The 72,089-nt window shown below is 38.6% G+C and overlaps 1 long non-coding RNA gene and 1 pseudogene across 1 annotated transcript; both read right to left on the bottom strand.

Moving 5' to 3' along the window:
- Positions 1–15,453: 15,453 nt before the first annotated feature.
- Positions 15,454–29,582, bottom strand: LOC133818264 (COMPASS-like H3K4 histone methylase component WDR5B; annotated as a pseudogene).
- Positions 29,583–52,751: 23,169 nt separating this feature from the next.
- On the bottom strand, positions 52,752–70,734 carry LOC133795964 (uncharacterized). Its single transcript, XR_009875400.1, has 5 exons — positions 70,291–70,734; positions 67,472–67,734; positions 53,709–60,457; positions 53,066–53,381; positions 52,752–52,982 (listed from the first exon to the last, which is right to left on the bottom strand). It is a non-coding gene; the product is annotated as an uncharacterized LOC133795964 (long non-coding RNA).
- Between the last annotated feature and the right edge of the window lie 1,355 nt (positions 70,735–72,089).

The raw sequence follows: 72,089 nt of genomic DNA, 5'->3' as shown, positions 1-72,089 counted from the left end.
GTTGGAAAGGACGGTTTTACCCTTGGGAAGGCTTTAGAAACTTTTAATGACCTAGGGGCATTTAGGTCATTTGGGTTGGATTTATATTGACTTTCAAGGCTGTAGAAATTCAGAACAAAAACAGAGCATCATCCTCATCTCCTTCTTTCTCTCCCATACATGTTCTTCCCTTCATTTTCCATTGAATTTTGAGAACCCAAACCGAGGCAACAAGCTAGGAGATCAAAGGTGGAAGCTTAGAAACTTAGTTCAACCATTGAAGAGGGTTTAATCCCAAGTTTGAGGTAAGTTTCAGCCATAGAATCTCTGGTTTTACTCTGTTTTTTATTTAAGTTTTAGTTTGTGATTTCTTGATGGAAAGTTTGGATTAATGGAAGTTTTGATTGATGTTTACCTTGGGTTTTGACGAGGGTTTGATATGGATGATGTTTGGGGGTTGGATTGAGTGTTTGAATGACATTTGGGACTGGTTTGAAAGTTTGGTTTTGAGGGAAAACGCAGGGGAAGAAAGGTTGTTGTTTGCTGTTTTGCGTAAAGGGTCGCGACATGGCTATGGTGAGCCGCGGCCTATGTTGATTTCTGGGGAGGTTTTGCCTCTGTCCGAGTGTGAGCCGTGGCATGGCTGTGGTGAGCCGCGGCCCATAAGGGCATTTTTGGCCAGAAATGGGTTTTTGACTTAGGGATGCTAGCTTTAGGCCTCGGGGTTGATCCTACTACCCGGTTAAGTGTGGAATGATGTCCCGGAGGCTAGATATTGGTTTGGGAACCTATGTTTATCATTTTTATTGATGGTATCCTATATTTTGGTTATGACTAGGTGATCGCTAAAGGACTAAAAGTTAATCGTTCTCAAGGGTCGCTCTTTTAATCATTCTAGCTCGAATCTGAGGTAAGAAAACTGCATCCTGTGTATATGTGACATGCATGGCTATTCTTGATGCATGTTGGTTGATTATTAAACATGGCATGCATGGCTATTATTGGTGCATGTTGGATTGTTGAATATAATGCATGTGATGCACAAGAAACATGTGATTAGGACATGCTTTATATACTGAGTATAATATCGTTCAGAGCTTGAGTCTCTGTGTTCGTGCATGGTCCTAATTGTACTTGTACTAGTTAAGTAAGCATGTTGAATACCTTGTATATGGATATTGGACATGTGATATATGTTTGGTGGCATGGCTTACTTGTGTATGGCACTGGCTTATTAGTCAAAACCGGCATTGGTGTTAGATCCATCTGTGAAGCTGTGACTTATTAGTCAAGTTCACAATGAGTTGAACACTGGTCGTGTTTTACTGACCTAAGAGTCAGAGATGGCATAGCGTCATGAACGCTGAGCCAAATGAATACTAGATCTAATCAATATCAGCAAGAATGACTCATATGGGGTATTAACGCTGGACCGACCCTAAGTTTGACGAAATTATAAGCGCTTGTCTGGTCTAAGACCAGTTATTCAAAGCCAGGGCATATGGCCCCGGTGACTGTTTGTCACATGGCTAGGGAACGATGTTCCAAGGTTATGACTCTATGGTCATGGGGAAAAGGTTATGTTGGTGACTATTCACCATACACCTATCCTGTTTAGACTTATGAAAGGTTCACTTATCTGTTAAGCCCTGGTGACCCTATCGCCGCATGGCTAAAGGGTGTTGTTCCCATATTAGAGACCTTTGTTATCTATTAAGCCCTGGTGATCCTATCATCACATGGCTAAGGGTGCTGTCCCCATATTTGTGACTTTTGTGATAGTCACCTATTTGTTTGGACTGTTGGTCCTAATTAATTAATGCAATCACTGTTGATATTATATCATGTTATATTGTGTTTTCTTGCTGGGCTTCGGCTCACGGGTGCTATGTGGTGCAGGTAAAGGAAAAAGAAAGCTGGACCATCCTTGAGTTGGAGAGCTTAGGTGATGACGTGTACATATGCAGCTACTCATCCGCCACGGCCGAGGTTTAAAGGGGAACTAGGGTTAAACCCTGTTTTGCCGCTTAGATCGGCCTGTTGTAAATATTTTCTTGTAGTAGACTCTGAAATTATAATTTTGGGATCCCAATGTATATATTAAACATTCTAATGAAACGTTACATCTTAACCAAAAATTTTAATCCCTAAACCGCTAATCATACTTAGATACACGATTTTGGCCAAATAACTCGATTAGTGAGTTTAGCACTGTTTACAAGGCACACCATAATGGTCCCGGGAGTTGGGGCGTTACAAGTGCGAGTTGCAGGGTGAGACCCTAAAGGATACCTGGGATATCCTCACTGTGTGGACCGCGAACCCAGGGCCTGGTAAAGCGCCTGGGACGGCATGGTTGTATGTGTTTAGCCTATTGATGGCCTGTTTAACTGATAAGTGTTTGTTATGTATATGTTATCTGCTTGTGAGGGTTTTCTTGCTGGGCTTCGGCTCACGGGTGCTCTGTGGTGCAGGTAAGGGCAAGGGGAAAGTCAACCAACCATGAGTACGGAGAGCGTGAAGCGGTGCGTACATGTTTGGCCTGCCTGGCTGCCACGGCTAGTGGTTTTGGGAGATGGTTGCACTAAAACCTAGGTTTTGTTGTCTTGTCGACTTAGATTTGTAAATTATATGTTGTAAATATTTCTAAACAGTTTCTTGGGATCCCAAGTGTCAACTACTCAACGATTTATAGTAAATGGAATTATTTTCAAAGTTTGTTTCGCTGTTTATGATTTAATTACACTTTTGACCTAAAAACCTCGATTAGCGAGTTGAATGCACGTTTAAAACTTACTTAGTAACGGCTCTAAGGAAGTAGGGCGTTACACAAGGTCATTCCTGGGCAGACAAGGTCATGCCTAGGCAGACAAACACGTGACTGGTCGGACAAGGTCATACCTGGTCGGCAATGACACTTCTCTGGCCAGTCAAAATTCTTCATCGGTCTACTGGGTCACTCCTAACCCAGGTCACCCAACCATTCCTTGCCATTTGTCATTTCTATTGCCACGTCATCATTTTCAATTTTTGGGGATAACATTTTCCCCCCAAGTCTATTATATGATGTCTCACATAATAAACTTTTTTCTCCACAGCTGATGGCACTATATAAAAAAAAACTGTTCACCTTCCCGCCATGCAGCAGACCACAACTCCACAGACCACGATTACTGCAATTACCTACAACTAACTGCTCATAATCGTGGGGAGAAAAAATATCCCAGGAATTCCAAGGGTCCAAAATAAGTGGTAATTCCCACTTTTTTCCTTTAAATAGGACTCTACACTTACAAATTTCCACACACACACAAGAGAGCTAAAAACTAAAAAATAAAAACCCTCTCATCTTCTTCTTCCTCTTTGGCCGAAACCCTCTTGAGTTTTCCTTCTCTTGGCCGAAACTTCAAGGGACCTCAAGGTGAAGCTCTTCATTTCTTCAAGCATTCTCCAAGAAAATCAAGGGCTCCTCAAAGTTGGGTAAGTCTTCTCTTCCATGCCCTCATATTCTTGTTATTATTTTTTTTTTTTTTAAAAACTCCATGAAAATGTATGAGATGGCCAAAACCCCATAGGGCATTTTTCCTTGAATTTGTCTTTGAATCTTAGAGATATAATGTGTGTGGTGGCTGTTTTGAAGTTGTTTGGACTATGGATAACCCAATATTATCTTCAATTTCATAGGAATTTAAAGAAAAATGGGTCATTTTAACCTAAATCATGAATATGGGTTTTTGGGTTTTTGATGGTATATTTGATCCCAAGAACATTGGAAAACCTTTCAATTTCCCCATTTTGATCTTGTGATTGTGTGTTTTGGGTGAAAAAATGTGTTTGTGTTAGGGATTTTAGGCTTTGTTTTTCAGCTTAGGGAATATGGTGAGATTTGGGGTATGGCCGTTTGGCCATTGTTTTTTTTTTCCTTTATAAAAGTATGGTCCGATCGGACCACACAATAGCCCCTCGGCCCCAAGGGCATCCGATCGGATGCTGCTTTGTCTTGGACTAGGCCCCTCGGACATCAAGTGTCCGATCGGACATCACACACTGCTGGGCTCATCACCTCCTCGGACCAGGCGCACCACTCGGACACCCTCGACAGGCCCTTCGAACACCAGGCGTGATGCTCGGCTCCTCGGACACAAGTGTCCGCTCGGACGCACACAGGCTCCTCGGACCAAACGTAGCTCCTCGAACTAGCACAGCCGCTCGGACGCACCATTGGCCCCTCGGACACGCAGACCCTCGGACTGGCACAGCCGCTCGGATGCACCACTGCTCCTTGGATGCCCGAGCATCCGCTCGAATGCATCACCCAGCCCCCTCGGACAGCAGGCACACACACACACGGCGCACACAAGGCACTCTCGGACACCATGCCTTAAGCACTTTAAGCACTTAAATTATTTTTTTCTCCATGCATGCTAAATTTTCACTACTTGGATAAATCTTTCTAAGTAGAAAAATAAATTTTGTTCTTGTTGAATTTTATCTGTATGGTTACTCACCTCCCCATTTTTTATTTTTTGTAGATGAATCGCTTTGACTATAGGGGAGGTGACAACCACACGAACTCCGATACGTCCGTCCCACAGTCGATCGAGACCCCTCAAAGCAGCGACTCTTCGTCAAAGTCTCCCACCAGTCGCACTCTTGAGGATCGCCTCCGCCGCTTTAAGCAGATCCTCCCCCGTTCAGCATTGTACCTTCTTCACGAAGAGCAGTTCCTTCATCAAGTTGAACAGTCGACCATGAGGGTGAAGAATTCCAATAGACTCCCACAGGACCAAGATCCTCAAATTGCCCGCAGACAGTGAGGTCCACACTGCAGCTTCTTCGAAACCACCCCGCCAGGTGCCAAAATCAAGCAAGACTCGGAGACAAACCACCCAGGATTTCGCCACCGAGGTCCAGCACTTGGCCGTCCAAAAACCAAGGAAGGAAGGAGAAGAAGCACCTTCCTGGTTTACCGCCAAGCCTACAAAACTCAACCCCGGGATGTTCGATAAACACATCCAAGCCTTGGGTTTGAGTGGGGTGAATGTGATATGTCCGCGCCCTCACCAAAGAGCCAACAAACCCGGCAGACCATACTGTGCCTGGTCCAGACACCATACCTTCGCAGGAGCGACCATCCCGCTACACCCTTTCTTCCGGTCAATAGCGGATTACTTCAACGTCTCTCCCTTCTAGATCGCTCCGAATGGGATTCATTCGTTGTCTGCGCTGTACATTCTCTACTATCTGCAAGGCTGGGATGAGCCCACTCCTCACGAGATACATTACTTGTTCGACTTCAGGACCAACCCAAGCAATAAGAACACAGGTTTTTTCCACCTCTTTCACGGGCAAAAGGGGGTTAAATACCTTTGTGGCATCGCTCACAAGTCGAACCCTGGGAAATACTATACAAAGTATTTTCTCACATCAGACATCAAAGCCAACAACTTGGCTTTTACACATGCGGGTCCATTCGAGCAACCCTTGCCCACTCAAAAGATGTTCAAGCGAGCAAAGGAGTTGGCTGACATGTGTATCGAGGAGAAAGACGTGAAAATTTTGGTTACTATGGATCACCTTCAGATGGTGGGCCTGCTACCATGTAACCAAAACATCACCGTGAAGAGTACCACTGAAGAAAATAATGCAACTGATTAGTCCAACGCCGACACTGAGGTGGTGACTGACCAGTTTTCTCCTGGACCATCTCCTCACTCCCGTAGACCAGGCGATCTCGTCATTAGGGAGCCTCAGCCAGAGGACTAGCGCAGATCTGCTAATCCCACCCAGTTCGGGAAGGGAAAGGCCATCCAGCCTGAGAGGGATCTCAACTCATCATCCGACGATGAGGACGACTTCCTCGATCAGATCCTCAACTCAGGTCTAGTAGTCACAGTAATATGTTTGATAACTTGGTGATATGAGATTAATAGAACTGTAGTAGTAATATGCTTATCCACGTATTGCTTTATTTTTTTTTAACGAATCTTGTGTTTTCCTCTTTTGCAGATCCAGAGATGTTTAGGCACTACAACGCTCCTCCTGCCCCGAAGAGGAAGTCTGGAGAAGGAAGTGGCTCCACTCCCCCGAGCAAGGTCCCGAGGACAGTGCCGCCCAGCCAAGGGAGACAACCTGAGGGGTTAGTTACAATTCCGTAGTTGACCCCTTCCCCGCTTCCTCCTTCAGCGAGCCTAACCCCCACTCGTCCGACCGGCCCGAGCGAGGCACTACGCACTGCTAGTACCATTGGGAGGGGGGCAGTTGATCAAACTCTTCATGACCCTTCAATGATTCAAGGCTTTGAATCCTTCCCTCGACTCAGTGTTGATGTCATCTTACAGAGATGGATTGCTCAGTTGGCGAATGTAAGTACTCTGCCACAAGATAGTTTGTTACTTATGTTCATACTTTGTAGTAACCTCTTGTTTTTCATGCAGACGCTCATGACCATCTGTCATGTTCAGCACCAAGCAGTAGACTACAATGAGTTGATCAAGGTCTTAAATGATCAACTAGTGGAGGCTCAAGCTAAGGTGGATGCTCTTCAATCCAAGTTGGAGCGGTCAAAGAAGACTGTGGCTGAGCGAGAGGAGTCTCTTAAGGGGTTGGCTGATGGGAATGACAAACTAACCTAAGCCAACAAGTCGCTGATTTATCGGCTAGACAGACTGACTTGTGAGAACGAAGGGTTAGCTCGCGAGAACGAGGGACTGATTCGCGAGATTGAGGAGGTGAGGCAGGAGAAAGAAGCTGATATTACCCGCTATGAGGAGATCTGCTCCAACTATTTTTATCAAGTGTGGAAGCTAAACAAGCCTCTTAACCTCGACTTTCTCACCGAGGAGGATAGGGCAGAGGAGCTTGCTAAATGGGAGGCCAGGGCTGCTGAGGAAGCAGCTAATCCTGCCGGCACTACATCTGCCTCCCCTACTCTATCATTCCGACCAGAAGGAGCAGCTGAAGCTGACGAAGGGGTTGACCAACCTGCTAGAGCTGACCAATACCCCTCATCCGCCCAGAGATGCCTTCGCCTAACCAGACAAGTTGTTATCCTACCAGCCCTCTATCATATTTTGTTTTGTGTTTTACTCTTGCTCGTATGATCGAGCTGTTTGGCATTTGTACTTTACTTTTCTTTTTTTTTAACTTGAAACTTTAAGTCTTTTTATACTTAAAACCTTACAAATTTATTATGAATAGCAAAGTCACCTGATATATGCCTTATATTTTCGCATGAGTACTTAGTTTTCTAACTTATAAATTCTAGACATTTCATAAGTCCATACTAAGTATACTTTCTCACGCTCTTATTGCTCTAACATTTTATGAGCATAACGTTTATTGTCACACGAATATCTACTTCTAACTTAAAATTTAAAAAAATTCCAAGTTACTTAAGCTTTGTCAAACAAGTTAGCTTAATGGCCTTTCTGGACTTCAAAAATTTACAAGTTAGCCTAAAAACAAATATCTTTGCTCTTGCTCTTATTGCCTGTGTTGAAGTTCACGCCAGTATACCCTATGTGCCCCCCAAGTGATTGAGGGTTGAAAAATCCTTGATCACTTGCTACTTGACCGAATTTTTCTGAGCAGTTACTACTCGTGAAACACATAGAATATACAAACATATTTCAGCAGTTAACCACTGCAAAAACATGCAACTATTTAAACGTTGGTCATTCATCTGATGGATACCGACCAGTTGAACACTGCCCGGTATATATGTATATTTATTTTTAGAAGACCTTTTTTTGGTTTTAAATTGTAATGACAGTTGAACACTGCCAAGCAAGAATAATCAACACATATGCAAAATTTGTAGCAAGATTCGACCACGCTGCGCGTGATCTCTTTTATTACTCGTAAAAAAAAATGACAAAACGTGTCTAATTACGAGTCTCAAACAAAATAACATTGTTCAAAATAACATGACTGGTTAGCAAATAGCCAGTTCACAAACAAACTTAAATAACAAGTTAAGCACTTGATACAAAGCTACTACTCTGTAAGCAGTAGTCATTGATAATATTTCCTCAAGTGCTCGCCATTCCAGTAGTTCCTGATCAGCTCTCCATTTAACTGAGCAAGCTTGTAAGTGCCGGGTGGCAAGACTTGCTCAATTTGATACGGTCCCTCCCAGTTTGGTCCTAGTACTCCAGCTGCCGGGTCTCTGACGAACACCTTTCTGAGGACCAAATCTCCGACCTGGAACTTTCGATCTCGGACTTTAGAATTGAAATTGTGCGCCACTTTTTGCTGATGAGCAGCAACTCTCAAGCTTGCCTTTTCTCGTCTCTCCTCGAGGGAATCCAAAGATTCAGCTAGCAATTGGTGATTTTCCTCCTGGTTGTACATGGTCCTTCGATGAGATGGTGGGTCTACTTCCACCGGTAACATGGCTTCATACCCATATGCCAAGGAAAATGGGGTATGACCAGTTGCTGTCCGGGCAGTAGTCCTGTATGACCAAAGGACTTCTAGTAAATCTTCCACCCAAGCACCCTTAGCTCGCTCCAGACGCTTTTTCAGAGTGTCCTTTAGAGTTTTGTTTACGGCTTCAACCTAACCATTGGCTTGTGGATAGGCCACTGAGGAGAAACTTTTTGTGATGCCATGCCGAGTGCAGAAATCGGTAAATATGTCACTGTCGAATTGGGTGCCGTTGTCAGACAATATCTTCTTGGGCAGACCATAGCGACATATTATATTCTTAACCACAAAGTCCACCACTTTCTTTGAGGTGATTGTGGCTAGTGGTTCGGCCTCAGTCCACTTAGTGAAATAATCCACTGCAAACTGCACTCCTCCTTTCCCTTTGGGCAATTTCCCGATCAGATCAATTCCACACACTGCAAAAGGCCATGGGCTCTGCATTTTCTTCAAGACATTCGGAGGCGCCCTGGGCACTTTAGAAAATCTTTGGCATTTATCACACTTCTTTACATACTGCATAGAATCCTCGTTCATTGTAGGCCAGAAAAATCCTTGCCGCAAAATCTTTTTAGATAGACTCTGCCCCCCAGCATGATCTCCACAGAACCCTTCGTGCACTTCAGCTAATAAAGTTTTTGACTGGTCAGGTGTTATGCACCTGAGTAGAGGCAAAGAGTACCCTCTTCTATACAACACCTCATCCATCATAATGTACCTAGCAGCTTGCCTCATAACCTTCTTTGCTTCATTACGATTGTCTGGGAGGGTTCCTTGCTCAAGGTAAGCCATGATGGGTGTCATCCAAGTGTCAGCTATTGTGATAGGCATGGCTTCTTGTTCATGAATGCTTGGTTCCGCCAAGTATTCCACCGGTACTATGTTCAGAGTAATGGCATCTTTTGCACTAGCTAGCTTTGCTAGAGCATCTGCATTAGAGTTCTGCTCCCGTGGTACCAACTTGTTGGTGTACTCCTCGAATTGTGCTAGCAGATCCTCGGTCTTATTTAAGTATGCCACCATGCGTAGGCACCTTGCCTGATATTCCCCCAAGACTTGGTAGACCATCAATTGGGAATCACTGTTCACTTCCATCGACCGGGTACGCACATCTCTTGCCAGGTGCAAGCCTGCTAGGAGGGCTTCATACTCCGCCTCATTATTAGAAGCATTGAATCTGAAACTTAGTGCACAATGAATTCGGTGCTTCTCTGGCGTGACCAATATAATCCTAGCTCCTGAATGATGCTCATTTGACGACCCAGCAACAAAAAGTTGCCAAGTAGGAAGTTCCTCTTTCTGCTCAGTGACACGCTCTTGCTGGTCGAGAACATCAGCGATCCCGGTACATTCAGCAATGAAATATGCCAAAGCCTGACCCTTAATAGCCGATCTCGGTTGGTACTTGATTTTGAATTGGCCCAACTCAACTGCCCATTTAAGTAGCCGACCAGATGACTCTGGCTTCTGCAAGACTTGACGTAGGGGCTGGTCGGTAAGGACTTTAATGGGATGTGCCTGGAAGTATGGCCGCAATTTTCGTGATGCAAGTACCGAGAAATAAGCCAACTTCTCGATCATGGGATACCGGGATTCAGCTCCTATCAATCGCTTGCTAACATAGTACACCGGGTGCTGCACTCTATCCTCTTCTCGTACTAAGGCAGCACTAACAGCGTGCTCTGTGACGGCTAGGTACAAAATGAGGTCTTCTCCATCAACTGGCTTTGAAAGAACAGGAGGTTGGGCCAAATGTTCCTTTCTGGCCTGGAAATCTTGCTCACATTCTATCGTCCACTCAAATTTCTTGCTCCCTCTAAGCAGGTTAAAAAATGGGACACATTTGTCCGTTGATTTAGAGATGAACCTGCTTAGAGCTGCAATCCGCCCAGTCAAGCTTTGCACATCCTTAATTCTGGCCGGAGACTTCATTTCTGCGAGAGCCTTTATCTTTTTTGGGTTTGCCTCTATTCCTCGGGAGTTGACAATAAACCCAAGAAATTTTCCAGAACCTACTCCAAATGAGCACTTGAGGGGGTTTAACTTCATGCTATACTTTCTCAGTATTGCAAAGCACTCCTCCAAGTCTCGTACATGCCCTTCAGCTTCCTTTGATTTCACCAGCATATCATCTACATACACCTCCATGCTCTTGCCGATTAAGTCATGGAACATACCATTTACCAAACGCTGGTAGGTAACTCCTGCATTCTTCAATCCAAAGGGCATGACCCTGTAGCAATATAGCCCTATGTCTGTTTGGAAGCTGGTATGTTCTTCATCACGATGATGCATGCTGATCTAGTTATACCCCGAATACGCGTCCATAAAGGACAATGTTTCATGACCAGAAGTTACATCCACCAGCTGGTCTATTCTCGGCAAAGGAAAGTAGTCTTTTGGGCACGCCTTGTTCAGGTCGGTAAAATCTACACAAGTCCTCCATTTTCCATTGGGTTTGGGCACTAACACTGGGTTTGAAACCCAGGCAGGGTAATATGCTTCCATTATAAACCCATTCTCCTTTAGCCACTCTACCTCCTCCTTAAGAGCCTTTGCTCGATCCTTGTCAAGCAATCTCCTCTTCTGTTGCACCGCTGGATAGCTTTCATCCACGTTGAGCACATGGCTGATCACAGTTGGTGAGATACCCACCATATCCTTGTGAGACCAGGCGAAGACATCTTGATTCCTTCGCAAAAAATATATCAGTTGTGCCCTCACTTCTGCCTTCAACTTTTTTCCAATTTTGACCCCTCTGGTCGGGTCATTCTCATCTATTTGGACCTCCTCTAACTCCTCGGACGGTCCCACATTACTTTCATAATCCCCAAAGCGAGGATCAAAGTCCCTTCCCTCGCTTTGGGCAACACCCTATTTGGTCACTTCATCACTGGATGGGTGTTTTTGTTCTCTTAAACCAAGAATGCTTTCTTGGTCAAACTCTTCGAACATCTCTTCCTGATCGATTACAACTGCAAAACTTAGGTCGACATCCATCTCGTCTACCTCCTCTCTCTCGGCACATACAATCATGTTGCTTTCCTTGGCCCCCTTCCTTGCTTTAGCTACCGAGGCATTATAACACTCCCTAGCCTCTCTCTGGTCTCCTCAGACGCAGCCTATGCCTGCACTGGTCGGGAACTTCATGGAAAGGTGCCAGATTGAAACTGCCACATGTAAGTTTGTGAGCAGTGGTCGACCAATAACCCCATTGTAGGCGGATGGGTAGTCAACAATCAAAAACTCGGTCATCACTATCTCATGTTTGGGAGCCTCCCCTGTCGTGACTGGTAACTTGATCGTTCCAGCTGGTGACAATCCTTCTCCAGTGAACCCATAAATGACTTGAGAGCACGGCTTCAAGTCATTGATAGATAGCTTCATCCTCTCAAAGGATGACTTATAAATAATGTTCACGGAACTCCCTGTGTCGACCAGACATCTCTTTACCTTCATATTCACAATTTGGACTGTCACAACAAGAGGGTCATTGTGAGGATATCTCACGTGTCGAGCATCATCTTCAGTGAAAGTGAGGGACTCACTTTCGTATCATGGGCTCTTCGGTGGTCGCTCCTCCACTGCCATAACTTCGGAGGTCGATGCTACATCCAACTCATGACGAAGGGTACGAGCATACCTCTCCCTTGCCTTATTGCTATCTCCAGCAAGATGTGGACCTCCACATATGGTGTCTAGTGTGAAGTCCACGGGCTCAGGTTGTAAAGGTGGAGATCGTTGCCGCTTGAACCCAGGATTGTTGTTACTTCCCTCTCCCTGGGTCTTCTTTGCTCGATACTTCTTCAGTTTACCCGACCGAAGGAGAAACTCTATCTCATCTTTGAGATGATTGCACTCATTCGTGTCATGACCATAGTCTCCATGGAAGCGACAGAACTTGTTCGTATATCTCTTACTCATCTCCTTCTTGATAGGTGGGGGTTTCCGGTAGGGGACCTCTTGATGACTTGCCAAATAGATCTCCGCTCGGCTCGCTGAAAGAGTGGTGTAATTGGTGAACCAGGGTTCATACTTAGTTGGCTTGTCGTTTGATCCCGACTTAGCCTTCTTCTCGTTGTGGCGGTCAGACCTGTTATTCCCACGTTTCTTACCACCATTTTGATCATTTCCACCATTCTTGGGAGGATCGGTCGATCCGCTCGGATTGTTCAGGCCCTTCTCTCCTTTCTCAATCGCACCATCCAACTTCATGTACTTGTCCGCCCGGTCCAGAAATTATTGTAATGTTGAAATTGGATTGCGATGAATGTTGTCCCACAAAGGACTCTGATAGATGATGCCGGAAGAAATTGCCACCATCTTCCCCTCATCTCCAACTGCAGTAGCTCGGTTAGCTTCTCTCATGAACCTTTGTATGTAGTTCTTGAGAGACTCATCCTTTCCTTGCTTAATATCCGCCAAGTGATTGGCGTAAACAGGAGGGGTCCGAGCAGCACTAAACTGCCTGCAAAACTCCTTTCTAAAACTTTCCCAAGAAGTGATGGAGTTAGGCTTAAACTTCCAATACAACTCCTGGGCAGTGTCGGACAATGTGGTGGGGAAGACTCTGCACCGATAGTCATCACTCACCCTGAGCAGCTCCATCTGATCTTCGAATTTCCCCACATGCCTTATTAGGTCTACCTTTTCTGTATAAACTGGCATTACCGGTGCTTTGTATTTCGCTAGTGGTTGGGCTGCTCTAATTCGAGCACAGAAAGGGATGCCACTCCTGTGGTCTACTGGATCAATCGCAGATGGTCGTTTTGAAAGACTCTGAACTGCTGCTGTCAGAGCATCAAGCTGGGCTTGGATGCCTGGGGCCACTGCTTGGGACTCATTTTCAGGACCGCCTAGTCGGGCGCTTCTATCCGGCAGACCATCATCAAGTATTTATACTCGACTGGTAGGTCGGATTGGCTCCTGCCCTTCGACCGGGATGGTCCTTCTTCTATCAGCAATGACGTCCCTTAGATCCTTCTGAGTGGTGTGCTTTCCTAATCGATCGAATACTGTACTCTGAGTTTTCTCGGAAGGTTTGCTAGGTGGAACATGTTATTTGCCACTGCGCTGGTTGGGATGCAGTGGTGGCTTTCCCGTCTGAGCTGGCCAATCTTTTCCTCCTCGATGGTTGTAATTATTCTTCTCCTTTGACTGGTTAGTGTGATGACTGTCAGCTTCATCACGCCCATGCCCATCTTTTAAGTGGGAAGTCTCTTTACCTCGAGGAGCTCTCTTGTGCTCCTGCTCAGGAGGTGTTTTCTTGCTACCTGATTTATGACTTCCTGACCTAGAAGTCTCTGATCGGTGGCTCCTTGAGGGGGTTCTGGAATTCCCCCTTTGAGTTGAGGCAGTGTCCGACCGGACCCCATCTTCCTCACGACCAGGTGGGTTACTACCACCCCTTCTTGGCCCACGAGAATGGGGTTTATCAGTGTTCTTACGACCAGCTTCTATGTTCCTTGCCCCTGGGGTGGCTGCCACTCCAGGTACAGCTTGGGCATTGGCCCGGGTAAACTGCGTAGCTGCCTCCAGAGCGAGTACAGCCTCGCAATGTCGCCTATCGGCCTCCTCTTGTTGTCATCGGATCTCCTCACTCCTGGCATCCATCTCCCGCCTTTGCTGCTCGAATGCGGCATTCTGTCTGGTCATTTCTTCAACGAACGCCTCCTGTCTGGCATTGAATTGTGCCATCTCCTCTTGGAAGGCACTCATGGCTTCATGGAGCTCTTCGACTTCTGGAGTTACGTCCTCGAGTACGACTCTAGGCTCAGTTTCACAGTCTTAAAGGCTAGGACCTTCTGATCTGGCAGGCTCTTTAGAGGAGCCTATTTTCTTGGAGGCCGCATTGGTGTTCTTAGGCGCCATAATACTTCAGGGACCGTTTGTCTTTCTCTTCAAGCTCTCAATGAAAGCACCAAAATGTTGACCGCGTTTTTGGCCAACGACGTGTGAACGTCAAAAACGATAAAACCTTTAAGAGAAAATAAACGACACAGACGATTTTATAGTGGTTCAACCCCAATGTGATGGTAATAGCCTAATCCACTTAGAGTTGTGATTATAGATCTACACTCAAGATCAGATGAACCTGAGTCAACTGAGTTTCTTCAGTGTAGATTACAAGAATACAAGAATTCTCTCAAATACAAGTACTCTCTCTCTCTAGAAAATTCAGATCAAAAGTTCAAAATTCCAAAAGTCCTCTTTATGATGCCATAAGCCTTGTATTTATAGGCTCAGGATCGTACAGATGATATCCCCCATCATCGGGATATTTTATTATTCACATTTTATTTAAATTACAACAATATTCGAAATGTAACAGTACATTATATTCGTGGGATAAATGGGAGATTCCCGTGTATGCCAAGACCAATTCTTGTTGAAGTCGTTTCTTGAGAATCTTGACGTAGTCCTGCTCCATCCAATCGATCCATATCTCATTCAAGCTGGTCGACCACACCTTCACTGGGCAGACACGCACTTGACTGGGCAGCCATGCACTTAGCTGGACAGACATGCACTTGACTGGGCAGACATGCATTTGACTGGTCGGACATGGTCATGACCGATCGGCCAAGGTCATGCCTGGTCGGACAAGGTCATGCATGGGCAGACAAGGTCATGCCTGGGCAGACAAGGTCATTCCTGGGCAGACAAGGTCATGCCTGGGTAGACAAAGACGTGACTAGTCAGACAAGGTCATACCTGGTCGGCAATGACACTTCTCTCGCCAGTCAAAATTCTTCATCGGTTTACCGGGTCACTCCTAAGCCAGGTCACCCAACCATTCCTTGCCATTTTTCATTTCTATTGCCACGTCATCATTTTCAAATTTTGGGGATAACACTCAACAATATTAAAACTCCAAAGACAAAAAAAAATTAGACAAAAAAAAGACTACTTTAGTAACTATAATGCATGAAAGACTGACAAGTACCATGAGTGACTACTGACATCATGATCTGAATGAACTTTGGGTCTCAAATAGGTAAATGAACACATCAATAGATAAAAAAGGAAACTATAATTCAATTACTAAAATTCAATTATTGAAGGATGATAAGACAATTCGCACAAAATAAAAATGGCATAATCATTTAACCAAATTTGTAGCAATAGACAAGACCAAACTGACAAGGGATTTACCAGTGGGTCATTGAGAGTGGAAACGAGTATGAACTTGCAATTGGGGGAAAACTTAGCGAAAGACACATCAAAGACCTTATCGCCAATAAGGTTCTTCAAACAAGCACCAACAACGAAGCCCCAAATCTTTCAAGACCCATCATGACTACCAGACAAGCAAACAATCGCGATTAAAGTGTACGAAGGTAACATGCATAGAGTGAGCCTTAATTAAGTGAAGGCACTTGTTGGTTTTGACGTCCCATATCCTAATCGTGTCGTCGAAGGAGCCAGAGACAATGAGGTTAGACTAGGGGTTGAAGTTAACGCAAAAAACTAGGTCGAAGTGACCACAGAGGGTTTTGACGCATTCACCTATGGCTGAGCGTGCGTCCCAGATGTGGATAGTGGTCATCAAAAGCAGAACAGATGTAGTGGGAGTCGGAGGACCAGGCAAGGTCAGAGATTCCCTTGGAGTGGTCGACGAGGCAGTGGAGGAAGGAGCAGGGGTGTTCATGGTGCGGGTGATGCGATTTTTCTCTAATTTTTTGGACCGCACTGCATATGTGATTTGAACAATTTTTCAAACCGCAACCCGCACCGTATAGACCTCAAACCGCATAAACCGTACCGCAAAAATGCGGTGTGGTGCGGTGCGGTGTGGGCGGTTTATACCTATCGCCAAATAATTTAACAATTAAATATTATAATTAAGAAAGATTCATAATAAATCTCATAACCATAGAGTGTTTAACAAAATAATTAAATGTACAACAAGCTAATAAACTTTAAGCAAAACAATAAAAATATAACATACTAATAACAAATAAAAATGTAATATAAAAGTAAATATCATTTTAATTAAGGAGGAATATATTTATATTGAAGTAGAATATGTGTTAGCATCCTATGAAATATTATATATTTTTTCTAGATATTGTGTATATTATATTATACTATATAAATATTAATGCATTAACTTTAAATGTAGTAAAATTGAAAAAAAAATATATAAAAAAGATAACATATATAATGATGCGGTGCGGTGTGGTTTGAACCGCATTTATAAAATTTAAAACCACAAACCGCACCGCATCGCGCGGTTTGGCAAAAATACAAACCACAACCGCACCGCAAAGGGTTCTAAACCGCAAATTGCGGTGCGGTGTGGTGCAGTGTAGGCGGTTTGTGAGGTGTTGGCGGTTTTATGAACACCTCTAGGAGGGAGAGAGACGAGGATGACCGTATAGTAATGGTCTTGTTGAGGGAGGCAGAAGCCAAGAAGGTGCCATCGTTTGAGAATTTGACACACCAGATGGCCAAGAGGAAGCCATTGATGCTTCTACGGGAAGAAGAAAGAGGTAGAAGAAATGAAATACGTTTCAAAAAAAAAATTTGAAAGCGAGAAAAATCTTGTTTTCAAAATTTCATAAATTTTAATTAAATTTTTAAAAGATAAAAAATTAAAGTGATTTACCGAACGTGTTTGTAGTGTTTGTTTCTAAATTTTTAATTATTTAATAAAAAAAACTATTTATTTATATGTTACCGAACAAACTTTAGCTTTCAAAAATATAATGAACAAATTAATTATGGGACAAATTTGTAAGCAATAACAAAGTACCATCCATAAAGAAAACTAACGTAAAGCGCTAATGAAATTAATTGGTTTTCTCCGTGACTCTTCTATTTTATTTTCTCTATATTCTTGAGAATTTTCCTATTCTTTTAGTTGTAATTTTAATATCGTTGTGTCCTTTCTCTCTTTCAATGGCTAACCAACATAGTGAAGAAATAACCGATTCTCGCCTCTTCCATTATATTTCAAGCTCCTCAAAACAAAAATTAAAATTAAAATTAAAAGATATAGAATTTTTTTAAAATAGACTTCTATACACACTTGATATTCTGTTTAAAATTATTGACACTTTTTTTGGAGGTCATTTTCGCAAGACATCATTAAAAGAATGCCATTTTTATAAGTCATGAAAATAATTTATATATTAGACAATAAGATACAATTGTGTTAAAAGGGCCGATCATGATAATTAGGGATCCTAGAAAAATTAAAGGGATTTTTCATACATAACGTATGATGCAAACAAATTATATAAATACCTTAAGAAATTTTATTTACATATAAACCGTGCCACATCAACACTTACATACCTGAATTCAAATTTATTTCTAACAAAATTTGAATAAATCGGAAAAATCTCGCTTCTCGAATTTTTTGTATATAGGGTTTTCAAAAGTAATTTTTTGGTTACTTATGATACCGATACACTACTATAAATATAGATTTTTTCTGCGCTTTTTTTTTCAACCTTAAATAAAAAGCACTAAGAAAATATTTGAATGGGGAGGCAGAGATTTTTCTCTGCATTTTTTATGAAAAAACCGTAGAGAAAAGCTTCACTACTTTTCTCAGCATTTTTTATAAAAAAATCGTAGAGAAAAGATCCCGACCCTTCACTCTTCTCATTTCCATCATTTCAGTCGCGCGCAATAACGGAAAACTCATCGTCCCCAGCCACGGTAATTACCATCCCTTTTTACGTGTTTTTTTTTAATTTTTTTCCACATTAATGCTTTAAATCATGTATATATTCATAAAAATGATTTATTTTGAAGTTTTATGACAAAAATGAAGAAATTTTGAGTGGGTTTAATGGGGTTTTAATGTATGTTTATAAGTTCATTTTTTTTTTGCAATTTTTGGACGTTTTTTAATGTTTGTGGAGGATTATAAGATATTTTCATACTTCAAAACAAGTATTGATCTCTTAATCTTGACTTTATTTTTTTCTTTTTTAATATTTCAGATTTTAGAATATTAATACCAAATGTATTTGTTTTTCATAATGTTAATATTAATTATGTTAAATAGTTACAATATATTATTTTTACATAATTTTTTATATTGTAATATTATATTTTTTACACATCTTTTTATATTATTTACATAATGAATTTTTTTAAGTTAATTTTTGTTAATTATTTTAGGAACCCAAATTTATTATTAATTTATCACCAATTTTGTAATTATGGTTTAGTAAATTTAGTTTTAGTGGTTTAACTAATTTATAGAAAGTTACTAGTTAATTTAATAAATAATTTTGAATACTCTAAATCATACCAATTACCATATTTATTAATCATTGTTTAAACTTTTATTGTAGGAAATAATTGTTTTAATTTGAAGTGTATGTGATGAAATTGTTGAAGATTAATTTTGAAGGTGAGTAATAATTATTATTTAATGTTTTATTTTTCTTTTTGATATTATACAAACTATTGTTAGAGGAGTTTGAATATATTAAATATTCATCTGTAGAAAAGTAGGTTCTAAGATAAAATTGTGTGCTGCAGAGATAATAGAAGGTTGAGAACATATATGTCTTAGTGAAGTAGGTTCTGCGAACTCTGTGTGCTACGGTAGTTTATGGAAGAAATTATGCATGTTGATTGTTGTGTTTGTTTTTTAATTGAATTTATAGGTAGTAATAATTTGGGATATGCTATAGAAAAAGATGAAACTTTGCCCAATGTTTTTAAAGATTAATATATTGATTGAAATTATGCATGACAATTTTAAGAAAGAAGTATTTAACTTAAAAGTTGTGTTGTTGTGGACTGTTAATGATTTCCCAGCATATGGTAATATGTTAGGGCTAAGAACAAAAGGTTACCAAGGATGGCCAATATGTTGCACTAACACATGGGCTCGTCGTCTCCCAAATGGGCACAAAATGTGGATTTTATGTATTAGGATACATCTATGATATTGTAAATGCACCAAATCCGGCAAGTGTTAACAAGAAGAAAGTATATTATACTTTATATTTTTTTGTTTAAGAAAAACTATATATATAATACTTAATCATCTAATGTATATTTACTTGTCAATTTGTAGTGGTTTGACAAAAATGTATTCAGTGTCAAGGACGGCCTACTCCTATTACAAACCGAGTGGTTTGCTAAATTGATGTCATTTATTTATGAAATCTAATTTTTCTTATGTATGTATATTGAACTACTTATGTATATATATATATATATATATATATAAATGGTATCTTTTTAATTAATAATGATATGTGAATATTTTTCTTAATTTTAATTTATACATTATGTTTATTTAGATAATAATTTATAAAATTATGTATATAAAAATATGTTATATGTTATATTATTATATAAAATATGGTATTTTATATTAATAAATTTAAATATAATTTTGTATTGAATATAGTATTATTAATATAATTTTATTGGTATTAAAAAAATTAATCCGAAATCAAATTATAGATGAAAAGAAAACAAAAATAATTATATATTAAAAAAACCTTTTTACTACGCTTTTTTTTTTTTGAAAAAAAACGCTGTGAAAAGTATAACTTTTCTCTATGGTCGAATACACTGCAGTTCCAATTACTCCAAAAAATCGCAGTGTATTAAGGGAAAAAAACCGCGGAGAAAGTCATATTTTGTAGTAGTGATAAGATACTGATTGGTTAATTTTTAATAAAAAAGCTTCATTTGTAGACCATATTATTTCATATATATTTTGCTAACCTCGAAAACTTATTTATAAATATCTTAAGATACTGATGAGTTATATTATGGTATGTTATTCTTTAAGATACATTTTAGTAACATTCAAACCTATTTTAGAAACTAATGACTTGACATACAACATAACAAGTTATCATATAGCTTATTAGTAAAATTTACTTTGGTATACTACATTGTAACTTTAAAATGAAACTTGTAATAGACTTTTTTGTGTCACTCATGTAATTTTCGTGTGAGTAGTAGTTATTTTGTATTAATCAAACAAAAAATAACTTAGAAATTAATTTCAAATTATAATAAAAAATACAAATTTTGATCTCTTAAAATTTATTTTTGTTTAACTAAATTAAAAATTAACTACAAACTTAGTTTTGAAACACAATACAAAAATGACTCATTCCTATTATTTTGAAACCTTTCAGTATTTTATTAATAAAGCGAAAAAGGAAACTTAGAAGTTACACTTAAATGATAACAGAATATATATATATATATATATATTTATATTTTGGTAACTTTTAAAGTTGGGTTTTACTTAATTAAAATGAAAAAAAAAAAGTACAAAGTTCATTTTCAAATACATTACAAAACAAACTCATTCCAAATTATTATCTCCTTGGCAAGAAATCTAAAAAAATTAAAAAATATATAAAAATTAAAGTATACTTTTCACTCATGTAATATATAAATGAATAATAGTGGTGACTTATTAGTGTAATTACTTTTTAATATTGACTACTTTTTCGATAACTAAATTTTAAAGTAACAAAAACACTTTTTTTTTTGTTTGCCAAAATAAAGAGTAACCAAATATTAGTAGAATTTATGCACTTATATATATACATATATATATATATATATATATATATACAGGACAATTTTCATGTAGGGGCTTCACTTTAAGTCCTATCGGTAGGGCTCTCAGTGTTTCTCGACCCGTGAACAGTTTTCGACGCGAATTTTTTTTATGACCGTATATATTGTAGCTATTTAGAGTATCCTGAAAAGTTTCAGAAAATTCCGAATAGTTTACAGTACCGAAAACTAGGTTCAAACATGTTGATTTCGACGCGCATAAAAAAAATTAGTCACGCGTGCAATAACATGTTTGAACCAAGTTTTCGGTACTGTAAACTATTCGGAATTTTCTGAAAATCGCACCGATGCTCTAAATAGCTACAATATACACGGTCATAAAAAAAAAAGTCGCACCGAAAACTGTTCACTGGTCGAGAAACACTGAGAGTCCTACGGTAGGGCTCTTTTTGAAGGCCCTACCAAAGAAATTTCATATATATATATATATATTTATATATATCTTCTATATAATAAGTGTGTAGATAATGAAAATTCTTGGTTTTAACGGTTTTTTATTGTTTAGTGCTAACTTTAACGGAATATTCTTATATTTAACGGTAGTTTGTAAACACTTAAACTTAAATAAAATAAAATAAATAATTAAAAAAATTAAAATAGGATATTTTTTAGATATTTTAGAGATATTTTACAATGATAATTATTTAAAAATAATAAATAATTAAATAAATTAAAATAGGATATTGTTTAGATATTTCACAATGATAATTATTTAAAAATTATAAAACCATATGTTTTATAACTCAAATAAAATTTAATTAAACTTAAACTTAAACTCACTTATTAGAATAGTATCATATTAAACATATAATATAATCTAATGTCAATTAGCAACAAATTTCTTTTTAAAAAAAACTAGCGAGAAACTTAAATTTAAAATCCACATATAATATTTAATATTACATTAAATATATAATATATAATCTCTTGTTGTCACTCCCAAATTCAAAAACTAGAACAAACATAAACTTGAACAAAAATAAATAAATGATTTAATTAAAATAAGATATTTATTTAAATTTATATGACATTAATATAAGTTTAATAAAAATAATTAATAAATTCTATAAATAAAACTAAGCAAACGTGCATATTGCACGTTGCTTATATCTAATATATATATATGGAATACTTCTCAATAGTTACTACCCATAGATGAGTACTAACAAGTATGATGATGTGGCAACATAATGACTTCGTATAGCAAGTCACCAACAGGTAAAAAAAAATTCTACATTAATTTCAAATTTTCATATATAATGCTTAAATAAGATTTTTTATTTTTATTTTTTAATTTAATAAATATGTCATCGACATGTAATCATGTAACATTTCCAAAAAAATTTAAAAATCAATTTTTTTTAGAAATATTAATTAACAACTATAAATATGGATCATTGATCTTAATCTAATGGTTAATATTAAAATAATCATCCATGGATAGTAACCATTAAAAGTTCCCCCATAAATATATATATATATATATATATATTGAAACGCTCTACTAACCCAAAGCCGTTACCTTATGTGCTTAAAATTGTGCTTAACCCGTTAAGGGAATTGTTTAGACTCAAAAGTTTAATTTAAGTAACACAAAGGTCCAAGTAGTAAAAATTTTGGATAAAAAGATTTAAATTTTCATATAGACTTTAAAAGAGTTTACATGGGATCCCCAAAAACTTGATTAAAAACATAATTACAATTACAGTTTTACAAATAGTTGACCTAAGCGACAAAATTCGGACTTTTACACTTAGTCCCTCAATATATATCTCGATCATAGTGGCTGAGCAGACCAAACATGTATGCGCCGTTCCCAAGCCCTCCAACTCATGACTTATCAACATTCACTTGCCCTTACCTACACCATTAAGCACCCGTGAGAGAAAACCCCAGATGGCATAACGAATATCCAAATTAATAATCATGAGTAATAAACAACATGCTTCTCAGATAGTAAATGCATTCATTCCAATCATTTAAATTGTAAACACAATTCACAGTTTACAAGTATATTTACTCCAATCATATAAATCGTAAACACAATTCACCATTTACAAGTATATTTACCCCAATCATATAAATCGTAAACACAATTCACCATTTACAAGTATATTTACCCCAATCATATAAATCATTTACATTGCCCAGGGAAAACAACCTTGTTGAGCGAGTGGGGACTGCACCCTCAAAATGAACTCGCTTTCATAGCCTGCATTACACACCCTTTCAGAGCTTGCGTTACACATGCTTGCCGACGACCTGTGTTACACATGCTTGTCGACTGGTCCCACATCCAATATGATGGCTGAATATAGATTATACCAATCATTCACAGATAATTCAATGCAACTATGCATAGCAACCAATCATCCCTATGTGCATATGTCAGTTTTCTTACCACGACTCCTGTGCAAGAAAAGATTCGACCCCGAGCACGATTTCTTTCCCGAGCCTTGCGATACTCCTAGTCACAACATAAACAATAACCACAATATGAACTTATCTCAAAAACAAATTCCATGACTAATCCCTAGCTCTCGAGGCTTCAAATTCCACCAATCCAGGTGATGGAACCGTCCCCTGAGCCCCCCAAATGAAGTGGTACTAGCGCAAGGGTGCCACCCCCTAAAGTTGTTGCGCCCATAAGAAACAAAGACACCCAAAATTCCCATGCTTCAGCGCAGGTGTCACAACCCGAGCCCTAGGCTGTGGCAAATTTGTAATATCCATAACTTGGGTGGTACCTTTGACCCTTGTTGGAAAATAGTCTTTATAAATAATCCTTTAATTTATATTAAATAGTACTATAATTATAAGTCAAAATAATGGATTAACTCCTATAATTATATATAAAAATATTAGTGATAAAAGCATGATCATTTATCATTATACATAGAACAATAATATCCCCACAATTATGTAGTCACCAAGTAGTTAAATTAAATAAGTCATAAACACGAAAAATAATACTTAGCATCCACCATTCCTCATTCCTAACTATTACATAGCTAATTCAGATATACTGATCATTAGGTTCCAAATCAAATACATATATAATGTTCAAAAGATAAGACAATGACACTAAATAGAACTAGGCTAAACGCATTGGCTCCATCAATAATTCACATTATCCACATTCGCGTCACTAGGCTCTTAGAATGGGAGAGATATAGGGGTGAGCTTATAAAGCCCAACAGGAAAGCAACTAATAACATAGGACCCAAAAGTTTAATACAACCCCTGCATGGTTAGCTTTGAAAACAAAACATACATCATCATGTATAAACCAAAATAGAGAGAAACAACAAATAATCATAAAGAGCATAGCTACAAGTGCACATCACACTGTCCACTAGATCCCTAGTTCCCATTACCCATAATAGAAAAACCGACATCCTAAACCAGGTAGCCGGACCTGATAAACACCACAAGGGGGAGGCTCAAAACACTTCCTGTATATAGATGCTAGGTCTTTACACCTATAGGTGAGTGCACACCTGATCTACCTATGATGACACAGAGACTAGGTCGTGAAACAACAACATGCACAAATCATGATCACTATGGCTCTCATCAGTATAACCAAATGCAGGTAAACATGAAAAGAAAGAAACATATTCCCTTTATATTTTAGAAAATTGGGCAGCATAACAGCTGCATTTGAATAAAACTCAAAAATCATAACCTGCATAAATAAGTGAACAAAAATATATTTGGCACTCAGTGCCCTCAGAACAGATCAGAAATACATGCAGATTAAGTTTTCAATTTTTCAAACATTTTATAAATATCAAAATTGGAATATGTTTAATGCAATTCAATACGAGTAAAATAAGTCCAATATTCAAGTTCAGTCCCTACCTACTTAGAATTTTCAATCCGAGCCCAAACTGACGCTCCTAAGCTTAACGATGATCCTAGAGTGATTTAGTCCAATTTTAATATCACGATTTTCCTACGTGCACCAAATGAGCAAATGATTATCATCATTTCATTCCTTATTCAAAATCGTCTCCAACGACATATAATATGACCATATTTAAAATTTCAAGTTTCGAAACCTCACTCAAGCGGTGCACAGTAGCAGTTGGTGGCAGCAGTGAGCGGTGTATTGGAAACGTCGACGAAAGTAATCGTGGCATATATCAAAATGACCACATTGGCGGGTAGATCACATTCATGTGAACCATCAGTCAAAAAAGTGCTAAAACTTGCCAGAATGTCGCCGGAAAGTGGCGGAGATACCTAAAATCTCACCGGAGAAAAACGGCGAGTTGACCGGAATGGCTTAGTGGGTTTTGTTCCTCTCTCCACGCTGGTTCCAAAGGTACCAACCACTCGTCGAGGGGTGGTCGGAGTTGGCCGGAAAACATAGTCAAAGTTGACGGACCAAAATTTTGACTCACTATTCCGAACAATTGACGGCGAGTTAGGCAGCGCTGCTTGGTGATTGAGGTCGCCTGTAACGACCCAAAATTGCTAACAAGGCTTAGGGCCTTGATTAGCATGCCGAGATGGCATAATTGATTTATATATATATTTAAATGGTTAAATGCATGATTATGTGGCATGCATGAGTAGTATGACTATATGGATATATTATATGCAGGTTTATGAGTATTAGATATGCATGTGGGCTCTTTATAGCTTATAAGGGCATATTTGTAATTTTGGCTCGTTGAGGGCATAAATGTAATTATATGTGATAAATTTTTGAGACAACATTATTATGTGGATATATTTGCAGTATATGGCTCGAGACGGTCCAAGTGAGCAGATTAACGAAATAGTCACAGCGGAGTTTAATACCCGGCTCGGGGGGAGGCTAGGGGTATTTTTGGGAGTTTAGAGAATGTTTTGGTATTTATTTGATATTGAATAAGTAATTGGTAATTAGTTAGACATGACAGGGTTAAGTGGTAAATAGTAGGAACACTTGAGGGATTAGCGGGATGAAATGATCAAATTACCCCGAAAGCAATTAAATGGCTAGTATTACAAGGGAGGGCATTTTGGTCATTGTGTGGATTAGAGGTCAGATTAGCTAGGCTCTTAGGGTACTTAGAACTCACTGAACTTACTAGGAAGGCTCCAGACTCTCTCTCTCCCCCTCTTCTCATATACGATTTCTTCTTCTCCTCTCTTGAGTTTGAAGGGTTCTTGATGAACTAAAGGACTAAGCTAAGGAAAACCAGCTGAGACCTAGGCTGATTCTTGGCTGGGAAGTCTTGAGGAAATTGAAGCATTCATCCAGGAGGTTCAGCTGGGACGTTAGGAGAATTAAGCTCAAGAATTGAAGGTTATGACTGAGGGTTTAGCAACTAATTGAGGTAAGCTCTAATCATTGAACTTGTTGAAGGATTTGATTGTTAGGGAAGAGTTAAACAGGTTTTGAGGGATGAATTTCTGCTGACTTGGGGCAATATTTTCAGTATAATTGTTAGGAATTGTGTGTTTAAAGTATGTGATTTAAGCCTTGAGTTCATAGCTGAGTTTAGTCTGGATTGGGAGATTAGTTAAGGTAAAGTTTTTGGGGAAAATTGGCAGGGAGAAGCATGTGAAAAACCCATAATTTCTGGGCTCGAAGGGGCACGCCACGACCCACTAAGCCAAGTCGCAGCCCTGGAATGCTCTCTGAGATGGGGGTGCGCCACGACCCACTAAGCCAAGTCGTGGCCCGCCTCCCCTTTGGCTTGGGGTTCTCCTCTCTGAATTGGGGGCAAGTCTCAACCCATTAGGGCAGGTCGCGACCTACCTAGGGATTTTATCCTTAGAGTGGTTTCAAGAATTGGTAAAGCTTGGGGGTTCGAACCTAGGCGCTCAGGACAATTTCTACTACCCAGTTTAGAAGAAATTGGGGTCCCAGAGGCTAGTTTTCATCTCCTAAGTTTTTAATTGAATTCGTAGTTGATGATTATCCTTTGGCCACTGTGACTAGGTTTTATCTCCAAGGCTCGGGATTGAGGAACGTGCTCTGGACCATCTCATTTTCTCCGTTCCGAATTCAAGGTAAGAAAACTGCACCCTTGTGTGGCTGTGGTGGGACTAAAGTTCCCTGTATTTGAATACATATGTTTTATGACTGTGATAATGCCACATGCGCATGAAATAAACGGCCTAAGAGAGTCAGGGATGATAATTTGCAACTGTTGCTTTTTATTGGGATTGCTGCCTATAATCTATTGTCAGTAGAATATGGTAAATTATATCTGATGTCTTTGTATTGTTGCTTAGTTATGCTCGTTGTTTTGAATTTTCTTGTTGGGCTTTGGCTCACGGGTGCTACGTGGTGCAGGTAAGGGGTTGATTGTTGGACCAGCCATGAGTTAGAGAGCTTCAGGAGTGGTGTGTACATATGCGGCCTGCTCGATCGCCACGATCGGGGTAGCTTGGGAGGAACTAGGGTTAAACCCTGTTTTTGCTGCTTCGGATGGCTAAATTGTATTTGTTTGTCTTTTATTAATTTGTAAACTGATTTTTGGGATCCCGTGTACGAACATAATATTTTAATGAAAAATAACTATTTTTTACTAAATCTTTTATTACTTAACCTTGACTTATTTTTTATTGCACATTTAAAGTTCAAACGACTTGCTTAATAGGTTAAACACTATTTTAAACACACAGTGCAACGGTCTTGGTTATCCAAGACGTTACATCGCTGGAGCAAGGCAAATCCAATGAGCCGCCGCGTGTCAAAAATGGTGGTTGCCAGAGGTTGGGTCTTTGTGGTGGTGGTGGTGTCATGGAGAGAAGAGAGAAAGAAGAGAAGAGAAAGAGAAAGGGAAGAGAGAGAGAACATCCGGGGAAAGAGAAAGAAAAAGAAAAAAAAAAAGAGAAGAAAGAGTCATTTGACTCTTTTCACTTAAAGGGGGTCCCACCCATTAAAAAAATATTATTTAAATTAAATATTTTTTTTTTAGTCTTTACAGCAGGGATGCCCACCTCTGGCGCAAGGGCGCTCACAATGCAGGGGCGCCCATCCCAGAATTTTGGGTTTCTTTTTCTGTGATTTTTCTGACCCAAAACCGCCTCTAACCAACCTAAGACCACTGAAACTCATCAATTCGAGTTTCCAACCAGATTTTAATGAAATCTTGACCCAAATATAAGTTACCCAAGTTCCAAAGAACACATAAACAGCATCAGAACACTCAAAAACCCATAAATGCCAAGAATCACAATCTTGAGTTTTTCAAACTTAAACTTTCCTCCAATTTGAATTTTAACATTTAATCACCATTCCCATCCGCAATTAAACCTTCCCAACAGTTATAAATAGATTCCTAACACCGGAACATTAACTTAACCTCAAAACCAAACCCATGGGAATTTTGGTCATTTTTCCTAAATTCCTACTAAACCTCAAATTTCACCACTAATTCCAAATTAAATTCACTAATCCCAATTGTTCTCCTAATTAATTCTATTTACCAATAAATTCCAGTAGTTTTGTCAAATTACCAAAATACCCCTAGACTCACCCCGAGCAGGGTATTTATCCCCATTGTGACTTTTCCGCTAAGTTGCTCAAAAGGTTCGACTCTTGCTGAATATCTCAAATATATCCACATAATAATGTGGTGTCAAGCATATAGCATATAAAATTACAATTATACCCTAACGGGTCAAAGTTACGAAAATGCACATTCTTAACAAAAGTAGGAATTTAAGCACATTTAATACATGCATAGGCAGTCATACCATAATATAACTCATATTATTCACATAATCACATATATATATACTCAATTAAAATCACGTAATTCCAATTATTCCCTTCCGATACACTAACCAATGTACTAAACCTTTATATTACTGGAATTTCATTTCTTTAAGTTTCTTTAGTAATATTAAAACTCTCATAAGACATAAAACAAATGTGAATACTCAAAGTTTTGTCTAGGATCCAAGTATTCATATATATATATATACAGGATATTGGTGGCAAAAATACCCAATCTTTTAAAAAAAAAACTTATGAACTAGTACCCATTCATTTTTTTTTGTGGGAAAAATACTCAATATCTAGTTTCGCTTGTCTCAGTTGGTACCCAGTCGATTAGCTCTGTTATGTGGTTACTCACTAGACACTTGACATCTCGTAATTGGTCAATATCATAATATTAACTATCATTTAGATTTGATTGTTCTTCCAAACATAAACCCAAAATTATTCTAAAAAGTTCAAACTATTTCCTCAAGATTATTCCACAAATCCATAAGTGATATTCTCTCCAAAATTTTCACTACAAGTTTCAAAAACAGTCAAAAAAATAAAGTAAGAAGAAGAGGGGAAGAAGAAGTTGAAGATATGATGAGATCCCATCCTAGTCTCGTCGTCTCTCTTTAATCCGCTGCACATCATCGGAAAGGATGAATACCCAGAATCGAAGACTCCAACCCACCCGTTGGATCTCAAGAAATCGTCGACCCCATCAGATCTCCCTGCCAAACCTCACCTGCAAAAGACAAAACAAAGAAGAAGAAGAAGAAGAAGAGATGGAGGAAGACCTATAGTTACCCTTCCCCATTGCCATTGGATTTGAAACCAAACTACCATCCCTATTGCATCTTCTCATATCTAAAGAAGGCAGAAATAATCATTGAAGTTTTTTTTATTTCGTTTTTTTTTTTAAATTATTTCATTTTTAAACTAACGTTTTGGTTTTGGATATTTAGTTGTTAAGATTTTGTTTAATTTGTATTTATTATTTTTATTTAGTTATTGTATTTTATTTTAATTTTTAATTTTTTTTTACTATATAAGTGATTTTTCTATTTTAAATTTAAATTTTAAAAAATGTTATGATACGACCCAATTGTGAGATGACACAGTTTAGTGAGTCATCTCTTAATGGACCTAATGGACTAGGTACCAACAGAGACTAACAAAACTGGACATTGGGTACAATTCCCACAAAAAATAAAAGAATGGGTACTAATTCACAATTTTTTTTTAAAATTGGGTACTTATGCCGCCAATATCCCTATATATGTATATGGATATTGTCTCATGTACGGGATAACCCAGTTAATAAAGTATTGTTGTTGGATCAAATCTATTGGATGGGTTTAGTTTAGTTTTTTTTTTTAAACAAGGTTTTGACAATTAGAAGCTTTTGCAGTAGGGGTAAACAGTACTTCAACAGTACACATTTCAAGAAGCAACTGATTAAGTTTACTTTATATTTATCTTTGTTTGAGTTTGTTTTGGTGATTAATTATATAATTTATTAAAATTTACACTTTATATTAGTTTTTTCACTATATTTTAGTGCTCTAAAGTTTAAACTTTCTTTTACAATTCACCTTTTAGTTTTTACATTAGTTTTGTTAACTGATATTGGGCACTATAAAAAAACTGTGATTTACCTACGCATTTTTTATTTACCAATATATATTGGTAGGTGTTATCCCCAAAATTTCTGTTCGATGACGTGGCAATCAGAAGTGACAGGTGGTAGTACATGATCGTCAAGCGGATCATCAAGCGGCACATTAATGGTCAATAAATGTGTTGACCAAAGGAAGTGCAAAGGTTAGAAATGACCTACGAAGTTGTGATATCACTGGTCGGAAGATGGCTTTACCTGGCCAGGAAATAATTCACCCAACTGGATAAGAATTTTGTCTGGTCAGGAGGGAGTCTTACCCGACCAGACACATCAGAAGGGTAGTTTATCCGACCATGTAAGGATTTAACTGGTCAGGGAGTGTTTCACCCGACCAGTTACCTCAGAAAGGGGTTTCACCCGACCAGTTACATCAGAAAGGAGTTTCATCCAATCAGCTACATCAGAAGGAAGATTTAGCCAACTAGCTATGTCAGATTGAGGAGTGTAGCCGACTGGATGTGTCAAAATCTCAGGAGTTAACTGTCCAGTGACTTATTTATAGAATCTCAATAACAACTTCAACTCGAATCACTCATAACTACCGCGCGAATCTCTCAGATATCGCGAAGTAATAGCTAGAATGTTGTAATTTGAATTTGTTTATTATTTTATTAATTAAGGTTGGTTAAAACAACCAAGGACCCCGTCAAAACTGGAGATTTTTCATGTACGATCCATGAGCCTATAAATAAAGGGATCGTGGCATCATTTTAGGGGATCTAATCTTTTGGAGATTTTTAGACTCTCTAATTTTGAGACTTTGGGAATGTTACTTGGGGCATTCTTGGGGAATTTTCTGAGAGAGCTTAGATAGAGAAAGCTTGTATTCTATAGAGAGAGAAACTTTGTATTTTTTTACTTACACTTAAGAAACTCAGTTGGCTCAGGTTCATATGATCTTAAGTGCAGGCTACATATATCACAACTCCAAGTGGATTAGGCTATTACCAACAAATTGGGGTTGAACCACTATAAAATTATTTGTGTCATTTATTTTCTATTCAAGGTTATTGTCTTCATTGTCGTTTTTGCGGCTACTCATCGTTGGCCAAAATCGTGGTCAACATTTTTGGTGCTTTCATTGAGAGACTGAATAGAAGAAATACACTACTATCCTACCAATATAACGCCCAGGAAGCTTGGTATGTCAAGTGCAAAAGAAACTGTTAGACCAGAAGGTCTTGCACCTGAGAACCCTGACACTGAGCCTAGGGTCTTTCTCGAGGAGACAGCTCTAGAGGTCGAACAACTCCAGAAGGCCATGGGTGCTTTCCAAGAAGAGATGATGCAATTCAACGCTCGACAGAAGGAGGCTGACCGACGACATCGCAAGGTAGCATGAAACGACCAAACTTATTATAGACTTTGGACCATTAATAATTACTATACACATACACTAATCTTAAGAAAACATACATATGAAATAACCATAACCTTATTATAAATTGTAAAGCAAAGGTTAAATACATGAAAATTCATTTAGGATATGGGATCCCATTGTTTTGAAAATGTTAAAATAATCATAACTTTAAACCTTAAAATTCGTTACAAAACAAAGTGCGGAAAATACATGTAAAGCATAATTTTAAATGACTAGAAACAACTTCATCCTCAAATCGTTCACGCAGTCCACCGATTCCATTCTCCCTCAATACACATTCCCAAGCTGCCAAGAACCTTCCGCCGCCATAACTATTTTCATGCACATATAAAACATAAATGAATGAGCCTAATTCCCAGCAAGGAAAATCTACTACAAGCATGAAACATAATCATACACATAAACATATATCATATACTATAACACATATATCATAATTCTAACCCATGTACATGGTAACTATTGGGGTTTGCTAACTAAGCAACTATAAGCCTCAAACTACAATGAGGTTTGCAAGTTAAGCAACTATAAGCCCCAAAAATATAAAAAATGTTGGGGTTTGCTATATAACAACTATAAGCCCAAAACATAAAAGTGTTAGGGTTTGTTATATAACAACTATAAGCCCCAAAACATGCATATATCATAACACATAAAATCATACTATAGCATAATCATAACACTTTTATATAAACATAGCACATATCACATAAGAACTATTCATATTTTCCTTACCAAAATACCGGGATGATGAGAACAAGGTCGGGATTTTGGAACACTCCTAAAAACCATTAATAGAGAGGTGAGTATTCTAAAGAAGAGAGATGAAAGAATGAACTACACCATCGAAAAGATACTTACCAACAAGAACCTCAAGTTCAAATAACTTAGATGCCTAATCAAGAATAAAGAATACTGAGTTAGGATTTGAGTAGAGAAAAACTATAAGAACTAATGAAACAATACCGAAAGGAACTAAGAATAGGAATACCTTTGAAATTTCTATACCCGAACTACACCTTGATAACGATAAACACACTATGAACCTTACATCCCAAGTGTTTGATAAGCTTATAATGATAAAGCTTATAACCCCAACCCAAGTGTTTAACACTCTAAAGTAATCCTAGCAGCTTGTAGGCTCTGAACTCAGCTTGAAGAATGAAGAAATGGCTGGGTACTAGGTCCTATTTATAGAGTTCAAGAATGAAAAGATCTTCATTTATCTTGAATAAAATAATGGCTTTTTAATTGAAAAACATTTGAATAATCGTTCAACAGAGGCTGAAGACTCGGTCAAAAAGATTTTGGCTTATCAAGATGTTTATGGAATAAAATGAGCTCGGTTTCAAAATCATTTGAAAATGCAGCCCTAGAGCCGATATATCGCCTACCATAGGCGATATATCGCTTGGGCTCATATTCCCGAGGCTCATCGAGGTGGTCGTACAAAGTTACATATTTTTCATATCCCCGTGTGGCGATATTTCGCCCCCTAGAGCTGCGATATATCGGCATACGCTGAAATATTATACACGTAATTACACTTTTTTAGCCTAATTCGAATTGAGTAAACAACCTTGACTAAGTCCTTTAACGATTTCGAAGTTGCTGACAGACTCTAGGATTTTCAAATATTATTCTTAATAAACTATTCCTCAAAAATACTTAATTTCTCATTAAACATACATATGACAAGTGTTATTATCTTATTGGGTCTATCTAAACCTTATAGTATAATAAATATCATCTCCATAATCAATCATATTAATCAAACCCTAGGTTATAATTAATATTCTTAAACTATAGGTTAAACTTATAAAATCTACAAGTGTTACTGCGAGTGTCCAACTAAGTCCCGGCTTGAACCAAAATCCACAGTAATAAACATACTATAACTACTACTAGCTATTACTACTATCTAACTAGCTAAGTAAAGTTCTTGGACTCTACACAGCACTTGCTTTAGAAGCAGCTACTCAATTGGCCCATGCCAATGCCTAAGCCATGGCACAAGCAACTACCCAGGGAGCAAGAAACAATAATGCTGGTCAGAAGTCCCCTGCTGGCAAGACCAATTCTCAGGGGCCAGACAGAAGTAGAAGCAATCCCACTGGTCGGACAAAGGATGGGGTCCGCTCTAGGACTGCATCGACACAAAGGGAGAATTCTAGATTCCCTTCCAGAAGCCACCAACAGAAACTTCTCGATCAGGAAGTCACTGGTCGGGTAATAGGAAGACTCCGCCCGTGCATAACCAGACCAGAGTTCCTCGAAATAAGAAAACTCCATAGTATAAAGATATATGGTCAGGATGAGGCTGATAGTCATCAAACCGACCGGTCAAAAGAAAAAGAGGGAAACGACCAACAAGAAAGAGGAAAGGATCGCCCGGGCCGTGCCGAGAAGCCGCCACTACATCCTGGCAAGCAACGTAGTAAGCCCTCCAAAAAATTGAAGGGTACAGTGTTTGACTTACTAGGAGGACATGCTACCCGGAAGGATTTGAGAGACATCCTCAGCAACAAGAGGAAGACCGCCCAGGTCAAAGCGCAAGATCTTACCCGCCCTGGTAATCAAGTATAAATACTTGGTGACAGTGCACCAGACGAAAAATGCTCGACCAGGAGGTCAAAACGTTGAAACATCATCAGTTGCATCGGTCATTCAAGCCCAACTTGACGCACTAGCGGCTACAATGTAAAGTTTGGCTAAGCAACTTACCAGGTTGAATGACATCGACCATAGGAATGACAACCCTTTCGGTATACTTGAACATTGTTCAACTGGTCGGTAAATTGGGTAGTTTTCAACTGGTCAGTATATTCTCGCAAAAATCAACTGGTCAGTCAAATCAAGCAGTGTTCAACTGGTCGGTAGATCAAGCAGTGTTCAACTGGTCGGTAAAATCGAGCAGTGTTCAATTGGTCGGTAATTCAAGTAGTATTCAACTACTCGACATACTTGACCAATGTTCAACTGGTGCGTAGATTAGACCAATGTTCAACTGGTCTGTAAAATCAAGCCGTGTTCAACTGCTCGATAATTTTCCTTATATTCCCATGTGTTTCACAAGTAATTAACCCTTGATCACTTGGGGGCACATAGAGTATATTGGTATATAAAGTATCTCGTGCTTCAATTCCATGGTGAAAGATCGAAAGTTCCAAGTCGAAGATTTGGTCCTGAGAAAGGTGTTCATCAAAGTCCCAGTAGCTGGAGTGCCAGAACCAAATTGGGAGGGACCTTACCAGATCAAGCAAGTTTCTCCTCCCAACACTTACAAACTTTCTTGGCTGAGAGAACATTGATCAAGAAGTGCTGGAATCCACTTTAGAGTGGTAGCTTAGTTTCAAGTGTTCAACTTGTTATTTAAGTTTTTCGAGGGGCTGGTCATTAGCCAACCGGTAGCCTATTTTTTGGTTAAAACTCATTTTTAGACACGTCTTGTCACTTTTATATTATTAGTAATAAAAGAGACTATGCGCAGCATGGTCGATTCTTGATACAAATATGCATGTGTGTTAATTATTCGAACAGTGTTCAACTGGTCGGTAAAATCGGATAGTGTTCAACTGGTCGGTACGTTCAAGCAGTGTTCACTTGCTCGAATATTTCCCATATATTTTATGTGTTTCATGAGTAATTAACTACTCGAACAGACTCAGTCAAGTAGCAAGTGACCAAGGATCTTTCAACCCTCGATCACTTGGGGGACACATAGGGTATATTGGTATATAATTCAACATATGCAATAATAACACAAGTTAAGATATTTGTTTTTAGGCTGACTTGTAAATTTTCGAAGTCAAAAAATGTCATTAAGCTAACTTGTTTGACAAAGCTTAAGTAACTTGGAATTTTTCAAAATTTCAAGTTAGAAACAAATATTTGTGTGACAATAAACATTATGCTCATAAAATGTTAGAGCAATAAGAGTGTGAGAAAGTATACTTAGTAGGGACTTATGAAATGTCTAAAATTTCTAAGTTAGAAAACAAAGTACTCATGCAAAAATAAAAGGCATACATCAGAGTAACTTTACTATTTACAAAAAACTTTTAATGTTTTAAGTCAAAAAAGACTTAGAATGTTTCAAGTTAGCAAAGAAAAGTAAAGTATAAATGCCAACAGCTCGGCCGTACGAGAAAAATATGAAAACTTCGAAGCAGCAATTGTCTTCACAAAAGTATAAGAAAAAAGAGTAAACTACTGGCCAAGTACAAAGTATTGCTGGTCAAGTGCAAAGTTTCCCTGGTCGGGAGAGCAGATACAACTTCCCTGGTCGGCTGAGCATGCATCAATGGTCGAGTAGGAAACTCCGTGGTTGGATAGGAAGCTCTTTGGTCGGCTAGGAGTGTCTACTAGTCGGGTAAACTGGTCCGTGGCTGGTCAACATCGTCGTCAACGTCTGGAACCTCCTCTGGTCGGAATGATAGAGCAGGAGAAGCAGGCACAACACCAGCTGGAATGGTTGCCTCCTCAGTGGGCTTGGCTTCACATTTGGCAAGCTCTTTCGCCCTTGCCTCTTCAGAGAGAAAGTTGAGGTTGATAGGCTTGTTTAGCTTCCATATCTGATAGAATCAGTTGAATCAGATCTCTTCATAATGAGACAGATTAGTTTATTTGTCTTGTTTCAACTCTTCATTCTCATGAATCATTTTCTCTAGTTGTCCAGTCAATGTCTTGTTGGCTTGGATCTGCTTATTATTTTTATCAGCCAACTCCCTCAAAGATTTGTCCCAGTTGGCAACTGTTTTCTCTACCTGCTCATTCTTTTCTTGGAGATCTTTCTCAGACTTAGTCAGACTTTCAATCTTTGCCTGGGCTTCCACCAATTGATCATTCAAGACCTTGACAAGCTCCTTATAATCAACTGCTTGGTGTTGAGCATGACTGATAATGATGAGTCCCTAAAATGGATAACCAGAAAAGTATTCAGAATAAACAATAAGAAAGTGAGTGTTTATGATGAGATGCTTACACTCATAATTTGAGCAAGGCCTTTGTGAAGGACAACTTCAATGCTTTGCCGAGGTAGAGTCTCAAAGGTCTGGGTTGTCTTTGAGTGGTGAAGAGTATGGTCTAGTAACTCTTTGCCATACTCACCAGCAATGCGAAGGGGCTCACTTAAGGAGGTTGATCGAGTAGTTTCTAGGCTGGCAGTAGAAAGAATAGACGAAGGAGTCAAGTGTGGGATAGTGACTAACTGATTGGATGGTCTCCCCTGATTAGACAGTGTAGTCCTCACGACCTTGCTTGAGGATTCAAGCTGCTACCTTCACCAGTCTTCCTCTTTTGGGCAGAGGGAGTGTTGAACTGCTTGGACATGTCAGGATCTGCAAAAAAGTAAAGCAAAAGTTTGGTCAGTGAAAACAAGAAATAAATATAAATGAATGAAAAGTTTTACTGTGACCACATGACTCTACAGACTTTCATCACAATCATTCTCAAAATGTAATTATGGTTACTGTTAGTAAAACTTGTGTTCAGAATTTCATCAAAAATCTCTTCCTCGTCTTCCGACGATGAGTTGTCTTCTTTAAGGAGCTCAATGCTTTTTCCTTTGACAAGCCTGGTAGGGAAGGCAGGTCGGTGAGAATTTTCAAGAAGAGTCTCTCTAATGATAAGACCACCTGGTCGGCGTGGCTGAGGGGATGGTTCAGGAGAGAACTGGTTAGTCACTACTTCGGTATCTGCGTTAGACTGATCAGTCGAATCTGGTTCATCAATAGTGTTGCCCATAACAATATCTTGGTTGTTGTGTAACAACCCCACCAATTGAAGATTCTCCAAGGTGATCAACTGCTTAACATCCTTCTCCTCAATGGGCATGTTAGCAAGACCTTAGGCCTGGGAATGCATTTCCCTGGTTGGGAGAGGTTGATTAAAAGGGAATGCATGCATAAAATCCAGGTTGTTGGCTTTGATGTCTGGAGTAAGAAAGTATTCCGTATAATACTTTCTAGGATTGGATTTATGGGCAATGCCCTGAAGATACTTAACCTCGTTTTTCCTATGATAGAGGTGGAAAAAACCTATACTCTTGTGGCTGGGGTTAGTCCTAAGATCAAACAAATAATGTACCTCATGAGGGGTAGGTGGGTTCCAACCCTGGAAGTGGTAGAGAATGTATAAGGCAAACAAGGCTTGAATCCCGTTTGGAGCAATCTGGAAGGGAGAAACATTAAAGTAATCTGCTATAGACCTAAAGAAAGAAGGCAAAGGGATAGTAACTCCTGCATAAATATGATACCTAGACCAGGCACAATAGGCACCACCAGGATTATTGGCTCTCTGGTATGGGTGCAGGCATACCACATTCACTCCTTTAAGTCCCAAAGTCTGAATATGTTTATCGAACATTTAGGAGTTTATTTTAGAAGCCTTGGCTACAAACCATGAAGGCACGTGATCTTCTTCTTTCCTCGGTTTAAGTGTAGCAGTTTGTAGGATTTCGGTGGAAAAATTTTGGGTAGCCTTCCTCTTGGGTTTACTAGCTTTTTGAGTGTGGCCGGGAGTCTTTGAAGAAGCTTCAGTCTCAACTTCTTCTAATAGATTTTTTCCCATAAAGGGCGCTTGTTCCACCACCTTTTTCGTTGATCTACGAGCTACTTGGGAATCTTGTTACTAAGGGAGTCGATTGGACTTTTTCACCCTCATCGGTTGGTGTTGACATTGCTGCTTAAGGAACTGATCTTCGTGAAGGAAGTATAAAGCTTACCGCGAAAAGATTTTCTTGAGACGACAAAGACGGTCTTTCGGAGTTCATTTGTTTGGAGATATGGAAGAGGAATCATTGCTTGGAAGGGTATCACTTGAAGCATGAGATGAGGACTTGGAGTTTAATTGATTGTTACCTCCCCTGTAGTCGAAATGATTCATTTACAAAAAATACGGGGGGGGGGGGGGGGGGGGGGGGGGAATGAATGCAAACTAAAAACATTTTACTACCCAGATAAAAATGTATGTGAGCAGTGGTGATAATTTTAAGCAATTCACAAAGAAAAAGGATATTGTTTTGGGTGCTATGTGTTCGATGATATTAGGCCTATAGTTTTAAGCTATGTGTTTTTGAACGAAGAGGTTGTGTGTTCGGCTGATATATGCACAACCCTGAGTGGTTGGGTGCATAATCTGAGTGGCTGAAAAATGTTGTCGAGAAGCTAAGAAAATTTCCAAGGGGCAATGAATGCCCGAGCGGCTTAGAGTGGGTTTCGAGAAGGAATGAGTGCCCGAAGTAGCTAAAAGTTCCTGAGGAGTCATGACACTCAGGTGGTGTGTGATCCGATCAGCTGGAGGACATGGGTCAAGGCACTCGAGTGGTGTGTGACCAAGTGCACGAGCATGTTCTGAGGAGCAAAAGTCTGAGGAACCAAGACACCTAAAGAAGGCCTGATCGGCTAACAGGGTTCCGAGGGGTCAGGGGCTCCGATCGGCTAAGTGATGTCGAGAAGCAAGTGTCTGAAGAGTCACGTCAACCAAGTGATGCGTGGTCTGGTCCGCTAGCAGGTGTCTGAGAGTTAGGGACTGCCCGACTGGTTAGGCACGGGTTCTGACCGGCCAAGGCGAACTCGGTCCGCCACAAGCATAATTCCGAGCATCTCACACATATCCTAAGCAGCCAAGGAATCCGAGTAGGAGAATTCCTATCCGATTGATCACACATATGAATCCGGGCATAAATTTTTTTTTTTAAGAAAAAGCTATCACTTGGCAAGCACAAATTCTCTCAAAAATGTGGGCACAAACACGTTTTCCTATTCATGGGGTATACAAACAAGATCAAAAAGTGGAATTTTAAGGGTTCAACAAGCTTCAAGAAAAATGCTCATCCTATACCCATGAACCCGAATATGCAATGGAGGATGGGAAACTATTTTTTCTTCAAAATTTCATGAAATCGAAAGTGAAATTGGCTAACCCAAGGCCTAATCTACATCAAAATAGCCACAAAAGCACTATCCTACAAATATTCATCACAAAATTCCAAGGAGAGCATATCAAAAGTGGGTTTCAGCATTCACCTATTCTAACCAATATTTGTGAAGAATTTTAAAGGACAAAAATACTTATGGGTAAAGCCAAAGGAGAAAGAACTTACCCAAATGGAGGGGAAAACACTTGATTTCTTGAAGAAGCCTTTGATTTGCTTGAAGGAAGTAGAGTGCCCTTGGAGCTTTGGAGGAGAATCGGCCAAGACAAGAGGAATTTATTTTTGTGATGCATTTTTTGCTTGTGAGGGATAGGCATGTGTGGGCCTATTTAAAGGAAAATGAGGAACTTTTAAATTACCCTAAAAACTCTTAGTATTCTCTTTCCCACGATTGGAACTGATAAGTGCCATTTTTATGGCGTGAAAAATTCAGTTGTGGGTTTACTTGAAAAGGCAGGAGAATATAGAAAGTCATCTTTTGGAATTGTGGGACACAAAGAATATTAAAGTTACTAGTGAGTCACCACGTGGAGGTAACTGCTAGGATATTCTCTGAATTTCTGATTGGCTATTCAATTTCTAGAGAGGTAACTGGTTAGACTTTGATTATTTGTGAAAGTTACTATCAGGGCGAATTTTTTGACGATCTCAAAAACATTTTGCTAGAGAAAAATTTTATCATACGAGTAAATCATATAATAAACTTGGGGGCAAATGTTATCCCCAAATATCAGTTTGATGACATGGCAATCAGAAGTGACAGGTGGCAGTGCATGATCGTCAAACAGATCATCAAGCGACACATTAATGGCCAATAAATGTGTTGACCAAGGGAAGTGCAAAGGTTAGAAAATGACCTACGGAGTTGTGATATCACTGGTCGGAAGATGCTTTTACCTGGTCAGGAAATAATTCACTCGACCGGATAAGAATTTTGTCTGGTCAGGAGGGAGTCTTACCCGACCAGACACATCAGAAGGGCAGTTTATCTGACCAGGTAAGGATTTAACTGGTCAGGGAGTGTTTCACCTGACCAGTTACCTCAAAAAGGGGTTTCACTCGACCAGTTACCTCAGAAAGGGGTTTCACCCGACCAGTTACATCTGAAAGGGGTTTCATTCGATCAGCTACATCAGAAGGGATTGTAGTCGACCAGCTATGTCAGATTGAGGACTGTGGCCGACCGGATGTGTTAGAATCTCAGGAGTTAACTGCCCAGTGACTTATTTATAGAATCTCTCGTAACTACCATGCGAATCTCTCAGATATCCCAAAGTAATAGCTAAATTCTTGTAATTTGAATTTGTTTATTATTTTATTAATTAAGGTTGGTTAAAACAACCAAGGACCCCATCAAAATGAGAGATTTTTCATGTACGATCCATGAGCCTATAAATAAAGGGCTTATGGCATCATTTTAGGGGATCTGATCTCTTAGAGACTTTAGACTCTCTAATTTAGAGACTTTGGGACTGTTACTTGGAGCACTCTTGGGGCATTTTCTGAGAGAGCTTAGAGAGAGAAAGCTTGTATTCTCTAGAGAGAGAAAGTTTGTATTTTTCTACTTACACTTAAGAAACTCAGTTTGTTCAAGTTCATCTGATCATAAGTGTAGGCTACATTTATCAAAACTCCAAGTGGATTAGATTATTATCAAGAAAATTATTTGTGTCATTTATTTTCTATTCAAGGCTATTGTCTTCATTGTCGTTTTTTGCGTTTACTCGTCGTTGGCCAAAATCGTGGTCAACAGTAGGTAAAAACAATCTTTACCTACCATAATTTATGATTAGTAATATGGGTAGGTGAAACTATTGACAATTAGTTACATATTTATAAATTTATTTATTTCTACCAATATATATGTAGATAACTAATTTTATTTACCAATATTTTGAGGGAGCTTGAATAAAATTTGGAGCCATAATTTCCCCCTAATATATTTTTATATTATTTTATTTTATTTGCTGACATGTGTGCCAAATGACAAATATATGTGACATATATTAAAACACCATTTCATAATCTAACATGGTAAGATTTTGATGACACATGTCAATTTAATAATTTTATATTAATAAGAAAATCAGAAACCTAAATCAGTTTAACTAAGACCTAAACATATACTCTCTCTCACAACAGGCAACAATAACGAACCACCACAAAAATACAAGACCAAAATATTGCAAAAATACCAAAGATTTAAAATTCCAAAGTCTCCAAAAATCAATATAAAAAAACAACTTTTTAAAAATAAAGAACGCACATACTTAAAATGATACAATAGCATTGTTCAAATATTTTAAAGTAAACCAAAAGTGATGAACATCATGCAAGACGTCTTTTTCAAAAGTCCATAATCCCCAAAGGTCGAGCCACATGTACATTCAGCAAATAGATTCCAGCATTCACTGCTCCGTTTTTCCCTTATATTTTCCTACAACATGAAACAACTAGGTAAGTAGCGTCCCAACTTTTCTAATTAGGCTTAGGGCCTTGATTAGCGTGTCAGGATGGAAATAATTGATTTAATTATGCTAATATGTGAATTAAATGATTATGTGATTAGAAATGCATGTTTAGGCGAATTAAATATGCATGTGAGCCCCATTTGGTTATTAGGGGCATATTTGTAATTTTGGCCTGTTGAGGGCATAAATGTGATATATATATGTGTAATGTGATTGATACCACAAGGGTGTGGTGGTATATTCATAATGCACAATCCGAGACAGTCCTAGGGAGCGGAATAGTCACAACAGGGTCGAATACCTGACTCAGGAGGAGCCTAAGGGTATTTTGGGAACACAGTTGGTGTTCGGGATTCATCGAGTAACAGGTAGTAATTTAGCGATTATTTGGGGATGTCGGGATTAAAATGGGGATTTATAGGAACACTCGAGGATTTAGCAGGATGTGGCGATTGACAGAATTGCCCGTTGCAGCATTAAAGGAAGAAGGATAGACTTGGGGGCATTTTGGTCATTAAGCAGCAAGGATAGACTTAGGCAGCTAAGTGGATTTTTTTAAAACACTAAAATTAAGGAAAGACAAAAGGAAGGAACTCTCAGCACACTCTCTCTCTCTCTCTTACTTGGCTCTCTCTCCCTCTCTTTGACAGTTAGAGTTTGAAGAGATTTTGAGGATTCTATATTAAAGAATTGAGGGATTAGACTGGCTGAGCTTGGGGATTAGCTCAGGGTTGAACATATCTCAGAGGTAAGGTCCTGAACTTAATTTTTCTGTATAATTTTGTTAGAATTATAGGCTTGCATGAGAGAGGATTATAAGATTGGTTTTGGGTTTTTGATGAGTGTATGGAATTGTTTATGAGAATGTTATGATGCCTAGGCTGTGTGGATAGGGAATCTAGGCTCAATTATAGGTTTAAGTGATGTTTGGGGTGAGAATTATTGGTTTAGGCTTATGGAAAAATGCAGAGAAATGGTGGGAATTCTGGGTTTGAGGCTTGAGCTGCGGCTCTATTCATCAGGCGTCGCGGCCCATTCGAACACTGAGGCCTGGGGGCCTCGAAAATTTTCCCAGGCGCCACGTCACAGGGCATAGCACGTCGTGGCCTGTGTGCTTCAACAGAGAGGGCTTTTCCCTCTAACTTGTAGCGGGTCACGGCTCAAAATGGAAAAAAAAAAAAAGGGGGGGGGGGGGGGGGGAATGAAGGTTTTAAGCTCGAGAACTCAAATGTTAAGGCTCGGGAAGGATTCTACTACACGGTTACTAAAATTTAAGGTCCCAAAGACTAGATTAATATTATGAAGCTCTTATTTGGTTTAGGGCTTGATGGATGGTTATTATGAATCCGTTGTGACTAGATTTTCAACAAAGCTCGGATTACAGGACTGTGCTTGAGATCGCGGTACTCAGTCAACTTGGGACACAGGTAAGAAAACTATTGTACGCGTAGAATAGGGCATGGCCCTATTGTTTGTGTTTCAAGGCGTGGCCCTATTGTTTATGTTTAATATATGTGTGAATATTTTGTGAATATTATGATGTGTTATGCATGTTTATGAATGAACGGCGAAGGCCGAGACCGGCAAAGTACGAAAACGGTGAAGGCCGGGAATGGTGAAGGCTGTGAATGGCAAGAAGTCGGGTACGAAAAAGGATCGGGATTAGCGTTGAGCACACTGAGTGCAGGCCGCTAGGGCAAGACCCTCCAAGGGTGTTTTATTCACCCGCTTAGTGAAGACTGCGAACCCACTCCCTGGTAAAGCACCTGGGTCGGCATAAGCCGCTATGTGTTTTGTGTGTTGACTATTTTTCACTATATTGTTGGATTGATATGTGATATGTTATATGTTGAGTTTTATTGTTGCGCTTCAACTCACGGGTGCTCTATGGTGCAGGTAAGGGCAAAGGAAGGGTTAACCAACCATGAGTACGAAGAACATGGAGCGACGGGTACATGTTTGGCCTACCTAGCTGCCACGGTCAGGGTTATTTTGGGAAAAATATTGTAATGATTGCTTTTTTCGCCTAGGTCAACCATATTTACATTCTGAGTTGTAATACATTTTCTAAACAGTATATTTGGTATCCCAAATGTATAACTTTTTATGATTTTAATGAATGTCCAAATCTTTATAATTTATGTCGTTAAATGAGTTTTATTTCAATTTAGTCACACTTTTAACCTAAAATCTCGATTAGCGTGCTAATGGCACATTTATAACTCACATGGTAATGACTCTAAGGTAGTAGGGCGTTACACTTAGTAAGTACAACTTTAAAAACATGAAAGCATAAGGATCATCCAAGGTTCAATGACCAAGTCATTGACCTAGCATCAGATAGCTTGCCAGAATTAGGGTTCTGGATACAATCTAGAACATAAGAAAAACAATTCAATAATACCTAAGCATCCTGTTAGTACCAACCATAATCCTAACTAAACATATCGGGGTAAAATCACCTCACAGATACAAAGCCAACTAATCATATACATAGCACCATTCATCCTAGAAGCCAACTTTAGAGTTAATAAAATAATTTGGGGCTAATAGGTACCCCTAAACATGCATACATTTATAGAACCGAGCATCAACATTATCTGTTCCAACATGAAATCCCAAAAATTAAACATCGGTCCCTAGACATAAATGTTATCATGGGTGTAAATGTCATTACACAAGTTTACAGAGACTCCTAGCTATACTGGGCTACTCTTCTAAAGGCCAATTGTCAGGGACTTAAACCAGACAGAATAATAATCATTATCACAGACTTGAACATGACCGAATAATAATCATTGTCACAAACTTGAACCTGACCTAATAATAATTATCACGGAATTAAACCAAACCAAATAATAACATAAGCTAATTCAAACTGCAATCACAACATACTCATTTCTTTGGCCAATTTCCATGGACTTGAACCAGGCCTCATAATTATTGCCACAGAACTTGAACCAGACCTCATAAGAATTATTACAAACTTGATCCAGACTAAATAATAATTGTCACGGGCATGAACCAAACCTCATAATATTTGTCACAGACTTGAACCGGACCTCATAATAATTGTCAAGAACTTGAGTCGGATATTATAATAATTGTGAGCAGAATCAATTCGCGATCATAAGCGAAATCAAACTGCACCATGGTGAGCACCGCCGAATTATTACAATTTAGAAAAAAAAATATTACTCTTACCTATTTAACCTCCTTAAATAAGTGTTTGTGAAGAGAAATATTAATTATAAACATACAGAACCATTCTTGGCATTTCCAAAATGTCCCTTGTTCATTTTTAGACAAAAATACAAATTTTTACTTGGTGAAAAATATTCCCAAAAGCGACTTCCCAGAGAGCATTATTTCAAAAACCTTAATTTTTCTAAACTTTGGAAAAATAAAACTCCTAGCCTTTTCATTATTTTTTTTTTAAAACCAAACCAGTTTTATTATCAATATATCAAGAGTGTTTTGTTTTAAAATAAGTAAAAAATAAGCCATTTTTTTACTCAAACATTATTCTAAAGTACAAGGTCAAACTGACCAAAATATTTTTCTAAATTTTCTTGTCAACTTTGACATTTTAGAAATCTCATTTTACTGATCACATTTCTACATAACTTTCTTGATAAAAACCTTGATATACCATGAACCTTTTCACAAAGTTTCAGCCAAAAAAAATTGATTTACCCACTCAAAACTCGTGAATTCAAATTGCAAACATTTTTTTTTTCTAGATTTGTACTAGTTTCACAAAATATGCATAAATCTCATCATACAAAACATTTTTGAGCATTTGAAAAGCCTAAAATCAAGTAATCTTCCTTTACAACAGATTCATAGAGTAATGCTTGACCCTTCGGAAGTCAAGATAAAAACTTGGCAGCAAGCATAACATCACACAACCTATTGGAACTTTAGATTCCTAGCTATAAATCAATAACATAGACATGCGTGTCTCAACTGTCGGGGGAAAGTGAGATAACACTGCCTCTAAATTTAGAATCTACACAAAAAATGGATTGACAGAGACTATATAAAGATTAAAAAAAATTATGCAAACCCAAGTTGATGAATGATCTTCTTCAACCTTGATGAACCTTGAAAACCCTTATAGAACCACCACTTTGAGCAAATCTTTATAACAAAAGAAAAACACAATTCCAAGGCTTATACACATTTCTTAACGATGTCCTGATACTCTATTTCCTAGCCATCATTGATGCTTGAGGCATTTTCTAGGAGGAAATGAGGATTGAGATTGAACAAACCTTAAACTCACAAAGTCAAGCACTTTCTTTATGAGTTCTTAGACAAAACTTGATATTCTTGGAGCTAGAGAGAAGGAGACTGGAGAGAGTGATTAAGTCTTCCAAAAATCTATTTTGACCCATATATAGAGCAAGCACCCTCACTAGGTCTAACCAATAGGATTAGACTTGTAAAACACACCATTTAAAGCAATTTACGTAACTTTTATGGACTCCAATAGGCAACGCGTCGCCTACATGCAGATGATGTATTGCTTGAATGCAGGTGATGCATCGCTTGCTAGGGTTTCAAAAAACCCTAAGCATCAGGCGATGCTACACCACTTGGGTGGCGACACATCGCTACCCTATCTGTTTTTGGACCCCTCTAAAGTTCCTAAAAATGTTCCAAATGCTACCAAACATTTTTGGGGACCCTTAGATACCTCCATGCATGACTTTGGACCCAAAAACTTATTTTAAATTGCCTACAATTGAAATTCAAATTTCACATCTTCACTATGTGAAATTCACCAAGTGTTTATACCTTGCTTGTACTTTAACACTTATCTTTTTGTTTTTAACCAATCATAGAAATCCCTTACTTGATTAAATACAAGCCTTATTCGCTAGCTTAAAACAATTTTGCTGCATAAAATAAAGTACCTTTCAGTTTGAACTTTACCTTAGTGAAAATACCACAAAGTCCTATCAAAATCATTAGTTGCTTAAAAGCTAGAACCAAGTATTCCATATGATAAAACTGGTGATACCTCACACACCTCAACCACAACTTTTGTTTTCCCACTTTCTCGCTTAGCACTACCATGGCCATGTGCTCATCTCTTTATGAACTTTCTGGGTAGAAATCCAACTCCCATGAGAGGCGGCACTACCTTTAAGTCCACATAGGTGAAGTTCTTACAACATCTTTGCTACCTTTATAGATGCTTGTTACACTCAACTAAACTTCATCAAAATCCATAGGCTTAACCCTAACTCAGTAGCAACCAACACTAGCCATCTCAAATAGAACTCACCATAAGTTTTAGTGTTGAAACTATTAACTTATCAATAACTTTTTCTTACCCATTGAACTCTTTCCTTTTATTTGTACAAGTTGGGAGTTGGGTTTCCATCATTGGTGAATCTATTATTCTAGGAGTTTCAATCCCATCCCTTTTGAAGTGGAACTTACTAACCTTCTCACAAGAGGTTTTGTAAATTGATCCGCTAAGTTCTCACTTGTCTTAACATATGAGATCGATATGATTCCACCTTGAATCAACTGTCTCACATATTCATGTCTTAGACTAATATGTCTAGACTTTCCATTATACACACTATTATATTCTCTAGCAAGTGTGGATTGACTATCACAATGTATTGAAATTGTTGATATCATATCCGCAGTTAAAGGAATATCCATCGTGAGATTCTTAAGCCACTCGGCTTCTTTGTTGATTGCCGCTAAAGCTATAAAATCTGCTTCCATGGTTGAGTGTGATATACAAGTTTGCATTTTGAAGCCCCGTGAGATTGCACCTCCTCCAAGAGTAAACACCCAACCAGTGGTGGAGAGATTATCTCCAACTCCCGATATCCAATTAGCATCGGAATATCCTTCAAGTATCTTTGGAAAATTTGTATAGTCAAGACTATACTCTTTGGTACCCTTAAGATAACTAAGAACTCTCTCAATAGCTTTCCAATGCTTGAAACTTGGATTCCTAGTAAACCTACTAAGTTTACTAACTGCATATGAAATATCTGCTCTTATGCAATGAGCGACGTACATTAGGTTTCCTATTGCACTTGCATATTCGAATTGAGTCACCACTCTTTCTTCATTCTTTTCAAACTTCATGTTTGAATCAAATGGTGTATATGCCTCTTTTATTTTGAGATGACTAAATGTATTGAGCACTTTCTCAACATAGTGGGTCTAACTCAATCACAAAACCCCCACTATTCCTTCTAACTTTGATACCTAGAATGGTATCCACCTCTCCAAGATCTTCATTTTAAAGTTAGAAGATTTAAACCTGTTTGTTTCTATTATTCCTTTCATGTCATTACTCAAAATCAACATATCATCTATATATAGACACACTAATATGACATAGTCATTACAAGTCTTAGAGTATAAGCGATTTTCCACATTGTTGTGTCCAAATCAATTAGAAGCAATGACTTTATCAAACTTCTCATGTCATTGTTTTGGAGCTTGATTCAAACCATATAATGATTTGACAAATCTACACACTTTATGTTCATTTCCTTGAAGAACAAAACCCTCCGGTTGTTCCATATATACCTTCTCCTCAAGATCACCATTTAGGAATGTTGTTTTGACTTCCATTTGTGAACATAAAGGTTATATATAAATGATAAGGTAAACAACAATCTTATAGAAGTAGTTCTTGTTGAGATTGGTTAAATATAAGGGTTAAGATGTCATGTTGAGGTGCAAACCACTTAATGAATTTCACTTAAAGAGAAGTGAAAACATGAGATTGTGTAGAAGGCATCTAAAAGTGACTTTTATGGGTCTAAAGTGATACAATGAGGTATCCAAACATTCCCAAAAAGTTTGATAGCATTTGGAGAAATTTTAGGACCATTGGAGGGGTCCAAAGTCAGAGGGCATGGTGATGCAGTGCCCCCTAAGTGGCCTAGCATCTCCAGATTGCGAAGGGCTTCAAAAGCCCTAGCAGACAATGCATCGCCTACTAGTATGTGACGTATCGCCTAACAGGCGATACATCGCTTGGGTGGTCTTTTAGGGTCGTACAATTTACGTAAAATGCTCCAAATTAGGTGTTTTAAATGCTCTAATCCTATTGGTCAGACTAATGGTGATGCCTACACTATATATATGGATTATTAGAGTTGAAAAGCATTGATCACACTTTCCAAGTCTTTCTCTAACATCTTTCTCTCTCTAGCTTTCTAAGACCAAAGTTTTCTCCAAAAAACTCATCAAGCTTTGCTTGACTTGCACGAGTTTTAAGGCTTGTTCAATCCCAAATCTCATTTTACTTAGTTGAAGCTTCAAGCAATAATGGAAGGCTTGGAATAGAGATTTTGGACAATAATATTCTTATTGTGTATAAGCCTTAGAAGTTCCCCATGTTTGAAGATTCAAGTTGCTCAATACAAAGGTTGTATCTCTCTAACACTATCTTGTATTTTGTCATTCTATTATGTTTTTATTGTTAGTATTTATGATTAAATGTATCTAAGTTTATCTTATCATCATTTAATCATTTAGTTTCTTATATTCAAAATTAACATTCATATCATGAACATGTTTCTTTGATTATCAAGAATTGCGTTCATACTTTGAATTTCGATCTTGATTAACATCTATGGTTTGGAATATTGCATAATTTTAATTATTAATTTTTGATTTGCAAAGAATAAAGCCATTTATTTCCAATAGTTCTTGCTATCGGTGCATATGTGTCAAAGTAATCTATTACTTCCCTTTGTTTGAATATTTTGGCTACTAACCTAGCCTTCAAGGTTTGTATGGTGCCATCAGTATGATATTTCTTTATAAACAACCATTTGCACCCAATTGATTTAGACCCCTTTGGAAGATCAACCGATTCCCAAGTTTGGTTACACATAATTGAATCCATTTCATCATTAATTGTCTCCTTCCAAAAAGCAGGCTCTCTTGAGGACATTACTTCTTCAAAAGTTTTGGGATCATCTTCTATTGGAAGTACTATTGGATGTTTCCACGTAACTTCTTAATTATCACCTTCAACAAGATATATTGTCTCTATTTGATAATACTTGTCTCTTGATCCCAAATCTTTGAACATTTGGATCCTTCTAGGAAATTGAGGTTGCTCACCAACTATTCTAGAAGTCTCCTCTTGAGGTTCTCTAGTTTGAGTTAGTTCTAACTTATTGTCATCGCACGTCATGTTCTCAAGGAACCCAACCTCTCTTGTTTCAATTATTACATTAGACTCCAAGTCTAATAATCTATAAGCTTTGCTATTTTTGGCATAACCCACAAATGCACATGTTATAGCCTTTGGACCCAACTTGGTCCTTTTAGGATTAATGCTCTTGCAATAAGCAAGACACCCCCACACTTTAAGATAACAAATATTTTGTTTCTTTCATTTCCATAACTCATATGGAGAGATATTGTTTTTCTTCATGAGAGTACAATTCAAAATATGACAAACTAATAGCAAGGTTTCACCCCACAAACTAAAATTCAATTTAGAATGTAATAGCATAGCATTAATCATCTCAATAAATGTTCTATTTTTTTTTATTTCTGCTATACTATTTTGTTGTGGAGTATAAGGGGGTGTACATTCATGAATTATTTCATGCTCTTCACAAAACAAGTTAAATTTATTTTATACATATTCACCACCCTTATCACTTCTAAGCACTTTAATTTTCCTTTCAAGTTGATTTTCAACTTCCGCTTTATAAACTTTAAACACATCAAATGCTTCATCTTTATTCTTAAGAAAATATACATATGTGAACCTAGAACAATCATCAATGAAAGTAATGAAATATCTACTTTCTCCTCTAGTCAACATTCCATTGAGTTCACATAAGTCACTATGTATCAAAGCTAACAACTTAGAGTTTCTTTCAACACTTGAAAAATATTTCTTTACCATTTTAGATTTAACACATTATTCACATTTATCATGCTCCACATTATCACAATCAATTAATCCACATTTGATAGCCCTTTTAAGTGTGCTAAATCCTATATGTGGAAGTCTAACATTCCAGAAATTAATAGAATTTGAGTCAAGCATATAACAACAATAAGAAGAAACTCTATTGTTCACATTGTCAATTGAAGTACAAAGTTTGAACATGTCATCACAAGCATATCCCTTTCCCTCAAAAATATTATCCTTAGACAAAATAAGCTTGTCGGAATCTATCACAATCTTGATTCCCAGTTTGCCAAGAAAATTGCTACTCACAAGGTTTCTACTCATTTCTGATACATACAAAACATTGGTGTGAGTAGAACCTTCTTGCTGGATGTGAAGAAAAAGTCAATAGTTCATTTGCCTTCAACCTTGAACCTTTTTTCATTGCCCATTTGTATCTCATGCCCTTCTTTTGAAGATTCAAAGGTCTTGAAAAGATTTCTATCATAGGTAACATGAATGGTGGCACAAGTATCATACCACCTCCCACTCACCTTTCCATGAATGGAATTAACTTCGCTTAGTGTTGCCACTAGCTCATTTTGGGTTGAATTGACTCTTGCCTCATTGTTTTGGTTCCTTTTGAACCTACAATCTCTAGCAAAGTGGCCATTATTGCCACCCACAAAGCAAGGTCCCTTTGAACTTTTTAATTGTCCCTCATTCTTCTTGGGCCCTAAGGGTTTTTGACCCTTGCCCTTGTTCTTACCAATTCATTTGCCCTTGTTAGGAGAGTTAGCCACCACATTGGCCTTGGAAGTCTCTCCATTAGACTCCTCCTCATTCTTATATCTAGAACGAGATTCCTCCTTAATTCTCAAGTGTTTGAGAATTTCCTCCAATGAAATCTCCTAATTCCTATGAAGAATTTTCTTCCTATAGCCTCTCCAAGAAGGAGGTAACTTGGATATAATGGAACCAACAAGGAATTGTTCCAGCAATACAATATTGAGTGTAGACAATTTTTTCACAAAAATTTGCAACTCATGAATTTGAGAGAGAAGAGATTTATTATCATGAAACTTAAATTCCATATATTAAGTAATAAGGAATTTCTTTGTACCTTTATCTTCCGCTATGTATTTCTTTTCCAAGGCTTCCCAAATCTTCTTGGCGGTCTTGGTGTTGGTGTAGAGAACATAGAGCCTATCAAAAAGAGCATTGAGGATGTTTCCCCTACATATCAATTCATCTTCTTCGCGCTTCTTCCTTTCTTTGACAACTTCTTGAGTATCATCTTCCTTGGGCTTTCCCAAGGCTTTTAGGTCTTTGTCCAAGAAGTAGAAAACCTTCAAAGTAGTGAGCAAGAATCTAATCTAGTCTTGCCAGCGAATAAAGTTAGTCTCATCAAACCTATCCGTTGTACCCTAAAAATTAGCACGAGTCTAGTCACTCAACTCGGGGTACAACTAGCAGATGAATATATGGAAAAGCAACCAAGTAGAATGTAACGTCCTCCTAATCCAGGACCGTTACACCGTGTACATTAAATAGTGTCAGACTTGCTAATCAAGTTATTTGGTTATAAACGTGTAACTAATGTTAACATCAAGGGTAATAGTTAAAAAAAATTAGTAAAAGGAACCATTGAATTTTCATTTAAAAAGTTTCATACATACATGAGATCCAAAAATATTACAAATAACTGTTTAAATGGTGTATATACATCAAAAGTTACAACCGGCCGACCTAAGCGGCAAAATAAGGGGTACAACCCTAATTCTCCTAAGATACCATTGGTCATGGTGGACGAGCAGTCGCACATGTACACCCCGCCACCAAAGCTCTCCAACTCATGGCTGCTCAAGCATTCCTTTCCCCTTACCTGCACCACATAGTACTCGTTAGCCAAGGCTAAGCAAGAAAACTTAAATATGTGCATGAATAGTCAGTATAGATTATAAATACATGTCTAGCATGCCCAGCAGTGATAACCCCCTCTTGCATGCATACAATTACAAATAAATGATCGTTGGATCATTCTGGGGCCGCTGTCCTGATTAGTTGACCATAAAGTCAACACCGGAGCTCTATGCCCTAGCTATGTGACCATAGAGTCACTTGGGGCCCTCGCCCTTAGCTCTGAGTAACTAGCCATAGCCAAACACTTTGTTTTCCAAAGACAATAAGGTTGGCCAGCGTAATAGTACGTTGCTGATTTGGGCCTAAGCCTTTCGACCAGCGCGCAGCGCGCTATTGCCGCCCTTGACTAATAAGCCAAGCCCTGAACCAGGTATTCAGATAGAGATACAGATAAGCATACATTAGACAATACAAGTATGCATACATATTAATTATATAACACCATCAATTAAATGCAAACATAGTAATAATCATGTTCCTTAACAGGGTCGAGCCCTAGCTACCCAACCATGCGAACAATCATATAACACTTATCCAGAAACGGAATATTCAATTATTTTTAATCAACAAGCGTAATCATAATTCAAACACGTACATTCTCAGGGGCTCGAGCCCTATTCATAATTATAATCAACAATCAGGCAAAGCCCTAATCACATATATCACGTATTGGGTATAGTTTTCTTACCTCAGATCCGAGTATAGCGTAAAATGAGGACGACCCTCGAGCACAATCCCGATTTCGAGCCCCTAACGATAACCTACTCACAACCATAATATAGGATTTCGTCAATAATGAGAAAATAAAGGCTTTCGGATCGCGCCAATCCTCCGGGACCTCGAATTATACTAAATCGGGTAGTAGAATCGATCCTAAACCCTTAAGTTTAAGTTCCATTCACTCAAGACCTACGGTGGCCAAAACAGCCCAGGCGAGCCACAACGCGCCTCCCAGGTCAGAGGCCCCCTTCCTGCCTGGAACCGGGACACGGGCCACGACCTGCCTTAGAGGGTTGCGGCACACCTCCCAGACAGAAGCCACCCAAAGGCCCTAGGTTCAATTGGGTTGCAACACCCCAAGAACAGAGCCACAACCTGACCCTATGAACCCAGAATTCTCTGTTCTTTTCTTCAGGAAAGCTCAATCAAAACCACCCCGAATTCATCCTATAACCACAATTCAATGCCCAGAACTGATTCAGAATAATACCAACAACAAAACCCCAGCTTAACACACTCAAAAATATACCCAAAACTCAAATTCACAACCTTGTGCCTCAAAGCTCAAGAACATCCAAACTTAAACAGAAATTCTATGAAAAACAAAGTCTAAAGCTTACCTCAACTGGCAGTTTAATTCCCCTAGCAGCAACAAATCCAATCCCTTAAGTTCAGGCCTTCAATTCCCAAGTTTTCAGCCAAAAATCCCTTGGTTTCCTCAAGCAATTCACTTAGAAAAATGAACGAGAATGAGGGAGAGAGAAGGAGAGAGTCGGTTGAGTGAGCTGATAAAAGTGTTTGGTGTGTTTGTTTTTTGTTTCCTTAAGGCTTAAGTCACTTAAGCTAATCCCGAGGCTCGGGGTATCAAAAACGTCCCCGATGGAAAAATGGTCAAAATCCCTGACATCCCCTCCTAATCTCACTAACTCCAAATATATCCTTGAATACCTATTCTCGTTACCCGATAACCCGATAATGTATCAGTTACCCACAATACCCCTTAACTTGCCCTGAGTCGGGTATTGGGTCCCGTTGTGGCTTTCTCGCTAACTCGCTCCCTAGGATCGTCTCGTGCCAAGTAACTCAAATAAATCCACTTAATAATGTGGTCTCTCACATATATCACAAATATGCACATATATACAATTATGCCCATAACGGACCAAATTACAAAAATTTCTCTTCTAATAAGAAACGAGCCCGCATGCATATTTAATACACATAAACATGCATATCTAGTCATATTATCATATAACTCACATAATTACACACAAATATAACTCATATAAGCATATAATTCCATACATTGTCACCCTGTCCCCCTAATCAAGGCATTTTATTAGGTAATTCGGGACGTTACTACTATCCCCTCTTTACAGAAATTTCATCCTCAAAATTTTACTTGAACAACATGGGATACTGAGCCTGCATATCTACCTCCAGCTCCCAGGTCGCTTCCTCGACCTTGCTGTTTCTCCATAATACATTAACTAAAGGTATAGTCTTGTTCCTCAAGACCTTGTCCTTTCTGTCTAAAATCTGAATTGGCTGCTCCTCATAGGACAAATCTGCCTCCAGTTCTAGATCCTCATAACTCAATACATGAGTCTCATTTGATACATACTTCCTAAGCATGGAAATATGAAATACATTGTGCACACTAGACAGTGCATAGGGTAAGGCCAACCTATAGGCCACCTTTCTGATCCTTTCCAGGATCTCAAATGGCCTCACAAACCTAGGGCTCTACTTGACCTTCTTCTCGAATCTCTTCACCCCTCTTAGTGGTGAAACCCTAAGGAAGACATAGTCTCCCACTTGGAACTCCATGTTCCTCCGCTTTGGGTCTGAATAACTCTTCTGTCTGCTCTGAGATGCAAGCATCCGAGCTCTAATCTTCTCAATAGCCTCAGTGGTCCTCTGAACCGCCTCAAGACCCAAATATTTCCTCTCACTCATCTCATCCCAAAGAATGGGCGATCTGCACTTCCTACCATACAACATCTCATAAGGTGTCACTCCAATAGTCAACTGGTAGCTGTTGTTATAGGAAAACTCTATCAAGGGAAAATATTTACTCCAGGACCCTTCAAAGTCCAATACACATGTTCTCATCATGTCCTCCAATATATGGATAGTCCTCTCAGATCGACCATCAGTCTGGGGATGACAAGTTGTACTAAACTTCAGTTGTGTACCCATCGCTCTCTGTAAACTTCCTCAAAACTTGGAAGTAAAGATATGGTCCCATGAAGGTGAACTATCTCACTCACATAGAGATTTACATACTGGTCAACCATGTAATTCGTCCTCACTGGTAGAAAGTGAGCTAATTTCGTATACCGATCCACGATGACCCAGACTGAATCGTGTTGGCCCACTGTCCTGGGAAACCTTACCACAAAATCTATCGTGATGTCCTCCCACTTCCACTCTGGGATATCCAAAGGCTGCAACAGCCCTGCTGATCTCTGATGCTCTGCCTTGACCTACTGACAAGTCGGGCACCTTACCACGTACTTAGTCACGTCCATCTTCATCACAGGCCACCAATATAACAAGTATAGATCCTGATACATCTTCGTGATGCTTAGATGTAGAGAATATGTGGTAGTATGAGATTCATCCAGAATCTCCCGTCTGATCCCAGTGTCTATCGGAACGCAGATCCGATCTTTTTATCTCAATAAGCCCATTCTTGACACTGTATAGTCCTTAGCTACTCCAGCTAGGACGTCCCCTCTGATCTTCCCCAACTGTGGGTCACCTAACTACTTCTCCTTAATCCTCTCCAAAAAATTAGACTGCATGGTGATGTTGGCTAAGTGGCCCACCACTAACTCAATTCCTACTCTAGTCATATCATCAGCCAACTCTCTGGATATCTGACTGGCACTATACAACTGTCCCGGACCCTTCTGGCTTAAGGTATCTGCTACCACATTGGCTTTCCCAGGGTGATAGAGAATCTCACAATCATATTCCTTTACCAGTTCTAACCAATGTATTTGCCTTATGTTCAGATCCTTCTAGGTGAAGAAGTATTTTAAACTCTTTTGGTCAATGTATATCTCATTTTTCTCACCGTATAAGTAGTGTCGCCACACCTTTAGTACAAAAACTACTGCTACAAGTTCTAAATCATGTGTGGGGTACCTCTGCTCATACTCCTTCAACTGACATGATGCACAGGCAATCACCTTCCCTGTCTGCATAAGGACACAACTTAGGACATGCCTCAAGGCGTCACAATAAACCACAAACTTATCCTGATCTGTAGGAAGACTCAGAACTGGAGCGATGATCAAACTCTTCTTCAACTTCTGGAAACTGTCTTCACACTTGTCTGGCCATATGAACCTCTGATTCTTGAGTGTCAACTTTGTCAATGATGACACAATCTTGGAAAACCCCTCCACAAAGCGTCTATAATAACCTGCCAATCCCAAGAAACTTTTGATCTCTGAGGCATTCTTCGGTCTCGGCCAATCTCTGACCGCCTCAATCTTTGCTGGATCCACCATAATTCCATCCTCACTGACTATGTGACCTAAGAAAGTCACATGTGGTAACCAGAACTTGCATTTCTTGAATTTCGCATACAGCCTGTGTTTTCTCAACCTCTGTAGTACCAACCTGAGGTGCTGCTCGTGTTCTGTCTCTGACTCGGAGTATACAAGTATATCATCAATAAAGACGATCACAAATCGATCCAGGTAATCTTTGAACACATTGTTCATCATATCCATAAATGTTGTTGGGGCATTAGTCAGTCCAAATGACATCACCAAAAACTCATAATGCCTGTACCTGGTGCGAAAAACTGTCTTCGGTATATCCTCTTCCCTAATCCTTAACTAGTGATAACCAGATCAAAGATCTATCTTGGAGAATACTGTCCTGCTGCAACTGGTCAAACAAATCATCAATCATTGGCAGAGAATACATGTTCTAGATAGTCAACTTGTTCAGTTCTCTATAATCGATAGACATCCTCAAAGAACCATCTTTCTTCTTCACGAAGAGAACTAGAGCCCCATGGCAAGAAATTGGGCCTGATAAAATCCAAGTCTAGTAAGTCATGTAATTGAACATTTAGTTCCTTCAGCTCAGCTGGAGCCATCCTATAAGGTGCCCTAGACACTGCCTCTGACCCTGGCGCCAATTAAATCACAAACTGTGTCTCTCTGTGTGGAGGTAACCCCGACAAATCCTCTGGAAACATATCCAGAAACTCACAGACTAATCGGGTCTGTCCTGGTCCCACTGGCATGACCTGAGTGGTATCCACCACACTAGCTAAGAACCCTATGCATCCCTCCTGCAATAGGTCTCTAGCTCTAAGTACATATATCATAGGTATACAGGGTCCATGCACAGTGCCAACGAATAAAAATGGATCATCACCCTCAGGCTCAAAGGTTACCATCTTCTTCTTGCAATCTATCGTTGCCCCATACTTCTCTACCCAATCCATACCCAAAATTATATCAAAATCAGTCATCACCAACTCGACCAAGTCAACTGACAATTCTTTGCCATCCACTGTAACTGGTAGTGATCTAACCCATCTTTTGGAAACTACTAATTCCTAGTAGGAAGCATAGTACCAAACCCCATAGGATAAAAGTCACATGGTCTACACAATCCATCTATAATCCTACTAGCAACAAAAGAGTGTGTAGCACCCAAATCAATCAAAACAGCATAGAAGGTTCCAGCACTAGAAAGCTGACCTGTAACCATCGAGGGACTAGCCTCGGCCTCTGCCTGGGTCAAGGTGAACACCCGAGCTGACGTCAGGTTGTCCACCTTCTTGGGCTCTTCCTTTGTGGCTCTTGGGCATTCCTTCAAATGCCCCACACTATCGTAAAAAAAGCAAGCCTTCGCCCGACATTCCCCAATATGGCACCTCCTACACCGAGTACATTATGGGAATGCTTTCCAGGTCTCACTGCCACCCTGGCGGTCTATTTGTATGCCCCGTGGCCTCCTATCTGGCTCTGGAGCTGAAACTATATCTAGAGTTTTTCTCTTTTGGTTATTGGGGCCTCCGCCCCTACCAAAGCTTGTAAATGGAGGTCTCGACCTCTTAAAATTCCTTCTGGCTACATTCTCACGCCAGATCTTGTTCTCTACGCTCTCAGCTGTAAGCGCCCTCTTCACAACCTATGCATAGGTGGTCAATCTTGGCACAGTAGTAATACGAACATCCAGGGCTATCATAGAATGTAGCCCCTGGAGAAACCTTTCTCTTCTGGTCCCATCAGTGGGCACCAGATCCCCGAAAAAAATTTCAATCTGTCGAACTTCAGGGCAAAATCAGTCATTGTGTTACCCTGAAGTAATTTGCTGAACTCTTTAGCCTTCGCAGCTTTAACTGCGTCGTTGTAGTACTTCTCGTTAAACAAAGTTCTGAACTCTTCCCATTCCATAATGTTTACTCCTCTGGTCTGAGATACCACCTCCCAACATATTCGGGCATCCTCCCGAAACATGTAAGTGGCACAGGCCACTCTCTCATTACCACCGTCACAAAATCTAGGATAGTGGTTATCATGGTCATCCATTGCTCAGCCTTCAGTTGGTCTGAGCTTCCCTCAAAAACTGGAGGGTGCTGCTTCCTGAACCTCTCATACAGGGGTTCACATCTATCTCCCTTTGCCTGAGGCTATACTACTACTGGTACCTCTGGCTGTGACACTGTCGGTACGGCGAGTTATGGGTTCCCTGCTGGAACCTGTTGTTGTCTCAAGAGGCGGATCTCATCTTCCTGCCTCTCTAATCTGGCTTGCATACCAACAAGCACTTGTTGCCAGTTTTCTTGAACTGGCGGTGGGGCCTGGCCTTGATTATTCTCTTCCCTGGCATGTGTCTCTTGGCCAACCAACCTCTCTGACCTTCGAGGAATCAAACTAATATCTAACCCACTCTGCAGTGATCAAATTGGTCGTTAGGTAAGTAATAACTAAACATCTTGCCACCTAACAGTCCAGGATCAAATAGACAAACAAACGAATGCAATGCTAATAAGCATGCCAACACATAATATACTCAATCATGGTGCTAATAAGCACTTTCTGATATTAATCAGCAAATAGCAATGCTAATAAGCACGTTCTTTATCATTCATCCAATAGTCAAGGGCCAGGCCTTATCAGATTATCTCACGCTTCCTAAACATGCATGCAGATAAGACATTTATATCATATTTAAGCAGTTAGACACATAACCACATATATAGTTACTAAACCCTAAGTCGAGCTTGTCTTTAGTGGCGAGTGTACATGTCCGGCCAGTCTTCAGGAACCCTTAAACCTTGGCAACTCTGATACCAAGTTGTAGTGTCCTCCTAATCCAAGACCGTTACACTGTGTACTTTAAATAGTGTTAGACTTGCTAATCAAGTCATTTGGTTATAAACGTGTAACTAAGGTTAACGTCGAGGGTTAGGGTTAAAATTTTTTGTCAAAGGAACTGTTGACTTTTCACTTAAAAAGTTTCATACATACATGAGATCCAAAAATATTACAAATAACTGTTTAAAGGGTGTATATACATCAAAAGTTACAACCGGTCGACCTAAGCGACAAAATAAGGGGTACAACCCTAATTCTTCTGAGATACCATTGGTTGTGGTGGATGAGCAACTGCACATGTACACCCCACCACGAAAGCTCTCCAACTCATAGCTGCTCAAGCTTTTCTTTCCCTTACCTGCACCACATAGCACCCGTTAGCCAAGACTAAGCAAGAGAACTTAAATATGTGCATGAATAGTCAGTATAGATTTTAAATACATGTCTAGCATGCCCAGCAGTGACAACCCCCTCATGCGTGCATACAATTACAAATAAATGATCATTGTATTATTCTGGGGCTACTACCCTGATTAGTTGACCATAGAGTCACCCAAGGCCCTCGCCCTTAGCTCTAAGTAACTAGCCATAGCCAAACACTTTGTTTTCCAACGACCATAGGATCGGCCAACGTAATAGTACGTTGTTGATTTGAGCCTAAGCCTTTCAACCAGCGCGCAGTGTGCTATTGCCTCCCTTGAATAATAAGTCAAGCCCTGAAGCAGTATTTAGATACGGATACAAATAAGCATACCTCAAACAATAATAGTATGCATACATATCAATCATATAACACCATCAATTAAATTCAAACATAGTAATAACCATGTTCCTTAACGGGGACAGGCCCTAGCTACGCAATCATGCGAACAATCATATAAAACTTAGCCATAAATGGAATATTCAAGTATGTTTAATCAACAAGCGCAATCATAATTCCAACACATACATCCTCAAGGACTCGAGCCATATTCATAATTATAATCAACAATTGAGCCAAGCCCTAATCACATATATCACGTATTGGGTACAATTTTCTTACCTCAGGTCCGAGTATAGCGTAAAAGTAAGGACGACCCTCGAGCACGATCCTGGTGTCGAGCCTCTAGCGATAACCTAGTCACAGCCATAATATAGGATTCTGTCAATAACGAGCAAATAAAGGCTTCCAGACCGACTCCTAGCCTTCGGGACCTCGAATTCTACAAAACCGGGTAGTAGAATCGATCATGAGCACTTAAGTTTAAATTCCCTTCACTCAAGACCTACGGGGGCCAAAACAACCCAGGCGGGCCATGATTTGCCCTTAAGGGCTGCATCGCGCCTCCCAGCTCAGAGGCCCCCTTCTTGCCTGGAACCAGGATACGGGCCGCGACATGCCTTAGAGGGTTGTGGTGCGCCTCCCAAACAGAAGCCCCCCAAAGGCCCTAGGTTCGATTGGGTCACAGCACCCCAAGGACAGGGCCGCGACCTGACCCTACGAACCTAGAATTCTCTATTCTTTTCTTCAACCAAAATCAATCAAAAACACCCTGAATTTATCTTAGAACCACAATTCAATCCCCATAACTGATTTAGCATAATACCAGCAACAAAACCCCAGCTTAACACACTCAAAACTCTACCCAAAACTCAAATTCACAACCTTGAGCCTCAAAGATCAAGAACAGCCAAACTTAAACAAAAATTCAATGAAAAACAAAGTCCAAAGCTTACCTCAATTGGCAGTTTATTTCCCCTAGTTGCAACAAATCCAATCCCCCAAGTTTAGGTCTTCAATTCCAAGTTTTCAGCCAAAAATCCCTTGGTTTCCTCAAGCAATTCACTTAGAAAAATGAAAGAGAATGAGGGAGAGAGAGAGAGAGAGAGAGAGCGAGTTGGTTGAGTGAGCTATTAAAAGTGTTTGTTGTGTTTGTGTTTTGTTTCCTTAAGACTTAAGTCACTTAAGCTAGTCCCGAGGCTCGGGGTACCAAAAATGTCCTCGATGGCAAAATGGTCAAAATCTTTGACAACCCTTCCTAATCTCACTAACTCCAAATATATCCTTGAATACCTATTCCCGTTACCCGATAACCCAATAATGTATCAGTTACCCACAATACCACTTGACTTGCCCCGAGTCGGGTGTTGGGTCCCGTTGTGGCTTTCCCACTAACTCTCTCCCTAGGATCGTCTCATGCCGAGTAACCCAAATAAACCCACATAATAATATGGTCTCTCACATATATCACAAATATGCACATATATACAATTAAGCCCATAACGGACCAAATTACAAAATTACCCTTCTAATAAAAACACAGGCCCACATGCATATCTAGTCATATTATCATATAACTCATATAATCACATAATTACACACAAATATAGCTCATATAAGCATATAATTCCATATATTGGCATCCTGACCCCTTAAGCCTTATTAGGTAATTTGGGACGTTACATAGAACCTCTAGTTAACAATGATATGAGCAGCTCGAGCTGGGACTTGGCATTACAACATTCAGGTGGTTATCAGGACGCCCCTTAAGATAACGGTTCAGTTTGAGACAAATAGTAGCCAGATCCCCTTTTAAGTGCCCTGAAGTTAATCTGAGCCAAGGTTCAGATAATCTTTGATCACCAGCTCGATGAAAATATTCAACTCGTGGCAACCTGGTCAAAACGCATATTGAACGCATATGCTCATTAATGCCCGTGTTGTATTGTATATTTATCATTTATGATCCAAGATAGCAGAAGTATATTCTATTATGTTATGCAATCGCATCCCAATATAAATGGGAATAATCTGTATTAAATGTATACCATATTTACTCACACGGTTACCCAAACCTGTCCAAGAAATTCCACTATAAATATTAGGGATAATGGACAGGGAAGAGGACGACCTTTTTGTATTTTTGAAACTTTGCAGGAATTGTGAGAGAAAAGCAATAACATTGTCTCGTGGACTAGGTGAAATTTAACCACTAAACCATGTAAAGTTGTGTTTGTACGAAAGGGTTCTTACAAGTTCATTACGGTTTACGAATAAGCACTAATATCCTTATTAGATTTCTAAATCTACTGTTGGCAAAAAAATCGTGTCAACAGTTTGGTGCTTTCGTTGGGAGGAAATTAGTGCCTTACAAGTTTCGTTTGACGTTCATCATGGTGGTTACTCGATCGACGCATGACAACGAAATAGAACAGCCTGGTGGGCAGGAGGCACATCATACAGCTGTTCCCACTGAAAAGGGCCCAGATGTTCAACAACATCCTGGGAAGCAACCGGTGTGCCAAGACGACAATGGGAGTTCAGCGTCACTCCCACCAAATCCTAATCCAGGATATTTAACTACTGTCAAGATGGAGAATGCTCAATTAAGGAGCCATCTCTCTAGGGCAAACAGACCGATCGAGGAGGTTCTGGCTCGGTTACCCCCTCTTGCAACCGACGCTAATGTCGAAAAGAGGAAGTGGGTCTCATATGTCCCACAGGAATAACCGGTCTAAACCTAGTCATTCTATCAAGATCGTCACTCCGAGCTTTGTACCTTCAGAGAAAAATCACAGAAGTGCTCAGCCCACTAGCCATCATAGGAGCCATCATCCGCATGTTAGTCAGTCGATCAGAACTGCGACCCCCAGCTTCGTGCCTTCTGAACATATTTCCAAGAATGCTCACAACAACCCACTAGGGCGAGCTGGGACAAGTTCACGGAGACAAAACACCCTAGCGAATCCACATGTACTGCGAGCAGAACCCCAAGCACAGAGAACTCGGGATATTGGGGTAGAGTCAAGGTGTATTAATTTAGTTCATCCTGATGGAACGAGGATAGCCTCACAAATAAGGCATCTGCCATCACCAGTTAGACATCCTACACCACCGCGCCCACAAAGAGATACTCCAACTCGTGGAAATAGTAGGAGAAACCCTCCCCCGTCAGTAGACACTTACGTCCCACGGGCACGTGCTGAGAATCTAGGTCCTCAATCTCAGCCGCGAGCTGTAAGTTTTGCAAATGGAAGTTGCTAGACGGGGAGAAGGCATGGAGGTAGGTCTGAGAGCGACCTGAGGAATCATTTTAGCTCAGCGCAAAGTCCTCGGTACGATCCACAGCCCGATCTCTACAATCAATCGGATTCACAAAGGAGGTATCTAGCTCGCAACGATGATATGAGTTATACTCGACACGAGGGAGGTCTGTCTATCATACGCGACAATGGGAATGTCCCACCTAACCAAGCTTGAATTTGGAGGGACAACAATCCATCAAACACGTACAATAGGATGGGAGCTGGTGAACAGCCCCCAACTAACCTAGGGACCAAAGACCCAACCCTTGAGCGACTGGCCTTAATGGAGGAGCAGAAGAAGGAGCTCTTATCTAGAAAAGGGGTTGATGATTGTGACTCCGATGAGGAGCTCGAACCTTTCGCCCCAAAAATTGCAGCAACTACGTATTCTATTGGCTTCAGAATGCCGAACATGCCATCATTTGATGGAAACACAGATCCATCCAACCACCTCGAGAAGTTCAATACATTGATGATGGCCCACAATGTCGGGTTTGACCTTAGGTGTATTATGTTCCCCACGACTCTGATCGGGCCTGCCAGAGAGTGGTTCAAGAAACACAAAAAACATTCGATAAGCTCTTGGAAGAAGCTGTCTTCTGAGTTCAAGAAAGTATTCTGAGCTTCAAAGGCATCTCGCGTAGAGGTTGACTCATTGGCTAACGTAAAACAACCTGGTGAATCCTTAAAAGCATATCTGAGTAGATTCGCCAATGTTGCAGCACGAGCAAGAGACGCTAATGATAGCTCCAAGCTTATGACGATGAGGATGGGAATCCTGGTGGGAGGCGATCTATGGCTGGAACTCCAGCGGAAAGGGGTTAAAAGTGTAGATAAGTTCTTGGCCCGAGCTCAAGAGTGGATAAACCTGGAAGAGGCATGATGTGATGTTGCAGGAACCAGCCAAGCCCCTATTCAGCCTGCTAGAGCGGTGGCAGGTGTTGTAGCTAGGACTCAACCTGTTACCCAGAATAACCAAGCGGGAAACAACAAGAGAAAAGGGAACGGTGAGGGAGACCAGAACGGCACGAAGAAGAACAAGTATGGGGAAAAATTCAAGCCCGTTTATGCCACCTACAATGACCTGACGGATACACGAAAACATATCTTCCTGGCAAACTCTAATCGTCTTCCGTGGAAGAAACCATAACTTTTAAGGCATCAGAGGGTGAAGAGAGATCCCTTAAAGTTTTGTTGATACCACAATGACATCGATCATAATATTGATGATTGCCGACAGGTGAAGGATGGGATTGAGACTCTCATTAGGGCTGGACCATTAGCCCAGTACGCCCGAAATCTAGTTGCTCCCTATCAACCTGCCGGGTAGAATTCTCGTCCAACTTCGGAAGCTCCAGCAAGTCAGCCGAAGACTCAGGTGGACCCGATGAATCAGAATCAAGTTGACCCTCCCCCAATAGTAGGAGGAGATATAACTACTATTGTTGGAGGACCTCATTTGGCGAGCACGAGTAGCGAGGCCCAAAAGAGGTATATGAATGAGCTGAAAACTCATAACGGTGTGAAATTTATCCCAAAACAGCAGTTATCAAAACAACAGCGTTTGGAAAAACAACCAATCATTTTCACGGAGAAGGACGCTAGCCACGTTCAATTCCCACATAATGACCCGCTGGTGGTAACCGTGCATCTCGCTAATCGAAGGGTGCGAAGGATACTGATAGAGAATGGAAGCTCAATAAATGTGCTTTTCAAGTCCACCCTAGAAAAAATGGGATTGTCCGTGACAGATCTCAAGGTGACCTCAATGACATTATACAGATTTTCGGGTGAAGGAATGGCAGCCAAAGGGACGACCAGACTGGTGGTTACGCTAGGAGATGAGGCACGAAATGTTGCAAAAATACTTGAATTCGTGGTAATCAATTGTCCGGCTGCGTATAACGCAATTTTGGGACGACCCGTGCTGATGGTTTTTGAAGCCATCACCTCGATCAGACATCTGGCAATGAAGTTCCCTTCAGCCTCGGGGATATGCACAATACGTGGAGGCCAGCTCGCTGTCCGAGAGTGCTACAGTATAGCCATGAAGGGAAAGTCACAACTCAGGCAGTAGGCAATTGTCATAAATGAAAGAGGTGAGGAGTCCTAGGTAATGGTTACTCGTGGGACGGAAGAACCTCGAGAAGGGGATAACGAGCTCGCCCAACAGGACGACATTGATACCCGAATAGGCGAAGATAGATCTAAACTCAAAGCAGTGGAGGAGCTCGAGAAAATAAATATCGACCTAGAAACACCTTCAAGAGTTGTAAAAGTTTGGAAAAATCTTGAAACTGAAAGGAAGAAGGAGCTGGTCGAATTCCTGAGGAGGAACCTGGACGTCTTCGCCTGGTCACATGAAGATATGGTGGGAATTAGTCCGAATATAATAATTTATACTATGAACTTGGAGAAGAACGTGCCTGCAAAGTCCCAAAATCGAAGGTTTTGGGGACAGTACAATCGGAAGAGTTGAAAGAAGAAGTAGCTCGCCTACTTAAATGCGGTTTTATAAGGGAAGCAAAATACCTGATCTAGGTTATTAACCTCGTTCTAGTCCCGAAGCCAAACGAGAGGTGGAGAACTTGCATTGATTTCTCACTACAAAAAAGAAGACTTTTAGCTACAAAAATATTGGTAGCAAATAATTTATTTTTGGTAGCTAATACTTTTTTTGCTACCGAATTTTTTTGGTAGCTACTCCGTAGCTAAAACCTCGTCGCTAAATGTATTTTGCTACCAAAATTCTATGTAGCTAATAATTCTTATTTGCTACTAAAATTTTAGTAGCATAAAATGTTAAATCTAGTAGCAAAATAATTACTTTTGGGGACTACTAAAATTGTTTTGCTACTACAATTTGGTAGCAAAATGCTTTTAAATTGGTAGCCAAAAAAATTGTGTCATTAAAATTAATTTTATTTTAAATTTAACAAAGTTATTTTACTACCAAAGTTTGGTAGGCAAACAATTATAAATTTAGTAGCAAATTCCAAGCTAATTCCACATACACAAATCCACACATTACATCAAAAGTTTAACATTTATATGGTATTTACAAAAGAAATTAGTATTAATATCTACTCAAACATCCAGATAGATTCAATAATTGATCCACAATAAACTCTTGTTGTACTTGAAGGCTCAATTCATCTCATTGTTGTTTTTTATTTCCAAGATCAATCATAATATGTGTTTAACAATAATTGAAAACAAAAATTAATAAGACAACTAAACAACTTAGTCAATAAGAGAAGCATTTTGATTACGCATAAACATTAGTTGAAGAGTGAGGAACAACAACCTTTTAAGATGAGGACACAAATTAAGTTGATCTTTATAGAGTAGAAGTACAGAGCCTCCAAAATGGATAACATAATCAATTGTCATTTCAAGAGTGGGAAAAATTTATGGTTTGCCCTGGAAAATAACCAATATAACTTTTATTACAAAAAAATTTGGTGCAGTTTATATAAGACAGTAAAATCATCCCTACAAAAGAATAATTGGTTTAAATAGGCTCTTCATCAGGAATTCCTCTTCCTCCAAATCCAGTAGCTAGTATTCCTATTGAAAAAAATATATCACATAATAAAGGTGACTCAACAAGTTGAGTTAAAGCATCATCTAGGTCTATATGAACAAGTCTTAGGAAGAATATTGCATCTGACAAACTGAAAGGCTTGTTGTAATACAAAGAAAAGAACACAATGTTGTCTTTAGACTAAAGAAAAACTTGAAAAAAGAAATTGTAGCCAACAATTAAGAAGAAGAAGTGAAACCTGATTATACAAGGGTGAAAGTCTTCCTAACAAAATCTCAAGATTATAAAAATAATATCAACCATCATCAATAAAAAAAAATAAAAACATCAGACTTTGATGATGAATGTAAACAGAAACCATAGCTGAAGTATATCATGAAGTAAAATAATCACAACCTTATAACCTTATAAAGTGGAAGTTATCTCTAACGTGTGAAGTGGTTTGATGAGTCAAAAAAAACTAATTCTATTGGATAAAATTTTTAAAATATTTCTTATTATCCAAATAAATCTAATTATTAAAAATAACAAAATAGTAAAGATAATTATAATCATTAATTATAAAATTACAAATAAAAATTTAAAACTTAATTTACTCAAAAAATATATACCATAAATATAGGGATTAACAAACAATATTTTGAAATTCAAACTTCAATTTGTTTTGATTTAAAGATACAATATATATATACAGATATATATTTATGTATAATTAAGCACAAATCTAGGAAATAAAGGCATTATTAAATAATAAATATTTTGAAATTTCAATTTTAATTTCTGAAATGATACCTACGAATGATATCTAATAAATGTCTAAATATATATTAAATATCTTCCTTAAATTTCTTTTTACTTATTTACTCTTCATTCTTATTTGTTTTTATGTTTAGAGTTCTTATATTTAGAAGTAGAAGGAATCGGTTATATTCACTGTGATATATATAGAGGAGGTGGTAACGAAAAAAAGGTTTGAATTCACTACCTAAAACAATACATATGAGATCACAAGCATCAATCATGAACATATATATTTTCTTAAATTGAATATCATTAAATATATATATTTATATAACTCAAAAATTGAATTATGTTTTTCCTCTTTAGTGTCTTGAATCTTCAAGTTGCTAATTTTATTTTTTTTAATGCATGTAGTTAGTCTTTCTTGAAGATTTATTGAGGAAATAATTTAGAAAAAGGTATGTGAATATACACACTTATATTTAATGATATGCATTGTGTTAAAGCAATATATTTGTAAAGTGACTTACCTATAAACCTCTAACATATAATTGCTTGATGATATATATGAGCATTGGTGTACAAATTTGGTGTCAAAATGCAATGGTAATTACTTGCACAACTAATATCAATTGAGGCAAAGTGTATGTTATTCAAGTAAATCATATAATACAATCGACTAATTATATTCCTTGTAAAGTATATTCTTTGTTGCTCATTCTCAGCATAAACATGCAAATCAGTGTCAAGTTTTGAATTAATTCTTCAATTCAAGTAATAGATTTCCATGAAAATATTTGTTCTCTCTTTTTTCTTTTTTCCATTTTACCACAAAAGCTATATGTTATTTTAAAGAAAACACTCACACGCCCTTCTAGATTGGAACCCATTAATCCTAAATTGTGTTTATCCAAATATTTCTCATATTAAACAATACAATCAACTATATTAGTAGTATCTGTTTGTGAGTAGCTTCTTCACTGCAACTAGAGTATTACCAAACAAAAAACCACATCAACCTTGCTTATTCATGCTAAATATATTCCTCCATATATCCTGAAAATTTGGGTTGTTGCTCCCATCTACTACTCACTCATTTTTGTTGAGAAAGCAATGTCACTCACATTGCTCAATCATACAAAACATCAATGTCTACTCTCATCCCAAGGTACCCAATATATTTGTTAATAAAAATATATATTATAAAAGATTGTTTATTCATTAGCTATAACTTCAAACTATTATTTATATAGGGAAACACATTCTTTTTTTTCTATCAATATTCCAACTTCATTCAGGAAGGAAAATAATACAAACAAGGAAGAAAGTAAATAACGGTTAAAGTTGTGGAAATTAACAAACAACACAAAGCAATACAAGCTGGGCCACCCAGCTAAAAAAAATAACAGAGTAACCTGAATAAATAGTGAAACCTGAAGCAAATCAAGGGGAAAAAAGTGAGACTAAATCTAATAAAGATTGAAAACCAAAACAAGAAGCAACAAGTAATAAGTAGACTAACATAGTAGCTCACTACGTTGACAAAGAGATCCAAATTAAAATATTCCTCCACAAAATGGCCCCATTTGAGATTTATTCTAGATCATTGACCCAATATACATTATTTGTTTTCTCATGTAATCTTTGGGTAGATTAAAAACACCAAATTAGATGTATTTATTTGACATTTTAATCACACAAATCAAATGAGATCAGAATAGGCGCATCATCAATCTATAATCAGAACAGAAACTCAAATTTCATAAATCTAGAAGATGAGCTACAACTACACATTAAAAAATATGACACAAACACATTAGAAGAAGAAATGGACTTACCCAGCAAAGGGAGTGGAAGGAAGGGAAACCGGTGGTGGAATGAAGAGAGAAAAGTGGGAGTTGAGAGAGGGGATTCGACTAAAGGTTGATGAGAATAAAAGGGGCAGAGAGATGTAGAGAGAGCCGAAGAGAGAGATTGATGATTTCTCAAAAATGAATTTGTTTTCTCAAACTTTTATTTATTTTCTATTTTTTTAAAGTAAAAATTTATTTTTCGATATTTGGGCCTATTTCATTTGATATGATTTTCTAGACAATATTTGCTTGTGCACGATTTTATTTTGTTTGTTTTGAAATATCAGTATTTGTTAACTTTTTTAGTTGTAGTTCATTCAGATTTCCCCAAAAAAAATTAGATTTGAATTTTATTTAATATACTTTTTTGTTTTATTAAGTTACTATTTTTCTCAACATGTTACTTTAATTCGTGAGTAAATATTTTATTTAAAAAAATTTACAACTTCATTTGTTATCCATTTTTGTTAAAATTATAAAAATATACTTAAGGAAGACACATAAATATTAGTATTCAACATAATTTCTCAAATCTTAATCATATTACTAAAAATGCATAAATGATAAACCCTTAAACATGTTTCTATAAAACATTTGATAAATTAAAGAAGAAGATGAACACAAGAGCGGAAGCACTAACCTGAAGTCATTGGTAGAAATAGTACAGAAGGTTTTGATCTTCCAATAAAACAGTTTCTCTCTATGTATTTCTCTGTGATGGAGAATGAGAGAATACAAAAGAATACGTTTTTTGTGGACCACTACCTATTTATTAAAAAACTGATTATTAAATAAAGTTTGGGTATTTATAATTTGGCCCCTCATCAAATTGTAAATACAACTTATGGTATCTACACATTATTTTCATGACATTGTAATACCCTATGATACTTATAACATAATTTGTCACTTTATTTTGTATCAAACTTTATAATAGCATCATACATTAATACATATGTGCCCATAATAGGATTTTTAATCCAACAATCTCCCACTTGGGTAACATATGTTTCCTTATAAATGTATAACTTTATGAGCTCAAAATTTGCTATCATATAAAGGTATTATTTAAAAATCTTGTCCATCAACCATATCCATATAGGATCAAAGCGGCATTTGTCATATTAATCATGACTAAACCCATCAATGGTCACATATACAAATACAGTCAAACGACATAGATCAATCATGGATGTGTAGCATGGAAATTACATGCAATGTGAACCAAATATGTCTATTTCCAATTGGTCCTGCTTAAACTTTAGTGAGGTCATAATCAAATATGACAAAACAGAGTGAATAAATTGAATACTTCATTCTGATCAGAAAATTACTAAATACATAAATGTCTTAAACAAATATAAAGCAAATAATATACAAACTCCCACTAAATCATGATATCCTCAAACAATACACACCCATATGAGCAATGTGCTCATGAAAGACCTTGGGTGGTAATCCCTTTGTGAGCGGATCCGCTATCATGGAGTTTATCCCAATGTGCTCTATGGATATCTGTCCACTCTGCACTCTCTCTTTCACAACTAGGAACTTTTTGTCAATATGTTTTGACTTGGATGAGCTCCTTTTGTTGTTGGAATACAACACTGCTGAATTATTGTCACAAAATAACTTGAGTGGTCTTTCTACATTATCCAAAATGCGCAGCCCAGTAACAAAGTTTCACAGCCATATTCCATGATTTGATGCCTCATAGCATGCTACAAATTCTGCTGCCATGGTGGAAGAAGCTACAAGTGTCTGTTTGACACTTTTCCAGGATA

This window comes from Humulus lupulus, chromosome 1, assembly GCF_963169125.1.
Source record: "Humulus lupulus chromosome 1, drHumLupu1.1, whole genome shotgun sequence".
NCBI classification, from domain to species: Eukaryota; Viridiplantae; Streptophyta; class Magnoliopsida; order Rosales; family Cannabaceae; genus Humulus; species Humulus lupulus.
Note: the sequence above shows the minus strand (reverse complement) of the source record. Positions and strands in the feature narration are given on the sequence as shown.